Source organism: Eutrigla gurnardus, assembly GCF_963514095.1.
Source record: "Eutrigla gurnardus genome assembly, chromosome: 9".
In the NCBI taxonomy this organism is placed as follows: Eukaryota; Metazoa; Chordata; class Actinopteri; order Perciformes; family Triglidae; genus Eutrigla; species Eutrigla gurnardus.
The window spans coordinates 12,724,547-12,793,837 of record NC_139923.1 but is presented as its reverse complement, the minus strand read 5'-3'; the positions used below and the strand labels follow the sequence as shown (position 1 = coordinate 12,793,837).

Sequence of the window (69,291 nt, the reverse complement as noted above, 5' to 3'; positions counted from 1 at the left end):
TGCAGGGGCTGATTTCCCTGCTTTTCTTTACGTGTAAACTGAAATTTTATTTATCCTCAATTGCCGCTGCTGCAAATTTATTCCTACATTTTAGTTTTGTTCCCATGGTGTACCTAACTTGGTTTTGGGATGATGATAGCACATGCTGAGATTGTATGTAGGGTGTTGTTATGGAGGGTGTTGTTGCCATCATAGTTGTATATTACTTTTCTACATGAGCAACAGTTATGTTAAATATGTTCCCCTCCATTTCAGTCACCATACAAAACAAATAAATAGGAAACCTCAATTAATATTTGAAATATAGCTTTAATGTACGTAATAATAGAACCTGTATCTTTCTGGAGAAAACGTCACCATTGGGTGCTTCAACTTCTGTAAATACAGCTCAATAAACTTGGCATATAGATCCATAGCAAGCATTTATACTTGTGTTTGTATCTATATCGATGCTGTATTTTCAACTTTCACCAGAGCTGTAATTGAATCCAGCTCAAAGACCAACCGTCTGCTGTGGAACCTTAGAGACTCCTATAAATAAACGGGCAACACTCCTTCAACACTGCCTATATGGCACATGGAATGATTAGCTCATGGCAAGAGCCCTCTGATCTTACAGTGTGTAGCCACAACTATTTTCTGTCAGCTATGTGCATTGCTTAACTCAAGTAGTGTGTCAAGAATGTGATCTCTTGAGAATTCACAAAATTTTGTTAGCCTATACTGTACATTGGCCTTGCATATTTTCTCATTGAATTTTGCTGTATAATGTCCTGGTAGCAGGGTAACATGATAATTTGTTAAGAAAACAATTGTCTTTAAAGGGAATACATAGGTAGGATAATATGGACGCAATTGTATTATAATGTATTATTATATGCTTAGCACATATTATTGTATATTTCCATAGAAGGAGAGGGCGGCTGGGTGCTGGTGACGGCTACCTAAGGCCTTAAGAAAGAAAGAGAAAAGGATCATCTTAACAAACAGAATAAAAAAGTTTTTACTCTTCATTGCTTTATTTTGTTTTTTAAATTAATTTGTGTGATGCAATGTAATGATACTTGACTTACTACATGATTGTCATAAAATTGGAATCTATGGAATATCTATAGAAAACTCAATTAGGCTCAATTTTAGTTTTATGTTTAATTAAGCAATATTTTCCGACTCAGAGGCAGACATTTGACACAGCTGATATAGTACCATCCATTAGTGTATAGCTTTAATTACGTCATGTCTACAATTGCCTGCGCTTGAACCATCAGCAGACACAGAGCATCAATTTGGATTTTTATATTTTCTCCCAGAAAACATGGCCAGGCTCACCCTGTTATTTGTAACGTTACTTCTACTAAAAATTAACCCAAGATTGTTTTAATTAGCCTTGATGTATTTATGTCTTCCCCAGTTTTATGTTAAACAGTGCTCCTCTGGTCTGCAATGTGGTGAACGATGGTATTGCACTGCAATGGCAGTATACTGAGCTAATCATTACCAGTCTACCACCCAGAGACCAGGTGAAGGTCGTATCCTTTGATTAATTAGTACCTTCATTTCAATGACGGAAATGGCAAACTGATAGTGGAGTCATCTATGGGGAATAGCTCGGGCCAAGTGGGAACTCTGTTCGGCTGGACCGCAGAGGGCCCTATTAGTGGCTCTGTGGCTGAGTAAGTAAGTAAATAACTGACTGATCAAGTTGCACCACTGGTCAGTCGAGTTTACTACATCATGAGAACATAATGTGAAATGCAAAGCTGAAGAAATCAACACGTGTAGAACACACAGAATACGGTGAACCTAAACGCTAAAGAGTTTATCAGTCTGAAAGTAACAGCAGCTGTAGCTAGCGTTAGCACAGCAGCTGTAGCGTTAGCACAGCAGCTGTAGCTAGCGTTAGCACAGCAGCCGAAGCTAGCGTTAGCACGCCTGCAGACAGCGTCTAAACAATGTTAACCTTAGACAGCAAAAGTGTAAGTGAAGCATCTTGAACTCTATCAACATGTTTACAAGATTAAGTGGCTAGTTGGACACGTTGTTGGAGATAAGTGGGCTCTTTACTGTGATAACTGTCTTGGTTGGCTTAGCCTTTTTACTAGTTTCACAGTGTGATGTCCAGTGGGGCTGCTAACGCCACAATAACAAAACAGCAAGGAAATCATGTGATTCTACGGAAGCGTAATGCATTCACTTGAGAAAAAAATATTTGCCCTGTTTTTCTGAATTAACCAGATACCTCAAAACCTCTCATTTACTTTCGAGCATGATTTTACGGTAGCAAATGTCCCGGCCTTTTGGTTTAATCCAGTTTTATTTTGGTATGGGTTTGAGACATTGGGAGATACTCTTGTCTTTAAGTAATAAAGATGGTATTGTAATTAGTTTGTTAACTTTGCGCAGGCACCTCAGGACTTTGCAGTTGTTCAGATGTAAAGCCCATTCTGATCTGCTGGACATTGCGGTGTTTCTCCAGGATCAGTTGAAAAGGCATGGCATGCTACGGAAGCGTCCTGCACAAAGTCGACATTTACAATAACATCTTACTTAAAGACAGGAGTATCTCTCAATGTCTCGAGCCCATACCAAAATAAAACTGGATTAAACTAAACACTAAAGTCGTACTCGGCCAGGATGCCTATCTATCGCAGGGCTGACATGTAGAGACAACCATTCACACTCACATTCACACCTACGGGCAATTTAGATTCATTAAATAACCTATCCCCATCCTGCATGTCTTTGGACTGTGGGAGGAAGCCGGAGAACTCGGAGAGAACCCCCGCCAAAAAACGGAGAACATGTAAACTCCACACAGAAAGAACCCGGGATGCCATTATAGAATTGTTTTTAATTGCGTGCTTTGCTGTTTTCTTTACTCAAAGGTATTGCTGGCAAACACTGACGTAGTGTCAACTTAATAACACTTTCTCAAGGAACATGCTGACTCAAGGAACTGAGGATGTGCAGGCCCAAAGAACAGACTATTTTATATTATTTGATGCAAACATGAAGATGCTACATACAGTATATCAACAGAAGACATCAGAGAAAATAGAGAATTACTCCCCACCTTGATTTTCTCTCCACATGAATGAATGTAATGCAAAATTGAAAGTCAGATGACTCTCCACTGCATCGTTTTATTCTCATTGATATAAAAGATGCAATGTAACATAAATCCCACATCAATTATTTACCAGTGGGTGTGTCAGAGAGGAAATCGTATTCATATGATATTTGCTTTAATATCACTTGATTATCTAGCTGATGGCGCATCTGCCACTGGTTGACTTTCAATGACAAGCAGGTAATGCTTATACCTTATGATGAGCACTCGAGGATCATGAGGTTAAGGGAGGAAGCAGAGAGAACAAAGTTATGATGACTAAATGGTTAGTTTGTAGTTCTGATTGTCAAAAGAAAAAAAATGACCTTGTAAAATTGTAAAACAAAAACGAAGTAATTTCCAGTAGTTTTGAGACAACCATTTGCTTGTATTATTCATGGGTAATGTTGCTATATTAATAGGGTTGCAGAACACGTCGTCACACTCTATAACATTCAGTAGGTTTACTTGAAGCGCCCAAACACATGTTCTTTATTGCCTCACCGTATCCGACATGCTGATGCTCTACAGATGACGGTCTGTACAAGTCAGGCCAGCTGCCCTTGCTGTACGCTAAAGAGAAGGCCAAAAGTCAGGGGGCAAGCTGAGGAGGGGCAGGTTGGCTCCTATTACTGCAACGGCCGTCCGAACTCAGCCAGAGTTGTTATTCCCTTTGCCAATCTCTTTGCTTCCTGTTTACCTGCAACACCTGCTGCTAGGCCCTTTCCGTATTCCTCTCCCACACCTACCTTTAGGCCTATAGCTGCCTGAGAAAAAAGAGGGAAGTCAGGTGTTGTGCTGCAAGTGAGCTAAGAATGACACACTGAAGCTGGTGGCGTTACTGTTGATCCACCCAGGGGACAGCCAACGGGTCCTGGGGGATTAAGCTAAATAAAGAAGCAGTCATCCCTAAAACACTTAGTGTTGGTAACGTCCCTTCTATTTGTGTTTTTTTTTTAATAAATTGTTTAATAAGCATCACTATATTAACAAGTTATTAATACAGTGTCGATATCTGACTGGATGGTCTTAAGTTATGTCGCATCCATTGCAGCCACAATATTTCCACTTGAAGAATTGTAATTGAAATATAATAAATTAAAGTAGATTCCCGACACAGTACAACTGTATTTAGGAGAAATATTTGAAGAAAATCACACTTACAGTTCCTGAATTATAGTTATGACTCTCTCATTGGCGTTCCATTGCAGTTCCTGCTTAATTTTTCTGAAGGTCCCTCACCATTCCTTTTCTTTGCATGTATGTATGTATTGTGCTATAAACACAATATATGTGACCAATGTGAATAATATATGCACCTTGCAGGAATACATTGAAACTTCCATTCAAAAAAGCAAGCAATGTCACTTTTGATGGCTCAATTAAATTCTATGAAGGCTGAGGGGCTGCCGCTTACCCCCCGGTTTGGCATTACTAGTTATGTAGTGTAATACTAGTGGATCATATAGCTCATATTTAATGGCTGTCCTTTGCCAAGGCAGCAAACCCCACTGAATGATTTGTTGTTGCTTGGAAGAATATCTACCCTGTGAAAGTCATATGAGCATTTGTGTGTGTGTTTCTTTTTTTAAATTTAATTTTAGAGCTTGTTGCGCACAGATTTTGAATTATGATGGAAGACTGCAACACGAAGTAGTTAAGCTATGTTCTTAAATGTACCATAGTACCAAGAAAATGGAGAGTTACTTTGCCCTGAAGTTTTCTTTATTACAGAAAATTAGCACAATGTCAGATGTCTATCTGACATTGTGAGGACCTGCTATCCTCTCCCACAGAGTAAATGTTCAGGATTATGTCTCCGTGGCACACCTTAAGAGACAAACATATTTAAACATATATGACAGTCAAACCTCACACGTTGTAAATATAAACACAGCACTAAGGGAAAGATGAGACATACCACTAAAACTCATCCAGCATTGTCTTTTTTTTCTTTCTTTTTTTAAGTCTGTTTTTCGCTATAACAAGAACATTCTCTGTTTCAAACAGACGGAGAGAGGCTTAATCTGCTCAGGACAACATAACCATCTTTACGTAGCAAAAAGTTGTTATATTCTGAATGTCGTTAAGAGAACCTATGAAGATGTTTGTAATGGTGGTGTAGAAATACAAGAAATTATCATGTGACAAAACTGGTGGACCAAATGAGAAAAACGTCAGGGGTAATGAAAAGAATCAAGGCAAAAATCCCATTCTAAGTACGGTAGTAATGGGATTACATATGAGTCAAGCCAGAAAAGAAATCCTCTACCATTATTTGTACATCTATACCTCAAATATGGAAGTGAAATCGGAAAGTAATCGCAAAACATCCATCTTATTGCAAACAAAAGCAGTTGACTTATACAAACAGTAAATATAAAAAAGTGTCCCTAAACGCCACCGAGTCATTGCTCAATCAGCCGCATTTAAAAGCTGTCCGTGGTGACGCTGATGACCTGCGGCTGCACTCTGTTCCTGTTGCAGCTGAAGAGCCAGGCTGCCCTCCTGTGGCGGTAGCGTTTTGACAGCAGCACATAGAGCACAGGGTTGATACAGGGGTGCAAGTACTGCAGCACAGTGCAGATGAAGTAAAACATCTCCCAAGCCTGTCCATGGCGGTACAGCCCCAGGTAGACGCACAGCTCCAGCACATAACCAGGCAGCCAGCACACTGAGAAGGTAGCAGCGGCCAAAAACACCATGACAGAGGCACGGCGGGTGTTCCTGGCGCTGGACACCGACATAACGGGGCTCTTGTGGAGAAAAAGAGCCAGCCGGACATAGTTGAAGGCGATGACTAGCATTGGAACAAAGTAGTAAAGTACAAACTGGCTCAGGACCACTTGGTAGTGGTGCTCATGAATGGTTGGAAGGCAGAAGGTGAAGTTGGCCAGGCTCGGGCCCAGGCTTTCTTTGGTGGCAAACATACGCAGCGGCAGGCTGATGAAGAAGCTGAGGGCCCAGACCAAGACAAACATCAAGATGACCAGGTCCATGGTGGGCGGCTGGTACGGGTTGGTGATGATCATGGCGCGGGTCATGGACACGGCACACAGTGAGTAGGTGCTGGCTGCCAGACTGAAGGCCAGCAGGAACTGGTAGACCTTGCAGGAGGTGTCACCCAGAGGCCAGGAGTGACTGACGGCGGAGTGCAAGGTGAAGGGGATGAGCAGGAGGGTGAGGAAGTCGGCTAGAGTCATGCTGAGTAGGAGGATGTCGAGGCGGTTCTTACGCAACGTGTTGTACTTGGCAAACAAAGAGAAGACCAGCAGGTTGGCACAGAGCCCAATGCCGAGGATCACTCCACAGGTACAGGCAAAAATCAGCACATAGCTGTTGGGAATAGCCATAGCATCACTGATTTGAAATCACCTTTCAAATAAAAAAACAAAAACAAACATTAATTCAGAACTTATATTTACGCAAAGTTAATAAGAAACTTTTCATAATCTCTCTTTCAGACAAAAAAAATCTAACTTTTGGTGGTTCCAGCGTTTCAGGTATTTATGCTTTTCTTTGTAACAGGCCATGGCAAACGTAATATTAGGCGGGTTTGACTACTAAGGCAGAATGTCACATTGGGCTCTGGAAAAAAAACCACAAAAAGAAATATGATCATGAAAATCACTTGGAGCTCTGTTTGTGTTATCAGTGAAAGAGGAGGGTTACGTTTCACATCAAGATGTAAAAGCTTTGTTCTCGCGTGGCTGAAATACAATTTGTAGATAATCAAATAACATCTGAAATATGTAGACCCATAGGGATAAAGAATATACTGTATGTATCATAATATCACCACAACACACAGGATGTAATCTCACTAAAATAAAAGGAACAAGGTTTTCAGCAGAATAATAGGCATCACCATTATGACAGCTAATCTTCACTGCTGTATATTTCAACTGATATAACTTACAGGTGTTTCTCATTGCATTGTAAAAAGTGGCAGATGTTACCGTTCTCAATCATTTCCACGCACTCACCATCGTTGTTCCTCAAAGCAGAGTCTTCAGGCCTCGTGTTGGTAAATGAGCTATCCTCATAATGTAAACTTCTATTTCACCGGTGTTCATCCCGTTAAACTGGAAGACGAAGGGAGAGGTGACAGCCTCTTAGGAGTCATTACAAAGTGTGATAGCTGAATGTGGAGGGAAGGATCGCAAACATCACTTGGGTCAAATTGATTCTGGTTGACTTGGTTTAAAGAGAAACAGCCTCAGACCAGCTGCCCAGGTAACAGCGACGTACTGCACATGCCTGTTTTGCTTTTGCTATTATAGTATGTATGTGTATTTTTAGTAGTTTTCATTAGTAACGTCTACACTTAGCATTTTGAACCTTTAATTGAACTATATCAGACTTCTGCTTCTATAGAAATACCTCACTAACTGAGACTGTGCTGCTGTTTGTAAAACTTGTATCGACCTGCCTTGACCTGTTAAAGACACGTCGTTTTTTAGGGGATTTAATTTACATGGTCTGATTCTATTTAGAAAATGAGCACTGTCCACAGAAAAAGAGACCAGTCCATTGATTAGGTTCTCTGTTCCTCCCCTTCTCCGGAGATATTAATGTCTCTCTCCATTGTTTGATTGATTTCTTCGGTGTGAGCTGCAGGCTCCTGACAGCGGCTTTATCAGCCTTTCCACAGCATTTACGACTTTGTGTCAGCTAATGGCCTTCAGTGTACACTACTGCTCTTAGCACAGGATATAGCTGATGCATTTGCTAACCCCTCCATTACCAGTGTCCGTGCCATTCAGTCAGCGGCTGTTAAAAATGCCACATGTTCTCAAGTGGGACATTAACAGCTTCACTGTGTTTTGTCCATGCCCCAAAATCAACAAAAACATTGATGACCTCTTATAATACATTTTTAAAACGTGTTTTGACCCAAATCTTGCATTTGTTTCTTTTACCTCCACTTCTTAGCAAGGTTAAAGGTCACGATGAAATGAACAAACCAGCACTTCAAACATGAAAGGGATTTATTGATTTGCTCAAAGACACTTCCTGATAGATACTTTCTACTGATTGGACTCAGCCTCGTGGTTTTACGTCACCATTTTTTACCTTCTTCTATATTAAGCCACTGTCTGTAGAGGAATACATGTCTACTCCTTGTCAAATGTTTTTGGAGATGACCACGCTGCTGATAAGTCTGCTTTGCAATAATGGTGTTTGTATTACCTTGCAGTAGTAGTAGTAGTAGTAGTAATACCATTCATAAAATGTAGTATGTAAGTAATTAGTCAACTAATCATTTCGTCACTCAACAGGAAATTAACCATCAACTACTTTGATAATCTATTTCCAATTCAGTTGTCGATTCACTTTTTAAGCAAAAATACCAAACCATTAGTTGGTTCCAGATTCTCAAATCTGAGGATTTACTGCTTTGTCTTTTACGATTAAATACTATATATTCGGCTTTTGGACTGGACAAAACAAGCTAGTTGAAGATATCACCATGGGTTCTGTGAAGTTAAGATGGAAACAGATTTTTCACTGTTGTATAGACACAACAACCTAGTCTTTTTTTAGCATCAGGTTTGAGTTGTAAGTAAAATAGATGTGGCAGATTAATCAGATTCTGGTCTGGTCTATTTAATGTCAATACAATTGTGAAAATGCCCATCCCATACGGCAAAACAAAATCCGAATACATTCAATTCAAAATTTTAATAGCTAACGTTTAGAACTTGTGCTTGGAAACCTTACCTCGTCTTAAAAATCACAGAAAGGATCAACGATAATCAAAATAGTTGTGGATTTTCTGTTCACATCTATTACTCGAGTAATCATTTTATCTATATCCGTCATTAGGCTTGCTGTGGTAGTTACCAGTGTTACCGGTATTACATTGTGTTCAGGCATACACAGATTACATTATTTGTTAAGTTCATCCATTAAAAAGGTCTTAATTTGTAAAATACTACATGTTGTCAGACAACGGATGCTACAATTATAAACTGAAAAGTGTCTCCATACAGCAGCACAGTCACAACACAGCAGGAGTCAGACTTCACTCATCTTAATGACAAGAGTGAAGAGAGTTGACCTGCAAGATGATGAAAAGCAAACCCATAGATTTGGCAATAATTTGGATTTAAACCCAGTGCTAAAAGGGAACCTGATAATGTTAATGAACTTTGTCTGATGCAGGCGGCAGCACCTATAATCTACACATAGGCCTTCAAGCGCGGCAGGGATTCATCCAGAAGCAGCTGACAGTTATTAAGCATCACCGACAAATATCTTTTGCTTGTAAAAATGTCCTGTGTTTATTTACACGTTGACATCCCCCCTGAAAGGTTGCACGTTTGAGCCACATATGGCTGGTGAACAAAGACACTGAAAAACGAAAAGAATTTCTAATGGCTACACTTTTAATGTTTGATTAACTGAAAACATGTACAGTATGCCCTCAGTGCAAGTGAAGAACATTAAATGAGTCTGACAGCCCCTGACTCGGGCTTGTTCTATAAAAATAAACTATAATGTGAGATGGTGAGAGTGGATTTGACGAAGCATCCAATAAGTTATAAGTCCATGAGGGATCTATGGTGGGAATGGAAAGCAGGACCGTCAAAAAGAATCACCAAAATAAAACGCAACCACAAAAGAACATACAGGATATAACTAAAGTGCATTATGGAATTTAGTCAGCAGCACTGTGATACATTCACAAAATAAATACACACTTTCAAAGTGAAATAAATTATGGCAGAACAGTCCGAACAGATGTATGCGGTGAACAGTTTGTATGTACAGTAACTGTAAGTTCACGATAGTCAACGCCAGACAAAAGTAAACCATTCAGCCTCCCCATTTTGTGAAGTGACACTATATTCAGGCAATAAATAGATCCTCGTCCACACAGGCGGTTAGAGATGACAACATATGGCTTTGTTTTGAAGTCGACCAAAGTTACAGATGCCTACAGATGTTCCAAATAAATATGGACCTAAGAAGATGTTATTATGATAGTTCATGAATCTTTGTGATCAAAAATATAAACACAGACAAATATGATCATACAAGCACAACTCCGGGGCTGTTACATGAAGTGACGGATGAGTCTCCGATCCCAGTCTAGTTGAATCTATGTCCTTGTCTTAGTGCAGTACCATATAAAGGCTATTGGGAGTCTCTTAGCCAGGCCACTGCGTCCTTCATGGCTCCTTTGTCGTGACAGATCGTGCACGCCTCCGCTTCTTGTCGCTCTCTCTACGTCGGCCTAACCTCACCTTTTTTTTCCTCTTGGTGGCCACTTTTAGTGGCTGGTCCTTATAAGCCAGAGCCTTGTTGGTCTCCTGGGGCAGGTTAGGGCCCTCTCTGTCCAGCCTGAACCTGTCAGGGAGGTTCTTGGTGGCCCCTGGGGGCTTCTCATGCAGGGCATTCCCACTGAAGGTTTGGCTCTGGGTTCTGCTCTGCACAGGGGGAACTTGCTCATCAGCCGTGTGCACCTCTTCCAGCAGCTCCTGCAGCCACATGCGGCGCTTGAACTCCTGCAAGGAGCGGCCCTTGTCATGCATTAGTTGGGCGTGGCTCACTGACCTCCTCCTAAAAGCATGAAAGTGAAGAGACACTTAGATCAACAAGGAAGGTTGCATTAAAACAAATGATTCAATATTGTGTCGTGCATAAGAGGGAAACAACACCAAGTTCTCTAAGTTTGCCAGAAATGTATTTTTGCTTTTTGTTGTTTTTGATTTCTCTTAAACTATCAGTGAGACAATTCAACCAGAATTCCTCATTTCTGAGTTAGCACCAACAAATCTTGCAATCTTCTTTTTTTGTTTGACCGTTTTGTAATTTTATGGTGCACGATCGTCTGTGTGGAGCAGTTTTAGAAGTGTTGGCAGCTGAAATGTAAGGTCAGGCACCAGGAAACCTCAGTACAGTAGGTGGCAGCATAAACAAGTTTGTAAGAGCCAGCACTAATGTGAGCTCCAGACCCCAAAAAGTCAGAGTTGGAAAATAGAAAACCTCCATTCATTACCTTCATTTAATCCGATTAATGAACTGTAGTTGCATATTCTAAATCCAAACAGTAATCTTTCCAACATGTTGACTCATCACTGTTAATTATTAGCTGTTTTTTTAACTCCATGTTGCACAACGTTGAATTAATTTTCTATGGTCATCAAAGTGAATATAAAACATAACTCACGTTCTGCTACTAAGTGCATCAACTGGTCTCCCATCAAGAGTCACTGGGGAGCACAGCAAGAACACAGCCAGACTCCACTGATGAAGCATGACTATAGAGCACATCCTCGAGCCCAAGATCTGAAGAACACAAGACATATTATTATGTAACTTCCATGAATGAAGTAAAACGTTGTTTTATGAACTTAACTATGCTAAACTGTTCAGTAGATTGTCAGTAGCAGTGTAGGGAGCTGAAAAATGACACTGATCCTGAGTATGCATGATCTCACAGGCAGCATTACTTGTGCCAACAAACAGTTTATTAAAGTAAAGAAGAGACTTACATCGTGTGGATCTTTACAGTGAAAATCCCGAAAAAAAAAGGTCAGTCTGCAAGGTCTGAAGAGATGAGCCTGTTGCCAGAAATAATTGACAAAGTAACAAGAAAAATTAATCTGCCAAATGCAATCTGGCCACTTCAAAACTTGTGTCCAGGTCCATTGGTGTGAAGGCAGTCTGGGGAAATCCCCTGTCACTCTGCTCCATTCATTTGCCTCCCAACAGTGTGTGTTGAGCTATTTATTTCTCCTCGGCGTCCCAATTGAAAGAGAGATAAAGATGGAAAGAGCAGCAGCAGCAGCAGCCCATCAGCTGCAAAGCCGCCACTCCACCCAGTGTCGCAGTAATCTCATGAAGAGTAACGCTGAAGCATCTTCTCTGGTGGCCGGAGCCGGAGAGCGGAGCCGAAGAGGGTTTTTACAGTCCAACACTGTGTGAGTCTGTCTGAGAGAGGCACAGTGAGAAAGTCAAACTCCTCTTTGGGTGAAGATGCAGGCACTACCGTAGCCCCTACCCATTAAGTCCAGTCCAAACACCCTCCCAACCCTCCCCTCTCTCCCTCCCCCCAGCCCTTCACACACACCTGCTGTGACAAGAAGGTGGCGCCCATGCAGCATCGAAAAACCACCACACGACAGAGGATACTTTACAGTACATTATTAATCAATTTCAAATGATTTTAGCTGTACTTTCTAACTAGAATCTACTAATTGTTTAGTCATAAATAGGTCAGAAATGACAGGTGTGCACCAATGGAGGTAATCATGGGTTACCAAGCAGAGTGTATACGGGGAGGGGCAAGGTTACTCCAAAGTAAACAGCCAGGCCTAACCACTTTCCCAGGGGAGAATGACCATAACCTCAGAGAAACCCAACCCACAGCCTCTCACTGCAGACCATTCAATTCACCTCCACTCTGCCTCAGAAAACCAGCTCACCACCGAATGGTTACAGTGGGCTCTGAGGTATCTCTCATATCCAGCTAATAAGGGACGTGGACAGCTTTGCATTGAGGCAAATCCCGAGTTCACTGTGTATGTTTAGGCATTGAAACCAATCTGAAGCAACCAGCCACATTTGTGATTTTACCGAATACGTAATAAATACACGCATTAAAGGTCAGTAGTCTGATGTAAGCGGTAACTGTGGCTAAACGTGCATGTATTTTTAGTAGCATTGATTGACAGCACTACATGGCCAAGAGCAGTAGTATATGCAGGGCAGGGCGATTTTTATATATATATATCTTGTAATGCCTTACAGTTGGTTGTGGAATTAATTTCAAGTATCTTTTCTGTAGTTGGACCTTTCTAAACCTGAACGTTATGGTGAACACAGATGAAAAGTCAGATGAAAGAGGACCACAAAAATCACCAGGATTTAACCTCTGGGCAACATGCATGCCTGTACAAAATATAATCTGTCCAATAAATGTTGAAATCATCCTGAGAGCCACCCCGCTATCGTGGCTAAGACTGTATTGTTCTATGCAGCCTGCAATGTTTAATCTTACACATTTTTCCTTCAATGGCCATAAACTCTGCCAATCGCTCCACTTGTCACACTTTGTGATCTCGAATCTCACGGTTGGCAAATTTATTTCCCCACCATTCATGTTAATTACAGTATGTTGTTGCACTCAGGGTTCATGCGCGTCCCTCAGTTGTGGTCAAAGTTAGTTCAGGTCTGGCAGCAGATTGTTCTCAACCCAGTTAAATGTTCCTGTGATTCATTTCTGGGTCACGACCCGTCAGTTGAAGAACAATAGTGCAGCCTGTACAGAACATACTTGGGGAATTCTGCCGCCCCTGACTTTTCCTGTAGCACCAGTTGCAGGTCAATAGTTCCACTTATTGGCAAAAGATTCCGTACAGATATCCCTGGTTCTGAGACGATGCATCAGGATACTTCTGGATCCTCTGGATTTCCTCCAGCATCTCTGTGAGGTTGACATTTGAGTGAAATGTTTCAACAACAGTTGCATTTGATTCACACATTCATGTCCCTCTCTGGTTGATTCACAGTAACACCATCATCAAGTCAAAATGTCTATTTAGTTAATGACCAAATACAACACTAATGGCATTCCCATCAGCCTCAACTGCATTTTGTGTTTAGTGCTAACTAGAAATGTTAGGATGGTAACACAGTAAACCACAGTGAACATCGTTAACATTCAACCTGCTAAACACCAACATTTAGCTCGAAGGAGCAGCACAGTGTCTCAGTAGAGCCACACACTTTTGTTTTATTCCATCTCATCCCTTTTAGGTTTTGATGTGAATCTTTATATTTTCAGTCTTTGTAATTGTTGTGATTATTGTAATCTTATGCTCTTAATGTAGTACTGTTACTTAGATACAATGAATACATTGGGTGCCTTTTTTAAGGGATTCATACTTAGAATTGTTTGCGAGGTGACTAAGATGAATACAGTCCATTCAAAAATCCTGAGTCATTTATGTGGTTACTGCACCTACTTACAGTGTTTTACTGGATGGAATAACTTGCATTTCTCCTCATGAATAAAACCCATAAATTATTTCTGTGAGCAGTGATGATTAGTAGAATCACTTTAGGCTAGACTGTAGACCGGTTGGTGGTAAATTACTTAATAGAGGGCTCAGTATTTTACAAGCAGTCATGATTCAATTCAGCAAGGGGTCCAGAAGGGGTTTGAGACCGGGACAAATATATGGCAGACCCCCCTGCTGTCTCGAAAACTCGGCTTTCTTCTGTTTCCAGCGAGTCTGCCTCAAACTTCCAACACTTTAACATTCGGTAGGGAAAAAAATACCTCATTTGATTCCATTCTGCAAAGACTTTACCTGCAAAAAAATATGAAAAAAATCCTATTTCCTGGCAGACGGCAGCGTAGGGAACAGGAGCCAGGAAAGCTGCTTTTGATTCATGCTAAATTGCACTCTCAACACAGAACAGTATTCCTGTCCGTTTTTCATCCTTTCACACTGCACCTACTTCACACATACAGATTATATACACACACACATGCACCCACCCCTCCTGCATCCAGCGTATACACACTCTGCATCCAGAGAAACACCCTTACTTCATGTATAAATTCAGAGTTTGGCATCTATTTTTGGATATGTTGTATCCATTCGTTATTGGCCCGCCCAATTATGCCAGAAATCATGGCAGATGCAGCAACGGTTCCTGCTTTTGTTGTGGCATTACATTCAGAGTCACCATCTACTTGGCACGTATTGGTCTGTGTTAATTCCCACAAGTCACACGTTGGTGCTGTCAGCATTCTCTATTACTTTATTACTATTGTACAGCACCACTCCCCTTTGACTCTGAACACTACCCCCCATTTAAGTGAAATTTCAACACTCCAGCAAAGTGAAAAGTGAAGACATGTACCCTTAAAAACATCCAATGTCTATTTCAAAAAATAATAATTCACTGCCATTTCTGTGAAACATGACATTTAACAAACATATATAACACCTTAAATGTCATCTGTTAGCATATATTTCGCTGCAAAGAAGGGAATCAGAGGTTTTACAGTGTGTTTGATAATGGTCCCTTTATGATGCACTCAGGGCTTTGATCGCCTGGCCATTTGTTCACATGAGAACTTCAGGTTTGTTATCCTGGAAAACCTCACTTGAAAAATGACTCTTGCAGAGTTACTTTCCCCTCATAATGGTTTTTTAACGGTGAGTTACTGTACGGGCCGTTTCATTTCAGGCATGCTTCATAATGTATTGTGGGCAGAGTTTTTCTCCTAATCATTCACACTTACCAATCATAACTGTCGTCCCAGGAATGCTCTTTATTCCTCTTTACCTTCTTCTGGTTCAGCTTTTTTCAACAGCTCTACTGAGGCGGTGCTTTTTTTTAATAACAGCTCAGGAGATGAAATTTAAAGTTGATGCACTCTGTTTTCTTTTGGGTTGGGGGGTTTATTGGTTCTTAAAGTGTGTCACGATAAGTCTGGACGCCTCTACAGTGACATATGGCATAGAGCTCTTCATCAAATTGACTTTCAGACACGGCAAAGTTTACATGCTGTGAACTTTGGGTGACTTTGTTTGAATAGTGTTTTATTTGGTAAAATGGAAAAGTCTAGAAGTAGAAATCAATCAAGATTTCCATTATATAACTTTATGTGATAACTAAGCCAGGCTTTTGTATACCGACTCTGTAAAGTGCTGTTTGTTTATCTGAAACAGACCTCACCTGTGAAATTATTAATTGATTAATCAAAATAGTTGCCAATTAATTTGATGTCAGTAAAGTAATGAATTCAAATAATAATGTTGAGTACTATATTTTACATCTTCACATCCATTGCATTGCACACATTGAAATGTACAGGTTTTGAGTCGATGTTTCCAACTGCAAAAGCAGACTTTTAGGTTTCGAGCCACAATGCACAATGGACAGTTTAGTCAAGATGTCACAGAAGGGTCACTGCTCCACACTTTAAGAGGCATACATCCTGAACATTACCTAATTCCTGCTCAGGGTTACCCAAACATGCCCTCCTCCGTCACGCATTTATTTGATCTGAAAGTAGCTGCAAGATTTGTCTGTTTCTGCCGCTTGATATATGATAATCCTCCTCAGGTAACGCTTTGGGGCTGATTTCTTATTTACAACGAGATTTTTTTTTTAACATTAACTATAAATGTCAAGCTCCTGGAGACAGCGAGTCGGGGAGGTCCTACTAGGACAAAAGCTTGTTGTCCAGACTCAGTCTAGAGCACACGTACATTAAATCATTATTTTGCAGACAGGAAATATCTGCCAGTGGACATTTTGCCTGTAAAATGTATTTCTAAGATGAAATGATTCCTGCCTGGCACAGCTCTACTCTCATCTGAACTGTGTGTTCTTACACTCATCCATTCAAAGTTAGAGCTTGTTTCTAATGAAAAACATAAATGTTGTTCATCTTATGATTAAACTGTGTGTTTGATCATGCCCAAGATGTGATTCAGTGAGTGATTCAAAAAGCAGAAAAACAAGTCCAGAGCCCAAGTCTTTGACCTGGCCGTATGAGGTGCCCACCACATTAGCATTTCTCTCTTGGCAGATGTTTATGGTGGGGTGTCTGACTGTGGCCAGGCTCTCTGCAGTGGCCCTGTGCTCCAGGCTCTGGGGAAGAGTGTGTGGGGGGAGGGGGGTTATTTCTTACCACCACCCCCCCCTCCCCCCACAAAAAAAAAACGTAAACCACAAGCTGCACCATGTCTGATGCCCCCTCTCACTTTCCTGACCTCAGAGACAGACCCCAGGCCAGCTGGACACCGCCTGAAACCCCACACAGTCACCACACAACCACCACCAATGGCCGCCACCCTCCTGCCCCTGACCTATCACCCAAAACATTACCATAAACTTCTGCCCGGCTGCCAAGCAACACACGCAGCAGAGCTCGCAGTCAGACTCTGCTCTGCTCGTCCATGTAAAGATAGCTCTGTCTGAGGGGAGAAAGTGGAGCTGGTGGAGAGGAATAAGCAATCTCTCGGTTATGATGGCTTTTTACACGCAACATAAAACCTACTGTGGTGTTTTATGTTTTGTGGCTTGTGGTGATGCCGTGGCACTGCCTGTGGAACAGACTCCTGCCCGCTGCTACAACTACTGTGCAGTATTTGAGGCTGATGAAAAATGTGTCCGCCCGTGTGTAAACCACTTTGAAACACGCCACAAGTCTGCGTGCTCCATGTCTTCTACACGCTTGACAAACCGTGCCGTTTCGCGTTGCCTCAGCCCCGCCGAAAATTGAAGAATCAATAGAGGTCTGATTGAGAAGACCACACACACATGGTGTTACGGTAATGACGGGCTGAGTCTGTTTGTTTGCATAAGCGAAGAGCAGGCTCAAATCATTAATGAGTGCTTTGCGTCCAGCGTGCAACCACAGCTAAGCCAGTGGGTCAACAAGGTTGGCCAGACTAACCACTGTTTTTGTGTGTGTGTGTGTGTGTGTGTTTGTGTGTGTGTGTGTGTGTGTGTGTGTGTGTGTGTGTGTGTGTGTGTGTGTGTGTGTGTGTGTGTGTGTGTGTGTGTGTGAGAGAGAGAGAGAGAGAGAGCGAGTAGCTAGACATGTTTCTGCATGTCCTTGAAAATAAAAAAAAATAAAAAACTTTACATGCAGAAACTGAAGTAATATCAGAATTCGTCATACTCCCCTTGTTTTCCTTGCGTGTTAATTTGCTCTTACATCATCTATAAGCACTCGTTTCTATATTTAACATCATTCTATATTTACTTGCGACGTGCTCTGACACACAGATACAGTTTTGTTTTCAAAGTGAAAAAAAAAATGCCTCACTTGAAATTTCCAAATAGTTATAATGCACGGTGTGAGCCAAGTGCACTTCACCAACTCAAAGCTGATCCATTTACTGTAAATGAGCTTGTCTCTGTTGGTTTCCTGACCAATTACTGTACAGTGAACTTAGGTCCTGTATTTATTTATCCATAGGTTATTTTAAATGGACTGCACTCAATGCAGAGGCCTTGTTGGACAGTCTTGTCCTCCCAGCCTATCCTGGGACATGCTAGCAGTGCTTGGCAGACAGACACGGATGCTGAAGGCAGCCCCTGGACAGCTTTATCCTGCGTCGAGCGGGGCCACCCGCTTCGTGCTCACCAGGGCACAGTGACTGGCACGGCGTTCTCCGGCCTCACTTTTTACCTCTCAGTTTTCTGCTTCTGCAAGAGAACTGGAGAACACTGTGCACTTTTTAAAACTGTGTGACCATGAAAGGATATCGAGGCCAACCAGAGGATAGGAAGTCTCAAATTTTGCTTAATACAAGAATATTTTTAAAAAGACACTGCAATGAGGGGATTATTTAGTGGGTTATATGCATTTAATCGAATCGGTGGTTTACAAGTAAGGATTGATAAACTGAAAGGCAAAGCAATATTTACTAATGAGTATTATTGAAACAATTGATTGATTAATTTGCTAATTAACAGAAAATGAATGATTTTAGCCAAATTTATATTTTACGTCATTTTTCAAGCAAATATGTCTTTGTTCCAGTTTTTTTTCAAATGTGATGATTGGCTGATTTTCTTTGTTTTCCAGTATGTGATAGACAACTGAATTTATTTGGGTTTTGGACTGCTTTTGAAACATGAATTTTGACATCTTGGGTTTAAGGAAACAATGATGGGCATTCTAAAATATTCTGACAATTGAGATTACAGTAGATTAATTTGTGAGGAAAATGATTCTTATTCACATGCAGCCTGATTGAACAAAAGACAACAAAAGAACAAATAATATGATGAAACTGTGTCACTGCAGCAGCAAATTGGGCTATGCAAAGAGAAATAAAGTGACATTTTATGGCTGAAGCAAAGCAAATTACAGAAGGAGCCATTGTCTGACTGACTGGTGCTAAATCAAGAAAGGATATGACATGTTTGATATATTGTGATTATTTGTCACGGTTGAGTGTGTGGTCCTGTTTAGCAGATTTAGTATTTCATTGAAAATGAGTTCCAGTTGGTTTATAAATCTAAAACAGTCAAATGGGAAAAATGACATCATGCTCTTTTACAGAACCACATCTTTTGTTACTGAATATTCTCAGACAGACAGATGACCAAGCATGTGTCATTTTAACAGTCTTGGTGTTTTTTTCTTCTTTGAGGCACAATTAATAAGAGCAGCACTAAAATTGTGACCAAATGTGAGAGGACACTGTTTAAGGAGTATCTAAGGCTCTTCAGATCTGCACTAGAAATCAGAAACAGACTTTGTAAACAAGCATGCCCTATTGATGCAGAAATAGCTAGATCGGAAAATAAATGCAGCAATATATTAACAAAAACATAAATAACAACTACTCAAAATCAGGCAAAAAACTATAAACAGTAAAGTGAGCTATAGTTTCTTTTATATATAATTTTAACCTATAACGTTGTCTATGTTTAGGTTGATAGAGAGCATAGTCAATGCAAACAACATACAGGTCAAACATCACATTCTGTCTGTGGAGCTGAGAAAAGTACGCTTGTGAGTCGTTTGGGATGATAGTATTTCAACACTCAGGATTGGTCCTTTAAAATCGTCAGTAATGTTCCCTTTAAATCTTTATGAGGCTCCGTTTTAAGGGGTGTTCTGATCTCATGTTAACCTTTAGTTGATGAAATTGGTTCTGTAATTCTATATTTTTCAGAATGGGTTCACTCAGAGAAAAAATATCCCCACCCTCTGAGCAAAAACTCTAAAATAACTTTTTCTTTCATAAAATTGAAAACATGTGCTCGGCCTTGATGATGTAAATGTTCAAAAGTGTTAATTCACTAATGAACAGTGAGTCCATTAGACATTCGATTACATACTCTGGGCAGCAGATAAATCAACACTGAGCGTAATTCAAACATGGGCTCCAGCCAGGCGGCTTGTTTTCTGTCCGACTGTGGTTTTCCAACAGTCTAAATCCATGAAGCGGATTTGCTCACAACAGCCAACATATTTCTCCAATCTGCATCCCCTTGTAAAGCAAAGGAAGGAAGGCAGAGCTCACAACTGTTGGTTTTGTGCTGCCCACGGTTTCACAGTCCTGTAACATAAGGCCATGCTTTCATTGCCTCTACACTGCATGAGGGGAATTAGCTTTTAAAAGTTTGTTTTGTGAGAGTTGTAAATAAAGCGGCTGTGATTCAGACCTAGATCCCCTTTCTCTGAGATGGGGTATGGCTTATGTGGGTGGCTTTGGAAATACTGAGGCATGCTGAATATGTTTATACTACACTGTCCCCAAGGAGAGTTGAGCTTTGTGGTGCAGATGAATTACAGGGGTAAAAGAGCTGTTGTAGACCTTTAAAGTTCAGTGTTAATGGTGGGAGTGAAGTGGCTGCGTAAGTGTGATGTGTTCATTTCCCAGGTCGCTGGTATTTCTGTCCACGATGATGAAGGGTCAGGGGGATTCCCACACCAGCCCAAGAATCATGGTGTTTTTGCTAAAGATACGGATGCTCAAACAAATCGGAGCAAAGCATATTCCCCAAAATGTTATTTCTTTAAGAGGTTGGTGGAGACCAAAATGAAGCTAAAAGAGCGGGAATATTTGACCTAAAGGACAAGTGTATGATTAAGTGGTATCCATTGGCAGTAATGGAATAAAATGTGCATTATTATGTTTTTATTAGTCTAATTACCTGAAATTAGACTAATAAAGTATAGAAAGACTCCTTCATATCATGATTCTCCAAATCCACGCTGTCTCTAAATCTTCTATGGCCGACGAACTTTTGTTTTTCTGTCAATGACCCTTTCGTTGTTTACATAACTCACAGGGAAGGCAAACTGTGATGACTAAAGGGAAGCAAGAGGCTGTTGTAGAGCTGCAGGCTACCAGAAACATAACACGGTGTTGTTTTGAAGTGTTTTTCTTTTTCTTTTGGAAGCACAAGTAGGCAGGGGTGAAGATTGGAGGATTGCCGATCCTGCTTTTAGCTTCAAAGGTTGAAATTGAAAGTTAATTTCAATCGATTTTCAATTTAGAATCAAAGTTATGACTCACTGACTTCACATCTAGGTAGCGGGTCCTCTGTCATGTTGTACCGCAATGTTTCCTTTAGTGCTGCACAAACTATATATCGGTTCAGCATCGACATTGGGATGTGCTCATGCTCAATATAGTCACATTGCAGGACATGCAATGCTGCAAACTTGTACAATTCTCATTAGTTGCCTAGTCTATGATGGAAGTTTCATAATTAAATGTATAGAGACTTCTTTTTACACTGAGTGCCTGATATTATGTCACTGTTGTGTTCACACCTAACATACATTAATGCAGGTTGAAACTACTGTGATAAGGCAAAGGCCTTAATAGAAAGGAGGAAAAAAAAGAGTGCACGGAGGGTTAAAACAGTAAAAGATGTTGATAGATTTATTTAAACACCTCCGCAGCTGTAGATACCTGATCCCAATCAGGACTTTTTTCATGTAAGAAAAAGCTCTCTTCTACAGTAATGAACCACAGCGAGAGCAGTCCTGTGTTGTTTGAATGGGAGCGTGTGTGTGTGTGTGTGTGTGTGTGTGTGTGTGTGTGTGTGTGTGTGTGGGCGGGCATGCCTGAGGTTGCTGAGCCTCGGCCTTCTCCTCAACATTAATAAGGACTTCCTTCCTACCAGACAGAGTCAAACACCTGATCACTTACCAAGGAGGACATGCCCACGCATCCCTCAGAGCTGGCAGCTTTCAGCCACTAATAAGGATCGGCCTGTGTTCTTTAGCTGCCCATCAGTCAAACTGTTCACATGCCGGACATCCATACACAAGTCATGTTTTCTCTCCGTTCTCCACCCCTAATGTGTGAGAGTGTGTTTATGTGTAAGTTTAGAGTTTGATATCATGGGTGGCAACTATATCCAGAAATAATCCCCCCTCATACACACACCACTTCAAAAATTACAACTTTTTCTCCAACGGCAATAATGTTTGGCTTCTTTTAAAAAATGTGGAGCCAAGATAAACCGGGTGAAATGTGCATTTTCATGATGTGCATACCCTCTTATTTTTCCTCCTTAAATATCAGGTTTTGAAATGTTTTTTTTCCATAATTGAATTAGAGTAGCCAGTCAGAACTGACTCAGGAACACACCGACAGAGTTCTCAGCCCAGATGCTGTCAAAGAATCACTTGGCCGAGGCAACATAGAAGTTGCTGAACATGAAATAGTTTTATTTACAAAGCTCAAGCTGTAACTAATTACAATTACTCCACGGTCTTAACTGCAACATAGTGATTCAATTATCACTTTGCACTGGATATAAGATCAGGGATGCATGGCATATCAATTGTGTGGGCCACACATGTTGGTTGTCAACATTCCTCCTAGGAACTAATATTTCATTAGTAAGAGCTGCTGTAGTCAGTTTGAGCTCAGCGACAGGGAACAAAATATATTTAAAAAAAATTTCAAATCACCTATGACACCTTTAAATAAAGGCAAAAATAGCCAGAAAAAAATAAGACTTAAAATATATATTTGATGTCCAGTGTCATCCAACCTTATCAGTAGATGCCGTACTCATAACTCTGATTATTTTGTTCTTATGTTGCAATGTAGATGTGATAAGAATGTTATATTGGACATCATCAAACATAAAATGATTTGGCTTCCTAATGTACCATTTTAAATATGACATCACAGTTGTTACATTTAGCCCCTTATTCTAAGGTAACAAAGTACATTTTACTCAAGTACTTTTTCCCAATTCCTTGTTTTTGTTGTTTTTGATCATTTTATTCAACAATCCATGACTAACATATCAATTTTTTAATTTTTTTTGCATATGTTATAACATATAATCCGCCATTTTGTCCTTCAGTATACAAAAAACCCTTCTCTGTTTTTTTTGTTTTTTTCATTAAAGAACCATTGCCATATATCACCAAGCTTCTAGGCTATGTGTCATGGAGTCCCTCCCATTTTCATCATGGGGCGGCCAGCATTGGTGCAGGTGCAGCTCTGTGTGGTAGAGCTCAGTGATCCCCAGTTGTAAAGGTCATCGAGCCAATATGTTAAAAACTTTAGTTCTAATACATTTGTGGGGAATTATCTTTATTTTTCTTCTTTTCGTATTAATATGATGTGAGATTAGCCTTGCAAAAACAGCCAGTAGAAATGTCCTTCATATGGATACTTTATATTATACATACATACTTGTTCACTTTTACTTGAGTAAAGAAGTTGAATCAGAACTTCTACTTTTAATAGAATCTTTTTGAACAAAGGTATCTGTACTTTTGACACCTCTGCTTGTACACTGCAGTTCCCGTTTGTGCTTGGCGTTGTGCGCGCTCCTCTATCTTCAAGCTCAATGCACAAAACTCTATGGCACTATCAAAGACAAACAAAACAAATCTTTATCGAGCTGCATTTCCATAATACAGTTTCTTTTTGAATATCCGTCTGTGTGGGTTTTCCACAGTACAACTCTGAACAAATTCGAGCTGGGCTATTCTACACTGCTAAGGTCCTCAGCTCTGTTTGATTAGGGCAACACACAGGAGGTCTACTGCCACGGTGTTTTCTTTACCTGGGCCCATAACTCTTAAAAACACACAAACACTTGGGTTGTAAATGACCTGTTCATCACACAGTGACAGGAGAGGTGATTCTGGACTCTTGGTGGGCCAGGTGTGCAGATCAGGACAGCTGTGCCTTGCCAAGACCTGTTGGCATGACGACGCGGGACCATGGAAAGTTCTGGAATCTGTCGCTGCTGGCAGGGTCGAGCTCCTGAACGGGACTGGTGTTGGCTTTGCCTCCAGCTGTTTCTTTACAGACATGCTGAACGCCAGCAACAGCCAGGGGCCAAGATCAGCCCAGCAAGTCTGGCCACACACAGGCCACTTACACACACACACACACACACACACACACACACACACACACACACACACACACACACACACACGTACAAGTTATACAAGCACACACAAACAAACAAAGACACAAGCATTTTCTGCAAAAAAGCCCTTCTCTGCCAGAGCAACAAACATATTTTCATACATCGGTTTTCTTCATATTCCCATATAATTATTGTTCAATGTAAACATGTACATTTTATTTACAGTATGTACTTGTTTTGGCACTATGTTGTCCATTTTGGAATGAGATTTTTGGGTCACTTTCTCTGTGTTTGTATTTCTATGATCCACATTTGTCTTATTAATTTCACACATGTTGCTGTGGACTGCACTGTGGTGTAGCAGGTAGCACTGTCACTCCACAGCGAGAGGGTCCTGGGTTTGATTCCCCAGGTTGGGTTCGGATTCCTTCTGTGTGGAGTTTGCATGTTCTCCCCGTGTAAGCGTGGGTTCTCTCTGGGTTCTCCAGCTTCCTCCCACAGTCCAAAGACATGCATACTTTAATCATTCTTGCATGTCTTTGATTTAAATATTTTTTTGTTGTTCTGGTTTTACGTGCTTTACGCTGCTAAATACAATGACTTACTTTTTTCCTGATTAGTTCATTTTTTCTTGCTGTATGGTGTTTGCTAGTTTGGCCAGTGATTCAAACATGTGTAACCAGGTGCTGTTTGTGCTGCTGTAATAATCTAAATCTTTGATTACATGAATGAACAACATGCTTCTTTGTGTACAACTGTCTAACAAATGACTATATTCAACACATAGCTTGAAATCATTGATTTAAACAGCATGCCAATTAGCTTTAAGGACAGAAAACTTTCGTCAACAAATACTTCTCAGATGTTATTTTTTTCTGTGAAAAAATATATACAAAACATACCCTTCCAGTTCTTAGCTAATGATAATGTGACAATGTAATACACAGTAGTTGAATGTTCCTCTATAGGTCAGTGCTATCAGCGGTGCTTGGAAGTCATGATTGAGGAACCTTTGAAGGTTGTGTCAGTGAATAATCGCTCTGTTGAAACGGCCCCACCACAGAAAAATAAACTTGCCATCTTTTGTTTTCCTTGTGTGGTAACAGGTAATTCATTGAGTAAAGAGAAATGCAAGAGAATTCTTTCGAGGCTTTTGTTTGGTAATTCATTACGTTCTCAAGATCGGGAAAAGTGGCTGCGGAAATTAAAATTTATTGAAATCTATTTCAGTGGTAAAGTTGGCGGTGTTTCATGGGGAGTCTGGCCCTTTTTTAAACTTGCAGAGTGAGTTTTGGTCAATGAGGGGGTGAACTGCTTTTGTGGCTTTGCTACGAGGGAGGAATGTGTAGGTCTGTGGTTGGTGGAAACCTGCAGTTATAGGAACTGGTTTTAATAGGAATGTATAGACTGATCAGCTTTCTTCCACATTTAAAATGACTCCTGCAGATAAGTGGCCAGCAGAGCATCACATCGTCTGGATAATGCAGTATGATAGCACAAAATGTGTTGATCAAAAGCATCAGTAATGCAAGTAATGATAAGCACAGCAGGCAATGTTACAGGGAGAAACCCATTATAGAGCAAGAAGTCCATAATGCATTGCAGCGACAAGATGTTTTTTGACCCAGAATGCTAGTCTTGCTGTAGCTGTCCTATCACAGTCCTTGTTTTACTGTACTCTACTGTGTTTAACCTGCTAGTATTGCAGTGCTGCTCTCCAGCCAGGCTTTACAGTCTTGTTTTTCACTACATTAATGAGTGAAAATTAATCTGTGAATGTGAAAAATGATTTGATTGCATCAGTGATTGTTGGTCCATGACACAAAGGTTGGCAAAATTCATAACCAATATTGTTTTCAGTCAACAGACTAGAGATAGGCTATTTCTGTTGGACTTAGAGCAACCTGTATAGCTGCCACAATCTCATTCATGTTTGTTACCATTTTTATGGAAACCTTTCTGTCAATTCTGGCTCTCGCACAGGAAGGTGACGTCGCCATTCTCAGTCCAGCCTGCAAGCTTTTATTGGCTCAGAGCCATTGATGAGCAAAACACCAGACGTTTTTGAATTGCTGAAAAAAAATGTAGACAGCCATTCCGAGGCATGGGACCAGGCTAATTTTGTGAGGTTTGTTTTTTGTCAAAAACTCACAGCATGTCAACAAAAGGAAGTACATTGTTAAATTGTAGTGACCTCCTCAGGTATTCCTTTTATACAATGTATTCAGATACTGTTTTGCTGCTTTTCTCCCATTCATTGGATCACCAGAAGGTTCCAAGGCTCTGTCCAATCGTTCAGCAGCTCAATAGCCTGCTGAGATGAAGTACGACCTGACCGCCTGAAAGACGTCCTCTTTTCTGTCCCTCTCCCTGGGTATCGAGTAGGTGGATACGGTTAGCAGCAGTTATAACAAACATTTTTCAAATGAGCTTCATCTGATGACAACTTCGGACATATTGAATGCCCCACAGTGTTTTTCCAGTGCAAGTCTCTGATGATGCTGTCCAACAAAGAATTTTGCTCTCCAACTGTATAAGAAAAAAAACACAGAAAAAAAATGTTTTTGGAAATGGAGCAGGCATCATCAATGTTTTAGGCATCTCACACACAGCTGGACATGCACGGCTTCGTCGAGCTACTACAAAAAAAATTTCATTCACCCTAAATCATTATGTTGTCACTTCAATTTCAGTCTCACATATGGCATTATATGTCTTAATGCATGTGGTTACTACACTTATTACTTTACCAGAGTGTGTCCATCAACTTGCAAAGCTTCACCAATAAACTAATTTCCATTTACGGTCTGCTGCTGATGTTGTAAGTAAATCTTTGCTTTCCATATCCATGGCGGCTGCCAGCACCCACCCATCCCACCCATCTGGTCTCATTTTGACACCCGAGGTTGCCATCTTGTAAGTGAGAGAAAGTAAGAGCTATAGAAAGGTGACAACAGTTTTCCCTCCTAGCTTACCTCCCTGCACCACACTGAGTCTGACAAGCTGCTGAAAAATAGGACCGGGTCACATTTCAGCCTCAAAAGAATGTGCAGGGGCTGTGAGTAACCCTGTGGTCTGCTTCGGCATGTTTGGTCTGGCTCTTAATAATATCATGTAGTGTGCCATTGAGGACTGAGGGCATGAACACCAAAGAGAAGTGCCGAGGGCGTTCCTACTTTGGACCAAAATTGAGGCCAAAGCCTAATAGTAGCACTGTAATCAGTCTTCCCCCTAATATTAGCACCATGGCTTTTTTTCTTCTAGGGTGGCGTTTGGTGCGTTTGGCTCAGTGCATCCTCTTTGACCTTAAATTCAATCCTGTGGCTTTGTAACGCACCTCACGGCCTAATCAGCAGTCAGCACACTGATCACGCATCAACCTTATTTAAGATGCTTTTACCTGAAGATGACGATGCCAATGATTTCAGAAACATTCTCAATTTCAATACTAATCCTTTTAAAAAACAGAGCAGATTACTGAATCGATCCATTATGCTTCTTCAGGTGTATTAACTTCTTAAGCTTAAGTTTGCCACATGGTTTTATCATTGAACTCCGGAAATCCCATGGACCTGGTTTCTTTATCAAAACCAGAAGTGCTGGCGATGGCAGGCTGAAGCAGGCGCAGAGAAAGAGTCCCGTTACACAGAGGACTAGATTACATGTCCCAAAAGGATTGGACATGAACTTAACGATAACTTGGTCAATGCACTTCAAGTCATGGTTGATATTCAATATCACCCACACTTGCAATTGTTGCATGTTTCATAATGTGGAGCTGCCTTCTACTATCACACCTGTGCTGAATTTGCAGGAAAACTCACCCCAAGAGAGAAGAGCTTGTCAATTAAAGTAGAAGCCGATCTGTGGTCAATCAAGCCACCCAGTATGCGCTCTCACTGTGAATTAAAATTAAAATTGATATCCCCAGCAAGGCCAATATTTTTTGTTCTGCCGCTAAATGTCGGCGATTTATCATTCAAACATCCTACGGTTTTGTGTAGGTACTTTTGGACCTCAGGTTCAGTGGGTTTGATGCTCAGCCAGGGACAATATCGAATCCATGCCAAGAGTCCAAGCTGTGAAGGCTTGTCTGAGAGTTACCGTAAATCCTTCTGCTCGCACCACTAAGAAGCTCAGAAAGCCACAGCCCTGCTATTTGCCACCCCTGTGGTCCTTACAGGTAGCCACTGAGACTCCCCAAATTATGATCTTCGTGTATAGGGGAGCAATGGATAAAGGCCTACCTGTTGCCCCTTATTTTCCTCAGTGGATAAGGACTGAGGCTGTCAGTTTTCCTCTGTGTTGATTAATCTGGCACTTTATTGGATATGATCTTGATGATTAATGACATATTATCCTGGAAAGGTTGATAAAAACATTGCAATTGCAGATTATATTAACTATTGAATGTGATATACACAAAATTCCATCCATTTAATACCATTCACAATATACCACCATTTCGCCGTGCAAAGAAATGCCGTATTTCCCCCCAAAAGAAGCCTCAGGAAGCATTTATTATATTTAACTTAAGTGGAAGCATTATTATATTTTCTGTTTTCCCTTGATGAATGATCTTAAACAATTCACTGACATATGATATCCATCACAACCTCAAGCGGATAATGGTTCATCAATATCACAGATCCTCCGTCCTGATAAGATTTCACTTGCAAATTATCCTGAATTAGCATAAACATGAGTAAACATGATAAGGGTCTTAATTTAGTCTTCTTTTTCCAGATGGAAAATGGTCCGTCAAGAGGGGTCCAGAGGGTGAAGTCCAACACTGCCCCCACCAGGAGTTCCCAGCAGGGTTCTGGGATCACACATCAAGGTCTGTCGCTGGCCCTCGACCCCTGCTGAGGCCTCTGTGATGGGGAGGAGCCAAGATTGAGTGGGCTGGAGGAGACAACACACCATAGCAGTGTGCGACTGCACAATGAGTCCTTTCGCCCGTTGCCATGCTGTAGCTGGCCGCAGGATTGCAGTGTTTACTTAAGAGCCGGTGCATAAGAGAAAGGCAGACCACCGGCAGTCACCACCCGCCGGGCCCTGGGCAGGACCTGGGGCTCATCTTTGTTGAAAATGGCTCTGGGACTTGCCACCTCCCACCGGGCTAGCCTATATTTAGCAACAAACTGAAAAAGCTTTTCATTCTTAAAAAGTTGTTTAGGTTTCCATTGAGAAGGGGGTTCAGAGGAGGACGGGTGGTGATGCGGCACTACTGTGGTCTGAGAGATGCTTCTCTTTGCCCTGGTCTCACCTGTACGAGATATTTTTGTTAACAGCGTTCCCATGATGGAATTAGTTTAGGACAGCCAAGTAAAATGTCATAAAATAAGAAGACAGGTCCTGTGAAAAAAGAGACATCGTACGTGAAATGTGAAAATACAAACACCTGTAAGCACACTGCCAATGCACCTAGTTTCTTAGCCTGGATATAACATGGAAAATGACGAATTAGTCTGTGAAAATTAATTAATTATGAAACTCAGAATTAAATGTGAAACAGCTCACAGTCCAGACCAATGACATAATATCTGATTTTTTTAAAAGTTAAATAACATTGCACATTATGTACTGTATATATAAGGTGCAGATGTTGGGGGACATATTTTCATATTCATAGTGAAAATAAAATGTACAAGCTCCCTTTAGTCTTTAGTCTATAGCCAATTCAGGATTTAATAACTAAATAATGGCATTTTGTCAATAGTGCTACTTTTTACCTGAATCTCTGTTAACAATCCAGGTGTCTACTTTTCTAGACTCAAAGTTTCTCAAACTACTACTTTTAAGGTTTTCCATGTTTAATACTTTGCTAATTTTGTTTAATTGCACAAGAAATCAGGTTGCATGTTTCCTCCCTAATGAAAGTGACCATTTGCTGACTCTGTCTTTCTCTGTTTGCGTGCTGTTCAACTCTTCCCACTTCTCAACATCTCATTGAACTCAGGAGGAGGGCAAATCCAAGAAAGGACATGTTTTCATTTGCCCTCTTATATGCCTGAATAGTGAAACAATCCCTCTTTTCATGCCCATGGTTTCATTCAGTGGGTGGCGAGAGCACCACTATGATTGAGGATGAGGGAGCTGGGTGATTTTTTTTTCCAAGGTGAGCACCTCATGGGAGATGACTGCTCGCTGCCATTAGTTTAAGTGCAGGAGTGTCAGTTAACCCGACACTGGCACCAGGAAAACTTAATGCCAGATGGAGCGAGCTGTCCTTGAAGTCGTAACAAGCAGGCGCGGAGAAACAAGCGTTTATTCAGTGTGAGAGAACATAGAAAAAATTGATAACTTAGCAAGGTTACCACAAAGTGTATGTTAAATCCCACATAGGAAAGGGAGGGATAAAGGAGATTGAAGGGGGTGTGGAGGGGCAAAAGTCCAAAGTGGATAAAAACACAGTTTGGATGTTGCTGACTGTAATTTTTGATTGCGTTCAAAATATGCAGGAATATAAAACAAAGCAGCGGTTGTCACGCTGAAGGGTCCAGCTGCTTAAGAGGTGTCAAATTATTGTACCTCAGCTGGATACATCGGTGTTGGAAGCCAGGGGGTGAGAAAAGAGCCAAACCCAGCAGTCTTTGGCACATTTGTCCTTCACCGCTGGCACGGATGAGCCACGCTGTGAGGCTTCAGAGCATCGATAGGCCCCCGCCGTTTTACTACCCAAAACTATGAGCTGTTACAAGAGCCGAACCATCAAGACTACCTCCTGGAAGGACAGTAAACATGACGACAAGTGCTTTTTCCACATGGTGCACCTCCTTGTCCACTGACCAAATAGTTCTGACGTAGGTCCAGCTTAAGAGCAGTCAATCCAGGCGGCGAGGCGCTGTGAGGCCTTAAGTTTCAGTTTTCAAGATTGAATAAATAAGATCATATCGGCTTGAAGTACCAAGTTTTCGGGAATGTGTCCTGGCTGCAATAGAAACAGAGCTGAGAGCTATTACTTAAAATAACTCAACACCAGGAGGACCTCAAATCCACCAGCAAGGAAATTACAAACACAATCATGTCAGTCTATGGAAGCACCGCACACAACGGTCCCCAAAGAACTCTCCTGTTGTCAGCTTTTATAAAAATCCATTCCCTTCTCTTTTTTGGGTTCTTAATTGAAAATTGGGCTCGAGTCCTGCCAACGATTGCAATAAAATGCTGAATTCACTGAGCTGCTGGCTTGTTCCCTGATCTGGCGCTTTGCTCCCATGAGTGCTGCTGAGTTCTCTGTTGATTGTCTACTTCTCATTCATTAGGTACGGTTAATGCTGACGCTCCTGAATGGTGACTCCTCGCTTGAGTGAGGGGCCTGTGAGCTCAGAGCCCAGGCATCCAGGAAAGAGAGGAAACAGTCGAGGGGCATGGCGGTGTCACAACCAACACATCACAGGAGGCTTTTGAGAAGCCTTTGGCTCTTCCCATACCGACCCAGTACCAGTGTTCAGCCATGCGTACGGCAAAACTAAGCAGAGACAGGTCTGTTGAGAGCATCAGCCAAGTTAAGCACGGAAATATGTCTTTCCTGTTAACTCAAGAGTCTGGCAGTCACCTGTGTGAGGTTGCCCTCTCTTTTAGACGCAGGCCACTGGCCGTTCGGTTCAGCCGTGTCAGGCACCTAAAAAATAGGCCAACCCGGTGATGAACCATGAGTAAAGTCAAATATGTGGTTGGTAAATTGAACTCTGTGTTTTGACACTATATTGCACTGTATGTCATTGTCTTTTAACAAAGAAAATGTTCCTTTTGCTTGTTGCGTTGGCTGAAACAAATTGCCTTAGTTGTAGAGCTGCAATGAGTTCATAAAGGCCCTGTCATGGGTGGGGGGCTGGTCTACGTTCAGGAACAGTGGATATATTTCTGTTTGGCCAAGGTTGGTGATTGTGTTTGGCGCACAGTAGCTCACTAGCACATGCTCCTTTAAAATACATTAACATATTTTTTTTGGCCACTTGAGGCAGCAGTAACAAGCTGAAAAACACATAATTCACATCACTTTATAAAGTTAATTTGGAGAACCGTTGCTTATTTACATATCCAACACATGTGAAGCAACATTACCATTCATTTGGAATTGAGTTTCTTGCCACCTGAGGAATTTAGGTCCAGTGTTCACTGTCTATTGAACTCCTGAGAGAAATAGCTGACTCTTTAGCCACTAAATGCTTCACCGTGCTCACCAGCTAGTCACTAACTTTGTGCTGTCTGTGGTTTGGGGCTGAATGTTTTTAGTATCCATGGAGAGTCTGGATTATACTTTTTTCACATTACAGATAATAATTGGATCTATTACTAAATTAAAAATGATTGATTATAGTAGCTTTAGCTCGCACACACAGTGCCCCTGATCTCCCATGATCTCCTGAAGTGCGAAGTGGATAAAAGATCCACATCAGTGAAGTTCCCTTTGCGTTGCAGTGCATTTGCCGTGTCAGAAGAGGCACTTTCAGTGGCTCCAACAGATCACATTTTTCTTGATCCTTTAATGTCAGCGCATTACATTTTGGGGAGATGGATGGCCTACATTAAGTTTTCCTCCCAATGATCCAACATGGCATCCCATGGGTGCCTCACTGTGGAGACTTAATAGAAATTCTTCACTCACTACACGAAAGTTCACACACAGTAATGTTTGCCTAAACCTCAGTGAGGACATGAGCAAGTGTGTCTCTGTACTCAATGGCCAAATAAAACGGGAAAAGCCCGAATCATAATAGTAATGCAAATATATGGAGGAGTACTTATTAACAAACAGGCAGTTGGCCAAATTGGCATCAACAAAGACAGGGGTCTCATTTTTCCTTTGGACGGAAATGTCTACAACTAAGCGTGTGTCCTTTAAGTAGAGTTTGAATTGTCAACAGATGAAAATATACTGTGTGAGCACTACTAGATGGCTCGTCCTATGCCAGGACACACAAATCTCAGCTCCTGTGAAATACACTGCTGACATTGCCTGCACCTTACCCTCCTTTATACACAGGAAACTGCCCAGGACTTGATCTTAATTACTTTGGCACTGTGTAAAAACATCCTCTGAGGATTAGTGATTGTTGTCATTAGAACAGGAAAATTCTCCTTTTTTTGTTTTGGCGGGTACAAGAAAACGCTCTGCAAATGTAGAAATCGTAAATGTGAATTTTGTCAAACAAAATGTAAGAAATTACATAAGAAAAAAAAAGCTGACTGTTTAGTTATTATATACATCTGAAACCAAGCAACAGATGTGTGCCCAAGGTGACAAGGGTTGTGATCATACATTGTGCTGAAATCTCATAACTAGGTAGGCTATAACTAAGTATGTGTTTTGTTGTGTCAGTGGAATTGGATCAGACATCCTCTGGGTGGTAAAGGTTGACTTTTCCTAAGCTACTTCTGCGGTTGGCTCAATTGGGATTTAGAAATGTTTAAAATCCAAGATAAACTCGACCGAAGAGTCTGTGTTCAACATTTTTCTAAATGATCAGAAATCCACTTGGAGCATGGATGTTTTAGTTTGAGATGTGCCGTCTTTTCCAAACACTATATAACATTTATTAATTCAATCCAACTTTCTTTAAGTGACTGCACTCAGGCCTTTATTTTCACATAAATTGCCTTTTTGTTTTTGGCAGTTGTTTCATTTGGTCTCCAGATTTATTTCGCAATCATCTGTCAAGGAATGTTGTCAATTATACTGACTGTTTGACACCAGATGGAGCAGTTCGATTTTAAATGCTAACTAATTCTGAAAATGTGAATGTTGACGATTAAAGAGCAGGCTTTGATCATTTTTCAGAGGCCATGACTGTTATGCTTAAAGAGGCACCCTCTATGATTCTTGGCCCGTGCCTTATTTTCTGTATAAATTACATACAAAGAAAGCTTAAGAGGTGTTTCTCAAGGGCTCAACATTTTTTATGCTTACACTCCATTGGCAAATGCACTATGGAAAAGGTGAACTATACTTGAAGTGCCGTATTTTAGTGTGGTTTGGAGCTGAGGTGGGGATCAATTGCTCGGTTTCTGCAGCAGCATCCCAGAAAGCCCCAGAGAGGCAGGTCTGAAGGACAGGTGGGGAGCCACACAGTGCCACCTCAAACCACTGTCCCCATGGCAGGAAGGGGGAGGTCTCACCACAGGGTTAGAGTCATGCCCAGAGACCCGAGACAGGCGGGAGGTGGTCAAACACTACCATGTCTGTGAGCAAGTGTGTAGGGCTGCAACTTGCTTTTATTTTATTTTCATTATTGATTCAAACGTCAATTATTTGTTTTAATTAAGCATTTAGTCTATACGATTTCAAAAGATACTGAGAGATCTGTCTGGTTCCTTCTGGCCTCATCTCATTTGTTCAGCTATAATGTGATTTTCTGATTTTGAGGCCACTACAAAAATGTCCAATATGACATCTTCTTTTATCCGAAAATTCAATTTGCTATAGTATAAAACGGACCAAAGCAGCAGATCTTCACATTGGAGACGCTGTAGGCAGTTTGTGTTGTGGAGAGCTGAAAGATAGCGATGAGTCCTATTAAGTCACATTGTGCTTTCCTGATGTTCCCGTTGTATAATGTATTTTCACTCTTGACATTTAAGAGTGCATCTGTTTTCTTATGCTTTCTTTTGGTTTTATGCATTTTATTTTGTAACTAAAAAAAGCCTTAACACGTTTCTTTTGAATGAAGTGGCTCATGCTGCCCTCTACTGTTACAGAGGCAGACTGCATCTTCTATATCTAACATTCACTCAAAACCATGAAACTGAAAACCGTTGGTGACATTGCAGTTATTGTTATTAACTCAATGGTTAATTCGCGCGACAAACACGCTGCAGACTGCAGCTGCGTGACGCGAGTAACACTGATATTAAGTCGCCATTATCATCGTCCTCTCGGCACGCGATGCGACTCAAAGTAATGAATTAAACTTGCATTTCTCTAACTATTTAGCGCAATAAGGTCAATAACGCCAGTTAATTCACACAATAGTGGACATATCGTCGGCGGGATCATTGTGAATCCGTTATTCGAAATACACGGCCTGCTGTTTCTTTGTAACAGCGGCCCGCGAGCCTTCCACTTTTAGCCAGCCAATCAGAGCGCAGCTTATTGAGGCCTTCCATCCAATAGCGGGACTGCTTGTTGTCTTGCCCCGTTGCGACCGCGGACAGACAGAAGCAAGTGGACCGGTTTGAAGCTAAGCTAATTCAATCACGTTGCAGCTACTTCGTTTTCATTGTTTGCATTGGTTCCGTGTGTGGTACAAGTGCGTATCCGTTTGCGAAAAATCAAAGCTGCCTGTGAGTATTTTATCCACCGGGCTAAGAAGCGAAACGAGACGTTTATTTCTGTAAACTACTCCTGTGCTGCTAGCTGCGGTTAGGCGCCAGTAGTGTTTGACAACAGCGCTATTCGGTCACGTTCCCGGTGTTGTTGTTGGTAGCTCCTGAGTGAACGCGCTAATTTCCGTTAGCGGCAAAAAAAAATTTTATAAAAATAAAATACATCTCACGTTATCTAAAATTCAGATAAGCATGGCAGAATTCCTCGAAGACCCGTCGGTTCTTACGAAAGATAAGCTGAAGAATGAGCTTACAGCCAACAACGTGCCGCTTCCCAGTGGAGAGCATAAGAAAGAAGTGTACGTGCAGCTGTACCTGAAGAACTTAACCGTACTGAACGACAAGAAGAGCCCGCCTGTGGACACCTTCTCCAGCGACGAAGAGTTGCCCGCTCCCGTGGTGTCCAACAAAAGTCGATCTGGAAGGGTACGGCTTGGTTTAATTGTTTTTTTTTTTATTGGAGTATAACCGGCGCGATGCTGTCGTCTGTATGTGTTGATTGGACACTTGAATGAGATGTAATTTGAATCTTTCTGCAGAAAGCTACCAAAAAGACCGACAAGCCTCGCACGGAGGAGGTGGAGGTGACAGATCTCACTGATGAAGATTTAAAACAACAGCTGGAGAAACACGGTGTGGAGTCCGGACCAATTGTTGGTGAGTTCCTGGAGGCCTGTCGCACAATTTTCTTAAATCAACTTCTTCAACATGAGGATTAGATTCATTATAGATATGATATTGTTATTATTGCTATTCAAAGATGCACTGATAAGTTATTCAAAGATCACAATTAAGTTTTCAACTATAGTCTGAAGCTAATGTTTGAGGCAGACACCAGTATTGTAATTCAAGAAGAATATATTGGCCGTTTTTTTACAGTTTTTTTTTTTTTTTTAAGAATCCTTAAAAAAGAAAAAAAGAAATAAAGTTACACAATTTTGACCAGCTCTTAGACAAAAAATCGAACAGGAATTAGCAAATATTGGCCCATGTAATTATGTTCAAATAATGACTAAATTGAACAGAAATCTATGAATTCTTCGTGAGGTAAATGTCAAGTATTGTATATCTTTTTTCTGCCCCTCAGCTACCACCCGTAAGTTGTATGAGAAGAAGCTGCAGAAGCTTTTGGAGCAGCCTCCAGCTGAACCTGAAGCTCCGACGGACGTCACAGCCCTCCCGAAGGCAGACAGCAACCAGAATGGCAACACTTATTCTGACCAGTACAGCGACAAGGAAGACGGTGAGCTCCGACCACACGTTACCCGCAGGCTTTTGAAAGTTTGCATTACTAATCAAGCTAAATAACATGACCTCAATGTGTCGGTATGTTTTCTTTTATAAAGCAAAGTTATCCAGACACGTTGATAAACCTGCTTCTTGCAGCAGGTCCCCGATTAAATGTTGGGATTGGGATTACTGTACTGATAGCTATTTGTTGCACTGTTGCCTTAACATTACATGTGTTTTTCAGAGGAGATTGCTGCCACTGAGCCAGTTCCTGTGGTTGAAAAGGCTGTGAGAAGCAGAGGGAAAACTCCGGTCACCGCCAGAACCAGCAGCCGACGACAAACCAAGGCAAGGCACATTTTGCCATTTACAATCTTTGTGATTGTAGTACATTTTGTGTTTGTATTAACGTTGTTTTTATATTACACTGACAGGTGGTGGAGGAAATTATTACTGAAGAAACCCCTAAGAAGGCCAGTGAGAGTGTTGTTGAAGATATCCTTGCCAATGAAATAAACACACCAACAGGCATTAGGTAATAAGTACATGAATGAAAAGTTGAATGTAAAGAATATCCTTGACCTCGGAAACACTAGTTTGATTTTTCTTTTTTCTTTTTTTTTTTGTGATTTTTTTTCTTAAATCATAGTTCACTTATTAGCTTTTTCCCAAAGTCAACTGTTTGCATTCTTACTCAGCAATAGTAGCTGTCACATCTAATGCCAAACACCATCGTTAAACTGAGACATGGACTGTGGATGAAGGTCCTTCAGGGTTAGTCTTTGACTCGGGTGTGACAGCTGTATCCATGATAACTGAAAATATTAACACTGATGCTGTTTTCCATGACATGCAGTTGACAGCTTGAGAACATCTAGTAAGTGGATCGTGGGTAAAGAGATGTTTTTGTGTCTGGCCTAAATGTTTGATTTTGTTTCCCTCATCAGTGCAACCTGCAGGCGTCCGATCCGAGGGGCAGCTGGTCGACCATTAAAACCAAGTGAATACTGGCTGGATGAGTCCCGTTTGCAGCATAGCGTCCACACTGAGACCCGCTCTTACACCGAGACTTGCTCCAGAGCGGGCAGCACCGTCTCTTCGAGCAAAGCGCCAGCGCGACGAGGCTTCCTGTCCATTTTGCTCAAGCTCCTGCTCCTCGTTGTGGTGGTTGGTTCTCTCTTCTATGCCTACCAGAACCTGGATGCCCAGACCATCAACACCCTCAAAGGCCTCCTGGACAACATCATCGCCCCCCTTGAGGGCGTCGTGAGCAATGCAGCCACCTACCTGGGCATCAGCAGCGGTGCTACGGGGGGCACAAGCAAGTAAAGGCCCTCAGCAGTCTCGCACCATGCCCACGCCACCTCCCTGCCGCCTGCCACAGCACACATACAACTCAAGCAGCAAACTTGACCCACCTCGTCTCTTTAGCCACATGGTTGGACAAAGGTTGCAGATCTAATTGAAACAATAAACTTTCTCCTCTCTGGACTCTTTCCTCCCAGCACAAGAGGAAACGGTAGCTTCTGGATAGCACTGTTTTGTGGCAGTCAGAAGAGACTCATTTTAATGTTGATTGTAATCTGAATTGTTTGTGTCTTTGTGTGTATTTAACCCTCATATGTAGAAACAGGTGCAGAATGGCGAGGCCAATTTATCCATGCATGGTTGTAGTTTTTGAAGGTCATACTGTAGTTTCTATCTGTGCCAGGTGTTTTTCTGACGGTGAAGTGCCTGGACACTCTTAGCACGTAGTGCCCTCCCATTTTCAAGCACAAAGCAGTGCTACTACTTATACCAGGATTTTACATGTGTTTCTGTATTAATTTTCGGAATTTGCTCTGTAGCTAGAGTTAGAGTGATTCATTATTTCTATGGTGCTCAGGTCGATTCAGCTCAAACTTTTTAATGTGGTCTGTGCTGGGAGGAGACACACGGTGTAATCAGGTCGCATCACTGCATGAGGAAAGTCCACCCATGTTCAGGTTGAGGTATAAAAAGTTTTTTCAGTGGCTGATTGCTGCTTTTATCTTTTTATCATTGTATATGGGGATCTATGACTAGATTTTCCTGTATTGTTATGATTTTTACTGTTAATGGATTTAGGAAGAAACATTATGGGATCTCTTTCCAATATTCTTAACAATTTACAAACTTGATAAAGTAAACATTTTTTGTGTTGATTATCTACCACTTATTTGACAGTTCTTACAAACTAAGATTGCAGTGTTCGATCATAGATTTTCCAGCCCTGCCAGTGTGCCCATTTGAGTTTACATGCTTTGGGTTTTAGTGCTCTGTTGTGCTTTTTTTTTTTTTTCAGTTTTTATTAGATTTCTGATCCTTCAGTCCTATATGCAGGATTGGCTGTCGCGGTGCACCCACATAGCCCACCTCACTGACTGCCTGTGTCCAGACATGGCAGATCTGCAAAGAAGACACATGGAGAAAATTACCAATCTATTCTCTTCAGAAGCCTTTCATTACTTCTGTTGGAACAAATTACCACAAGAACGAGACTGTACTCTGAAAGGGGTTGTTTGCCTGCTGTGGACAGAACGCGTTCACCGGAGGTGATGTCAGGGGTGGCAAAAATTTCTGGGGTATCTTTGTTTCTATTTTGATATTTTTCTAAAATGATGTGTTCAACTTTTTATAGAACATTTTACGGTAACATTTGCAAGCAATATGTTATACATGAAAGTGATACTGTATCTTAATTTGAACCTTGATGACTTAACATAAGTGATTCATCACCAGGCAGCTCTCCCACAATGGACAGAAACGACAGGGGTTATGTGGGTAAGGATTTTGAATCTGTTTATTTATGATGATGTAGGCAGTGTATCATAAAATAAACGTGGTTATTACCAGATATCCTTTTCTTTGTCTTCTGTAGCGCTGTCTGGGCAAGACCTGTATTTTCCCAGGTTTTTAGACAGATTTCCGCAGCATTTATACATTAACATTTTTTACAACCAGTCCATGCCTTTTAGACATTTTTTAAAAATTCCGTTTTTCATTCATTTGAATGTGGATGTGATCACAAGAGAGTATGATGGCTTCTATTGATGTGTCACAATATCAAGAGGTAATGCAGAAAAAGTGGATGTGATGTTCAGAATGCGTCACTATGTCAAGTTTTAAATCAGATAATTGAAGAAATTCAGTGGGAAACAATGGCAGGTGTACAGGTATATATAATACCATGATTAAGGCCACAGCATTTACAAAATGTTCCCCCCAAAAAGTGGCTACACTTTGTTGTGAACTGAAGGTGAATTTTGCTAACATGCATTAAGGTAGGAAAACATTTGTCAGGCTTTTAGTCTATAGGTTATTAAGAAAGATTCTTATATTCTGAGGTGGACAACATGATTGTCAACAAATGCTAATAGCCAATTTAACACAAGGCTGATAGCCATCTTGTCTACAGGTTTTCCTGCAGTGGCTGTGCTCTAACAGTGATTCTCCCCCTGCTGGCTCAGTGCTGTCAGTGCTTTACTAAGGATTCCAGCTTATCATCAGCTCAGGGGCCCCCAGTGGCTCCCTGGCTCCAAAAATGCTGGAGTCATCTTAATGTGAAGCGGTCAGCTCGGCCAAAGTATGAGTATGAAAAATAAAGCTGATGTTTTGTGGGTGATTACAAACGGTGTCATAATAAGAATGCTAATCATAATTGTGAAGTGGTATGTGGGACATTTTTTTTTAAACAAGATTTTTGTTTCTTTAATATTCAACAGGATATATATGTTGTTGTAGGTGAATGTGTACCAGCTGAGTGAGGTGACCCTTGGAGTGCCAAACCAAGACTCTATAGGGGATGGAGAGGCTTAATCATTTAAATCCAGTAGGACAACAGGAAGGGGAGCGGGAACACATTACAAGTGTTGGAGAAAGGACTGAGACTCACAGTAACTGGACGCTCAAGACAACAGGTGAACAGCCACGATTTCCTTTGTTATGTGGACATTTTAGATATCTGCAGGAGGCACACAGATTTAGACTGGATTTGGTTGGATTTTGGTTTACGTTGTATATGAGTTTCTGGGAAGGTGCTGCAGTCCAACCTTTTCTTTATAAAGTGACAACATGTGTCTTCTTCATGTTCACTTTGTCCCGTGTGCAGAGTTCAGAGGTCTGGTGCTTTTCAGTCTTTGTAGAATTTCAAATGAACTGTATCTTAGTAATGTGTTTCTCCACCACATATAAGTAGGTCTACATACAGTTTTTGCACCACTAGCTATGATAGCTTCCAGTTTGACTTCATCTCTATACTGAAGCAACCACGACCTGAACCATTAAAGGGCCAAGTCACTTTTTTTTTAATCAAGAACAAGAAATATGGAGTAATTTGGGAAACATTTCTTCGAGGGTAGGTTGAGTAGGTTGTTTCTTTGTAAAATTGACTGTTCAAGTGTTGAATGTGTTGCCTGCCATCTGTACTGTGTACTGTCTGTGTTCAAGTTCACGGTGGACTTACCCTTCTCAGTCACATACAGACTAGACTTGTCTACAATTTTTGGCATAAAAAGGCAAATTTTCTGATGATACTTCCTCAATCATTCAGGTACAAACTGTGTTATTATTTATGCATAATTAAAAGTTGTGAACCCTAGTGTCCCCACTGTGACCTTGCAGGCAACGACACCTCGTTATCCACTCGTGTTTACGTGCTTGTGAGTGTACAACACTTTCTCTTGGTAATCCAGTTTCCCTCAAGGCTAATGAATGAACAGTTTACCAATGCAGTTCAATGGTGCTTTCACCCTCCTTCAGAGATGGCAAATTGTGAGAGTGATGGGTATTTTTTTTTTCTTCTTTTTTTTTTTTTTGCACGTCTTGGTTGACAATAACATGGTTTATTTAATTGAATTTAACAGTTGGAGAGTAAAATTGATTCCCAGATATGCAATGTGCTAAAAATTCAGTGGCAGCTCGATCATACATAATTTAGATGTCTGCCTTTTATTATTTAACAGTGGCAATATCATAGCTGTAATGCAGCACAATGCATCATACTGCACTTATGTGAGTGAGAATTTAACATAATCTATAAGATGCTTCTTACACTGTATGTGACAGAAGTAATTTGGCATTGTTCTTTAGAGACATCCTATTAGATGCAGGGTTAATGTTCAGCGGTAGTTCAGGTGCAGCAGATGGCGGCAGCATTTAAGGATTACAGTAACTCCTTTAACTGTCTGCGGTCAGTCAGTCAAGTTTGGCATCGGATTATGTCGCTCCTTTCTCCATTTGGGGAGGAGGGAGGGGAGAGGAGCCGGTCCTGAGTCACATGTGCTACCACTGCAGCTGAGTGGTTACCTGCGCCGTCTGTCTGGATTGCACAGTGACTGAGGGAGGTGTGGTGGATGCGAGGGGTACGCAGCTCTGTGGGAACACACCTTATGTATCCATCACTTTGCCATGCTGATCACATGTTGGTATTTATACATCGCAGCTCGGAGCTTCGCCAAACAATGCAAGTATTGCTGCTGTTTTTGTGTCTGGCCGCTTGTCCTTTCAAGGTGAACTCTACAGAAAGATAATGTGTGAGGAAAAAGCTGACTCAATGTGTTTCCTCTTCTTTGGAATAACTTATCTAGATGGCATTCTTCCATTGCTGCTACTGAGATAAACGTCAGGCTTCATTTGTAATCCCACTACACTCAGACTAAATATAAAACGTGACGTCCTGAATGCAATATTGATGGAGCATGCAGCCTGCATTCTGGATGCAGGACTGTTTCCCTCAGTTGTCTCTGTGCATCACTTATCTGGAGTCCACATGTTTTCTCACAAATTCAAAAATTCTCTTCTTTAATGTTACTCTCCTCAGCACTGAACATGGCCTCAATTCTACAGAAGCTGATCACCCCGCTGTTCAGTGGTCCTCCTGAGCCCCCCAGGAATAAAGTGACAGTGGTGGGCGTGGGCCAGGTTGGCATGGCCTGTGCTATCAGCATTCTGCTCAGGGTAAGGGTCCCACTAGTTTTGCCTCTGCTCAGATTACCTTCATGCCAGCTGGTGTCACAGGACAGGGTAATACCCAGGATTCTCAGAGAGTGGCTGGATTATTGCTGATCTCTTGGCGCCTGGTCTGTTCTCCCTTCACTGCCCTTGTTAAGGTGGAATGATAATGACAATGGTTTTCTACTAAAGCAGCTGAAATTATTATGATGAGGTTTTAAGTGGATTTATGGCTACTTATACATGTATCTTTTTTTATCTTAATTTAGTTTGAGAAAGCTTTCATTTCTAGGCCATCCGGTCTATATATCATCAAGGCAATCCTGCAGTAAAATGATATTATTTCAGTCATAATTTATGATAACAAAGTTGCAGATAACTGTGGTATAAAATGACCAATAGATGTGCCAGGCGGAGGTCATACTCCAACAGTGGGTCACGTATGCATTTAGTCCACAATAAAAAGGAACCTGTCTATTGAGGTTATTTTGCAGGTAGATTGGTGAATGGGTTTGAGGGGAAGTGGGTGATGTACTGAACGTCCCTGATGTGTGCAGGAGCTGGCTGATGAACTGGCTCTGGTGGACGTGATGGAGGACAAGCTGAAAGGAGAGATGATGGACCTGCAGCACGGCAGTCTCTTCCTCAAAACCCCCAAAATAGTTGCCAGCAAAGGCAAGTTTATACCTCAGACATTGTAGGGCATTGTAACTGAACTTTTTTTTGTCCTTATGGGCATTAAAAAATAGCTAATACCTGGGTTAAGATGGGAATCTGAGAGTGAAAACTCTATTCCTTCTCTCTTAGACTATTCTGTGACAGCAAACTCCCGCATTGTGGTGGTGACAGCTGGAGTCCGTCAGCAAGAAGGAGAGAGCCGGCTGAACCTTGTCCAGAGAAACGTCAACATCTTTAAACACATCGTCCCACAGATCGTCAGATACAGCCCCGACTGCACCATCGTTGTGGTTTCCAACCCAGGTACTGTCCAACACACATTTCTTCAATCTGTTTTTTTCTCTCTCTCTGACACAAACAGACAGTATGCACCCTCTAATAATGCTGACAACACTCTTCAACAGTTGACGTTCTGACTTACGTAACCTGGAAACTAAGTGGCCTTCCCAAGCACCGCGTCATCGGCAGCGGCACCAACTTGGACTCGGCACGCTTCCGCTTCCTGATGGCCGACAAGCTGGGAATCCACCCCAGCAGCTTCAACGGCTGGATCCTGGGAGAACATGGAGACACTAGTGGTGAGGATTTCTCTTTTGTCAGCCCTGAATGTTATCATGTGCAGACTAGACTGTGTGAAGCACGTGGACTAAGGTTTCAACGCTTGTTTTTAGTGCCTGTATGGAGTGGGACCAATGTGGCTGGAGTCAACCTGCAGACTCTAAACCCGGACATCGGCACTGATTGTGATGATGAGAACTGGATGGAGACACACAAGATGGTGGTGGACAGGTGGGCCGGAGTTCCTGGAAATCCTTCAAATCAAAATCAGTTTGCAGCATTAGACCTTAAATAATTGTTTTCAGCATGTTTGTTTAAGTAAAATGTTATATTGTGCAATGTTTTATAGTATCATTCTAGGACCAAGGACCATAGTGATATGTGATAATTGTAGTATTATAAGAATCAGCACATATCAAAACAAAGACAATATGATATGACGTATTAATCTTATCCAGATTGCTCTCAACTGTCACCTGTATAAACCAGTGTGTCCTCGGTTTGAATATAGGCCAGTGAAAAAGTGAAGTCATCTTATATTCGAGGAAAAGACATAAAGTCACCATGCATTATTTAGCAGCGTCTCTCTCTGTCACCATCTTTTTCATCAGAGGAGAAAGAAAGTGTTGTATCATCTGCACCATTACAGTGAACTGGCAGTCTTAAAACTGTCCCTCGGCCCTAAAGCTGTGTCCTGTAACTCTCAGTGCATACGAGGTGATCAAACTGAAGGGTTACACTAACTGGGCCATCGGCTTGAGCGTAGCTGACCTGACGGAAAGCCTGATCAGGAACATGAACAGGATTCATCCTGTTTCCACCATGGTGAAGGTAAAGGCTGCTCACACACGCACAGATTGAAGCCTGAAGTAAACTGCAACTTTAAGTTGCTATATAGCATCAACTTGATCAGCTGCAGATACTTTTTAAGCATAAATATTCCTTTTTTGATTGATTTTTGTTTTATTGCAAAAAAATATCAGCAAAGATTAGATCGATAATTTGCATTAATTCTTTTTTTTTTTCATGAAGTTTAATTTGTGAGGCAACTTCTGAAACTTGAAGCTGATTGAAATAAATTTTTTGGAAGTGACACGTACTTTAAACATGGATTCAAGCTCAATTTTCTGAAACCACATTGGGTTCTCAGTGAGTGGGATTTCTTTTCCAGTGCAAAAGAAAGGCAGCAGCAATGACACAGACATCAATATAATGCATTTGGTTCACTGTGTGTCACGTTTAAACCTGGTGTAACCAAGTAAAAATGACTTTAAGTGTGAAGCCTTTGAATTCATCTTCCCATTGTTTTTATATCTTACAATTTTTTGATTCAGCCTTTTCGAATGTCAGCACTAGAATTCACATTTTTGCAGTTAATATTCATTCTTCTTGACACTTGTCTGTGAGATTCATGCACTTCTAGAGACAGTGACTTTGCTGTTGTGTACAGGGCATGTACGGGATCAGTGACGAGGTGTACCTGAGCCTGCCCTGCGTGCTGAACAGCGGAGGAGTGGCCAGTGTGGTCAACATGACCCTGACGGATGACGAGGTGGCCCAACTGCAGGCCAGCGCCAGCACGCTGTGGGACATCCAGAAAGACCTGCAGGACGTCTAACTGATCAACAGAGGGCGCTAGCTATACCCTCCTGACATATTACTGCACTGCAGTCACTAAACCTCACACAGCGCCACTCACTGACACCTTCAACACACTGCACTCTTTAGATTCACATTCATATGGGAATTTAATCCCGTCAGATTAAGCTGTAGGTGTTTGTGGCATCGACTGAGTGGAAAAACGGTGAAATAAAACATGAAACTCCTATGAAAAGCTCCTGCTCATTTTTAAATGTATTATTACAACTAGGAAATTCTGTCAGTTCATGTTTTTTAAGGGGATGAACTCCTGATAAAAGCTTGCGTTCAGGTCTTTTTTAATTATATGAGCCTTTTAATGAGTTTATTCTAAGAATCTGCATTTGAGGGACATTTGGAGAATTAATATCACTCGTCTTGCTCACAAGGTGACCGAACTATAATGTCCTTCTTATACAGAGTAAGGATAACAAATTGCTAAATATTTGTCCATACATCATTTGATATTTCCTTCCACATGTATCACATCTGACATGTCTGGGAACATTTATCGTAAACAAATCAAATCAAGCCCTTTAAAAAATGGGCTGGTATCAAAAAAATCTTTATTGTGCAAGATATTTTGAATCATAAAATGCAAATGTTCAGCTGGTTTAATTCACGTGTGACCTCTAACACGAAATCGCTTTTATTAAGTAGCCGTACGTTTGTGCAAATCAACTTTTATTTAGATGTATTTCAGTCTGTAAAACAGGATTAAAAGTCTTTTCTGCCAGTGACCTTTGCTTGACTTAGTCACGGCTGGTTCAGACTGCCAATTCCAATATGCCACCTCTCTCAGTGTGATGATGAATGACTGAGTGATGTTCAGCACAGTGTTAATCACCGTGGTGTGAATGACTTAATTGTTGCCGCGAGCTGACACAGACTTCAGTCCATCAGTCCATGTTCAACACACAATGGAATTTTATTTATTTAGCATGTTTGATTACAAGTAAACATAATAATATAAGAATGGAACAATAACACGAGAAAAGAAAAAAATTATTGTCTTCACAAATAGTTTGGATTCAGTTCTTGTTCCTCTGGGTAATTATCTGGATTTCCTCCACCTGAGGAAGAAAATAGATTTTTAAAGATTTGGATGTAAGTCTTAAAGTTGCTGTTAGCGATAACCTTCAGGGTTTTTACCTTTTTCTGAAGCTCGCTGCAGAAGCTCCAGAAGAAGGGAAGACAAAGAGAATCCACGTCCATCACTGCTCTGGTTGTTAGTCACTGCAGAGACATTTAAAAAAAAAAAATAACATTCTGACATTAAAAAATAAATTATATTCTGTGAGATAAACTCCAAGTATCAAACAGATTTTTTAGGTGCCACTTTCTAACACATCACTTATTATACTAAATTTACAAATAGTTTATAGATCAGAAACATTAGAACAAGAACACATTTAGCTAAGGTGTGAAACCTCTCATTAAGTCAAGTCTGCAGCTATAAATGTCAAAAGGTTGTTTAACAAACTGTAAGAACCAATCATTTATACACGTAAATATTTTACTGAAACATGTTGTCACTGCATTGAAAACTCTTTCTTAGAATGAGAATCAGAAAAGGTTTAGTGCCAAATAAGTTTTCACATATAAGGAATTTGACTTAGTCTTCAGTGCAAACAATAAATAGTAAACAATAAACAATAGGCAAGTCTTCAATTCTTAATAAATAGTTAATGATAAAGGGGTTATGGTCTGCAGCAAAATAGTAGCTTTTAAGAGCCAAAAAATAATACCACACCATTGCATACATAAAAAATTTTCCATTGTTGCATATCTGCAGGCTATCACACCTAAATGTAAAGTGTCCCCTTCCTCTCTGCTGATGCGCTGCAACACTGAGTGGTGTCCTTCTGTAAAACATCAACATTAAACACTTTTCTGTGAATTTGACAAGACAGCTTAAAACCAGGCATTTCTATTATATTTCCTCTGTTCATTCTTACGTGTTCCTTTTAGGTACAAGATGGCCTGAGGTGTCCAGTTCCTCCGCTGAAACATGATGCAATAATAATTTATCTCATAATCGGATTTCTGGGTTTGTTGAATTTGATCTTAAACATGAAAGAGACCAAATAATTACTAAATAATCACCCACCTGTGGTGCACTCCAACACTGAGTAGCCAACGTCACCACAACCAACATGACTATTAGAGACATTGTTGAACTCTGCAATTACATTTAGTTTGATTAAAATAAAATAAAAAAACATTCATTTAAATTCAATTAAATTATGACAGAAGAAGAACAGGAATAACCCTCCATCCCCACCACAGTAACCTATGGAGACATATTCATCTTCAAATGAATTTCAATATATTGTCATTCATTAGCTGTTAGTACACAGAAGTTATGAATAAACTCTTATTTCTGCTTGCATCAGTACAGTGCTGTCCAGCAATGTATTAAATGCTGAGAAAGAGTAAATAGAGGCACTTAAAGTTAATGTATATTTGAATCATAACAAACTAAATGTTCTTTTATTTCTGACTTCTCAGATATTTTAAGAAAAAGTATGTAAGTATGTACTACTACTGATTAATAATAATAATAATAATAATAACAATAATAATAATGGCTATTATTCTAATAATAATAATGGCTATTATAATAATTATAATAATAATGTCTTACCGTTAATTGTGTTGTTCTCTCCTGCGGGCTAAATGTATGATTTGTGCTTCCTCTGTCACTGTTATTATAAAAGCGAAAATGCAAATCACCTCATTATACGGCGTCACTGATGAGGCTACTTTGCGGGCTACCTTAATTACGTCTCACGTAACACTTCCGTTGACTTGAGTGACAGGTGTGTCTGAAACTGTCACTGCTCATTAATTACTGGCAGAAGAAAGGGATTTACACTTTTTGGAGACTCTAATGAGCGCCGGGGTTTCTTGATGGGGTCACCGCTTGATGATGTCACTGGTGAGATTTTATGAATGAGAGCTGACGTGATGACAGCGCGTTAATAGAAGGACGTGGGCGTGCGGACACCTGCACGAGGCCTGAGGAGGAGGAGAGTCACCGAACAACAGCTCAAACCCTGCACTTTGTCACCGCGTTGTTTGTAGTAGGTTGTGTTTGTCACGTGATCATTGCTGTTTGTTGGAGAGAGCTCGGCTAGGCTAGCTCTTTATGACAAGCTAACCAGTATGTTTTCCTGGGACACTTAATGACAGGAAGCCATCATTAACAGTATTGTTTACACCTGTGAATTCCACACTTTAGTTTATATTTAAATGCATTACTTAACCATGTTTTAGCCATCTGTGTGAATGTAGCACGCTATATTTGTTCATGCTTGTAATCATCATATCATTAATTATGATTACTGCTGTGACCCTGGTATGTTAATTAAATTACAGCAAATATGAACCTATATTTGAATAAAATCTGTGATCGCTGTGCTGAAAAAAATGATAACACAAACGTATAAAAGACACACTTTATTCCAAGTATGCACTTACAAAAGTTACAGTAAAACATCGTCAGAACAGTTCAGGTTTCTTTGCCCCGAGTAACATTAAGCTCGACATTATTTATTTTTTTATGTACAAAATTCCAGTAACACTTCATTGAGGGACTCATAAAAAAAGCTCTCAGTGACTGTTCAGGCACACAGTCTGGAGGAGAGGAGGCTGCAAAGAGCTTCTGACCGAGTTAATCCAGTGGTCCAAGTCATCAGTCCATAAATATCACACAGGAATGATACAAAACGGGAGACCTGCTTCCAGCTTTTAAAAAAAAAAAATCTCTACGCAGTCAGACACAAAACATCAAGATGTCAGCAAAAAGTCCACAAATACACTTTGTTTGGCTTCACAGTTCTGGAGTGGCAATGGTCAAAGTATACAGTCACAATTAGAAACAAGAATGAATACTGACACTCCGACAGGATACAGTCCTCCGTTATACCATAGTGTTGCTCTCACCAATCTTATCCACCAGCTGAAAGGGAATAAGACAACAGTTATTAATAAATATAAATGGAAACAAAGTTTAAAGCTCAGAGGAAAAAATATCTGTGAGAGGGTTCACTCCACTGAAAAGTTCTCCCTGAAGACGTGAGGAGGTTTTTACACCAGAGAGAATTGTGTCCTGATGAGTGATGACTTACAAAGGTCTCACACAGACAACAAACTCCCAGTGTACAACAGTACAACAGTCACTCTGTTCTCACACTGTCAGCACTCATTTCTACAAAAGCCGTCCTATTAATATTTGTACCCAGTAGTCCAAAATGGGAGACCATGCATGCTGACTAAATAATCTCAATTTCTAGCTTCTTCCGGAGCTTTCATCTCAGTCTCACAGTCTTCGTCAGAAAATAGACACGACTGCCATCTGGAATCTACTGAAAGCTCCAGAAAGATTATTAGATTATTTTAGTTAAACTACTGTTACAAAAGCCTAAATTAATTTAAACAGTTTAGCTAAAAACTGTTCTAGCATACAGTTAAAACATGTTTACTCTTATTGATTGTTTTTTGAATGATTTCCTACTTCCCTGTTAGACAAGTATGAAAATCATACAGCTGTGAACAGGGACAGTCTCCCCTGCTGGTATGTTTAAATACTTTGAGAATTGAGATGATGGAGATTTGAGAGACAGCTGATAAGGAAAATCTTTTTAACGGCATAAATGTGGCCGCCGCAACAAATAGTCGCAACAGAAAATAGATTATCTCTGAATCACTTTGTACGTTCTTATGGAAAAACCACAACAAATTCAACGAAAGTGAGGATTTGATCTTTTTTGGCATGTGATATTCCCATCATACCCTGAATATCTTTTGATTTTGGATGAATGTTGAATATAAAAAGCTATATGAATACATCACCTCAGGCTGTGAGAAATTATAACTGCATTTTTCACATTTAAAAAACTAAACCACTAACTGTATCACTGTTTGTCTTGTAAATAGAGTGTTGTGAAAGAGACAAAGGTGACTAAATATTCTGTATATGATGAATCTTTATGATACTTACTGCACTGATCCCTGGTAAACTGAGCAAAGACCCGAGCACAGGTATTCGCCTGATGAAGCCCACCGCCACTGGGAAGAATCCCCTGTTAGAGAGAACGAGAGAATGCCAAAAAATATTAAATCCCATTGATTCAGGATAAGGATGAGAAAGTGATGCTTTATTTGTGTTTGAGCTGACCTGAATAAGAGGAAGAAACCATAGATCTCCAGAACAACTCCTATGATCGGCCAGCCGATCAGAACCACCAACACTCCTCCCAGGAAGAAGCTGGTGGCTTTTACTTTGTGCCTCTGGAAGAAGAATCTGAACGTTCGCTCCAGGCCGATGACAAAGGACAGGCCTGAGACGAACAGGATCTGCACAAACAAGCGAAGACACACAAAACGATCACAGGTGAGGGGGATGTTTGGCTGTCATGCAGTGTGGTTACAGCATCACTGATCAACTCACATTTCCAATGGCGAGGAGAGCTTTGTCAAAAAACAGCACCATCCCAAAGAAGAGGAAAAATACTCCGAACCCCGTCAGCCCCATCCCAATTTCTGTAAGAAAACAAAACCGGTATTATAATGGCTATGTGTTAACATGGCGTGTCATTAACGTGTCATAAATGAGAAAAGATGACATTTGAATTGGCATGAAGAAACTGAGCAGCTGCATACACTAACAGGTTGCATCAAATAAGAAACTTAAGTTACTTAATGAAATATAATGATGGAATTGCAAATTATTTTTTCCAGAAAATTAAATGTATCACAACTGATGGCAATATAAAATCAGATATGCTGTGAAAGCAGATTTTATCCATATTGTAAACTCCTAATTCAGTGTATAGTGCAGAAACAACTGGCTAACTGATCATTTATAACAGTTGGATCATTTCCCATTAAATCACTTAATCGTTACCAATTAAAGAAAAGGTAAATTAAAACGGTCTTCCAATTCCATATTTCAATACTTAATCTAGTGATTTAGGTCATTAAGAGTAACTAATATGTTCATAGATCAAGTATCAATAGATCAAATAAACAAAATATGCATGTGATATTTGAAGAAAATTATTGAGTTATTTCTTAATGTAATATACTCCACAGTGACGTACACCTACATGACGTAACGACGCTTTCAGCCAATGGCGTTTGGCTAACTAACCGGGTATTTCATAGAAACGCTACAAAGACTACACGGACAAACATAAACCCATCTTACTTTGTGAATCCGTTAGCGAAATCATGTTGGCGACAGCGGGAGATGATTATTCGTTAATTGTCGGACAACACAAAGCTCGTAACGACTCGGACCCGATGCTTTCCGCCGCCAGCGCTAGCTGATCCGCCACCAGTAGCCGCGGTGAAAGCGAAGCTAGCGGTTTGTTCAGCCACGTCGTCCGGAGCCACGCACTCACGTATTCTACCAAAGATCGTCTATTATGCTCATCGTATCACATATCACGTTCTCAGGACACTTTTACGGAGTTTTCATGTTATGCTACTTGTACCTCTATATTCTTCTCTTGCACTTCTAGTCTTGCATATTAGATTTGTTATCATTAATACTGAGAACCTGTGCACGTTCCTGCACAAAACCCACTTGTCATTAAACCTGATTATGATTCTGCACTTTTCATGCTCTATTTGTATCTGACAGCTACAGTTGCTTTGAATTCCTGCAAAACATACCACCTTACAAAATATGAAGAACTGTACACACAGTCAGTGGTTGTCAACAGTCAAAGGTAAACCGATGTTTAGATGCGTTAGTGTGGGGGATAGGAACACTCCATAGAAAGCAGTGTGATCATTTTTGGTCGGTTTCGTTTCTGGTACTCCAAGATTCGAGCCGAGTGCGCCTTCCTCACATTTTTAAAGACACTGCTAGTCTGCGCAGGCACGTTCAGATGTTTCCGCGCATCACAACTGCGCGGCGATCGCGCTGTTGTCGCATTCATTACGCTTAATGTTCGTTATTTTTTCCACCATTTTTACGATTTCCTACTATTTTATACTCTTGTTGCCCCGCAATACATATATTTAATTCGTAATGTTGGTTTGAATACAAAGAACATTAAGAACGTGCGTGTGCGTGCCTTTTTCAGCCCCGTAATGTAAGAAGGAACTACAACTCCCATGAGCACATGCGACAAGGAAGCGTTCAATCTCGGATTCAGACGTGTTTGACTGAAACAGGAGTTTGTGTTGAAGCAGATCTCACCCAAGACAAAAACAAAACGCCGCTTGTTCGCTAATATGCACCGATCAGAAAACCGCCTCATTAAGTGACACGATCTGCACCGAGTTTTTTGCCACCAGTGAACCAACATGGGTACTGTTTTTGCCATTGTTCTGGTTTTTGTCGGATGCTGTAGCAATGTGGTGTCTCTGGAGCTGCTTGTAAGGTCAGTGACAAACTGACTGTTCATGAACTCACGTCGACTTTAAACTTTACTGCGTTAACGTGTTCACCGCCGTAACTTGTCTGTGTGTCGACTTCCCACCTGACGGGGTTTTGTTACTGTATTCAATATAAATATACAGTATAACTCATATTTATCAATAATAAAGTCAAATCCAAACGTTCATCACTTAAAATGAAGACACTGGTTATTGCTTGTTTGTTTATCATTTTTCTGGATCCTCATTAGTCTCTGCTGAGCATAGATGAGGTCTGTGTCAGTGTTGGGCTCCAAATAAAAAGTTTATTAAAGATTAAAGATCTTCCTCGGCCAAGTGTAAACAGGAAAAACCATGGACCAATGTGTTCCAATACCAAAAACCACTGTAGAGCCATTGATCAACTCCAGTATTTATTTTTTTCTCTTGCACCTGCATCTTGACCTTGATGTTTAAATACATGGTCCCTCCTTCCTTAATAGATTCTACCAATTCCTAATCGCAAATTAAAATATGTCCATATGTTACTTTAATATAATCATGAAAGTAAATGTCCCAAAGAACATGGTTCAAATAATCCAATACTCCATATATAAACATATTAGTAGTCCGTGTTCTGCAGCTAAACATCTTTAAATCTGGATATTTTCTCATTTTCTGTCGTTGTGTCTCTCAGAGAGTTTCCAGGATGCGGCAACATCGTCACCTTCGCTCAGTTTCTATTCATCGCATTAGAAGGTTTCATCTTTGAAACAAAGTTTGGAAGGAAGAAACCAGCGATCCCTGTGAGGTAAAAAGAATCGATGGGGTTTGCAGCTGCAGATGTGGAACAACCCCTTAAAATAAACCTGTTGTATCCCTTCTTTCCCAGTAACTATGTGATCATGGTGACCATGTTCTTCACAGTCAGCGTGATCAACAACTATGCTCTCAACTTCAACATCGCCATGCCGTTACACATGATCTTCAGATCGGTAAGAACTGCTTTTGTCCGCTTCACGCCTACATTTTTTAATTTTCCACATGATCCCGTCACCTTGGTCTGATCTCTGTTTGTTTCTTTGCAGGGATCACTAATCGCTAACATGATCCTGGGAATAATCATCCTGAAGAAAAGGTATACCTTCCTCTGACAACAATAATACTTCAGAGCTTGCATAGATGAAGTAGAGTCTGCAGGTTTAAAAGCATCGATATGCTGTTTGATTGTAGAAGCTGTGTCTCACCTTCTTCTCCCCCTGCAGGTATTCAGCGAGTAAATATCTGTCAATAGCTTTAGTTTCAGCCGGTATCTTCATCTGCACCATCATGTCTGCCAGACAAGTGGTAAGTCCTCTAATAGTAATAAACATATGTTTACATAAGTGTCTTTTACCTCTTTTTTTTTATGCAGTCATTTCTTCAAGTCAAGACTAAATATCTATAAATAAACAATCTTGACCTGTAATATTTTTTATGCATTTTGTCATTTTGTTTCTGCAGAATCTAGCCAATGAGGGATCAGAAGAGCAGGGCTTGTATTCCTTCATGCGCTGGCTTATAGGTGGGTTTCAGGTGCCAAAAACTTGAAAGGGACAATTGTGTTGGGTTAGGGCTGCAACAAATGGGTATTTTCATTAACAATTTAGCAGTTCTGTAAATCAGACTGTAAAATCGTGAACATATCTGTAATAACGTTCAGTCCAGAGTGATGTCTTCAAATTGCTTGCTTTATTTTCCAACCAACAATCCAAAAGCCAAAACATATTCAACTCAAGCACATTAAAGAGAGAAAAGCAGCTAAACTAAAGAGAATGTTTGTCATTTTTGCATGATAAATGGAAACAAGCAAGATGAACATTTTTATTTCGTCGTTGTTGATGATTTCTGTCCATTCAGGTATTGGCATGCTGACCTTTGCTCTGCTGATGTCTGCGAGGATGGGCATTTTCCAGGAGACGCTGTACAAGCAGTACGGAAAGCATTCCAAGGAAGCCCTCTTCTATAACGTGAGTTTATTCTCTGCTCCGACATGCAGGACAATCCCAAAACGCCTTCAGGGGAAATTCCAGCTTCATTTGAGAGGAAATATTCTCTCTTGGCAAATTAATTGTCCAGCTATTCATCTTTTTATTGTCTCTTTGCAGCACTGCCTACCGCTGCCAGGCTTCCTGCTTCTCTGCACAGACATCTACAACCACGCTGTCTACTTCAGTCAGAGCAGTGAGTGTCATCGATTCATTCAAATCTCCTGTTTTGCACCTGACTCACAAATTTAATTTACTAATGCAGCCTCTCTCTCTCTCTCTCTCTCTCTCTCTCTCTCTCTCTCTCTCTCTCTGTCTCTCACTCTCTCTCTCAGCTCCTACAGTTGTTCCTGTGGTTGGAGTGACAATGCCTTTACTGTGGCTCTACCTGTTGATCAACGTCATCACACAGTATCCTGTAAATGAAAAAGTTTATATCACTGGCTTGTATATCTACTGTAGCAGTTATTATATATATATATATATATGGTAAATACAGTATAGTTCTGCTTCTTTGGGCATCTAAAAGGATCAAATTTGAAATGCACAGTAGACAAACAACCTGTGACGAGGGAGGGTTTTCAAATTTAATGCGACATCAATCATTTCTTAAATGGGTTTGTGATTTTTCTAAACTACTGTTCATTTTAGGAAAAAAGAAAAAGTTCTTCACACATTATTCTTTACGCAACATTCAAAAGCAAATCACATGATCTATACTGGCCGTTAATAACACATTTATTACAAGAGCAAATATGAGTACAATGAAATAAAAGAAAATGTTTGTGCCACAAACCTTATTAGAATCATCCAGTATATATTAACAGAAATACTATGATTAACTTTCAAGGTGTGTTGTTTTGAAATGCTCTGTTTGGTACTTTTATCGTCACAAAGTGTTATAACAAATATCTTAAAAGTTAAAAAAAAGATTGGTAAAGCAATAAAACAGGTTAAATATGATCTTTATGTTACTTTAACAAAGGAATACACTATGATAAGGAACTGAACACCTAGTTATTATTTTCTATGCGAAGAAATGAACACACCTGCAAATATATATCACTAACCAACAGACACAGCAACATAACTCATGATATCACTGGCTGTTGAGGAACTTTATTTAAAAAATGCAGAGTCTCTTAAATGTCCTCACACTCCTGTTACAGACTTTAACCAGTTTTTTCAGGTATGTGTGCATTCGCGGCGTTTTCATCCTGACCACAGAGTGCGCCTCGCTGACCGTCACCCTGGTGGTGACCCTGAGAAAGTTCCTCAGCCTCATCTTCTCCATCATGTACTTCCAAAACCCCTTCACGACGTGGCACTGGGTGGGCACGGGAGTGGTCTTCCTGGGCACCCTGATTTACACGGAGGTGTGGACCAGCGTGAGGGCGGCTCTGCGTGGACCGGACGCCAAAGACAAGAAGTTGGAGTGAAGAAGAAGAAAGGACTGATGGTCGAATAAAAAGAACAGCCACTGTGTTGGACTTAGAGCTTGTGTTTGGTTGACCATCCTGCGGTGATTTTATACAGTTCTATCGTTTTTTAGGCCGTAGTAAATCCCTCTCACACACACACACACACACACACACACACACACGCACACACACACACACACACAATGTGAACGGTTTACTTATTGTAAAGCTGGTGGCATTCTATATTTTCATTGTGTTCGTCTGTATGTAAAACAACAGTTGGATATTTGACTTGCATTCATCAGGTGGCAACAACACGACTCCAAAGGAATTGTGATTAAATACAATATTTAGCATAGTTTTTAAAGGTTTTCAGTATGATATCAAGAGCATTGAAACAGCAGAAAAAACATATTTGTAATATAAAGATATGGTTAAGAAATGTACACTCCCTCTGTGTGTGTTGTAATCCGAGCTTCTCTGTGGTGAGCCCTCCAATTCCCCTCGGATAAACACGGTTGACTCCGTCAGTACTGCTAACGCTGTTAGCATCGCTAGCTGCAAGCCGCCATGTTGAGAACTGTGTAGAGGCAATAGATACTCTGAATTTTTAATTTAGCATATTTTAAGTAAATTGAATACTTTTGAATTTTGGACTATGGATCATTTCATGTGGCTCATTAATGTATTTTTAAATCATTCTACAGCACAGAGAAATTATTTATATCAGACTTGTTTAAATGGTTAATGGTTAATTGGTCTTTAAATCAAATATAAATAGAGAATATAGAATATCACCAGTGCTATTGTTGAACATTCTTACCTCATTAGCATTCACAGATGAAGAAACACATGGTGAGACATTTTGTTGTCTGTAATATTATTTTTCTATTTATTTTCTAAATGTGACGGCTAATTTACTCCATATAAGTATTGATACTAACCTTTATCAATGAACCCAATAATTTGATGCTGAATGGAGAAAATAATCTGAATGTCTAGAGGTTGGAATCAGGATTATCAACAAACTTGAATTTCATATAGTTGCTGTTTTAGCTGTTTGCTATTTTTTTCATGTGTCAAACTGTTTCAGCTGTATCAGATCATTATTGGTCAGCATTGTAACAATAAATCTTTATTCTCCCTGCTCACTGAAAAAAAATAATTCCATCCTGGCTATAAATATGGATAACAGAGTATCTATCACCTCTCTGGTCAAAGAATTTAGAATAACAAGACGTTCATGTTTAGAAATAAGCTATGGAAAGTAACATTTCAAGTATTGTGGAGAATTTCTATTTATCCTTGTAGTTAATTTATTTGACAGCTCCTGTTACTTTGCAGAATATTAATACTAAATTTAACATTTAGGGCACAAATATATATATGGCACAGTAAATAAAGTAATTAAAATGAGACCAGCTACAATATTAAAGTAGTGCTTACAGACAAATGCATCAATAATCATGATACAGTAATATAATTACATTATTATAAAATGGGCCATTCTGCCTAATGAGTACTTTTTACTTGTTGTAGTTGCAGTATATTTGTATTGTAATACTTTTATACTTTTAAGTTGTAAAGGTTGCGTCCAGGACTTTTACTTGAGTATTTCTACACAATTGTATTGCTACTTCTAGTTCAGTAAGAAAAAAAAAACCATGGGATTTTAAATTAGTTTTAAAAACATTGTATGCTGGGACACAATGTTCCTTTACGCTTCATTAGCCTAAAGGGGAGTCGACCAATCCGGAGAGGCGTTGTTCAGCTGCATCCAATAACAGCAGCCGTTGCTGAGCCTCAGTGGGAAGGGTATATTGTTGCAGCTTCTGTGGTTGATTTCAAGGAGCGCAGATTCACGCTGCGGATTAAAGATATCCACCTCTCCTCGTCGTGTAGCTGCTGGTGCTGCGCGCCTGAGTGTGGATGGGGGGAAACGGCCCGAGTCACCTGTCTCGCGAGGATGGTGAAGGCGGAGGGGTAACTTTTGTGAAGGGCATTCGGGTGAGTGAAAGCTCGGGGAAAATGCACGCATTCCAAGTGGGAGAAAGTATTCAGGCTAATGCATGTTGTTTCAGCAGTGGGGGGCTGTTCCTGCAGAGTGCATGCTGGTTAATTGCTCGTCTGCAATCCCGGTTGATCTTTAATTCTCAAATGTTTTGATATGTGATCCATAAGTATTGATCTCGCCTCCACACTGCAGAAAGTCAGGGGCTTTCTGTTGTGCTGCTGGCGTTAAATATAGAAATAACATAGTCGGTTGTTACATGGACAACAGGGTGAAAAACAAATACACAGCTGCTTAAATTATTAATTGCATCGTGAATATAACTGAAGTTGTTATTCGTTTCCAAATCCTTAACGTGGCAGAAACAATATAATTAAAGGAGCTTTAAGTCTGAATTCTTAACAATCCTTTAGTTATTTTTAGGCAATTCATGGAACTGTGACCTTCGTGTATAGACCTCTCTCGGTGACCTCAGGCAACATCAAGGGAACTTTAACTTTTAAGGGCATGTAGCCCAAACATGGGTTGTCCTTTTCCCCACAGCTGGCCTACTAAATAATAATAATTATGACAGGTAGTTCATACATTTATGATTAAACAGTTTATTATAATTTCCTAATGAAATCTTGAAATAACAAATAATCAATGTATTTAATAAATCAGGCTGTCAAAAAATAAGCTCTATGCAGTAGCTGTTCTGGAGCTTTCAGTCCTGTTACATGAATTTCCTCCACAGATGGAGTTGGCGTTGTAGATATAAGTTTAGGTTTTTCTGAGGTTCCTCAGCCATGTTGGTTTTAACGTTGAGGGTTCTTCTTCTTCATGGCTTCTAAGTTCAAGAATGGTCTTTTAATCCAAAACGTTTTCTTGTAATTGTAAAATATTTGATCAACTCAAAGTGTTAAGAAGATTAACTTGTCCACACAATAATAAATAAATAATAATAATCTGTAAAAGCTAAGAGCCATTTTGGCCAAACCAAACACAAATTAAAAAGTGCAAAGAGAAAAATACTGAAATGGATATAAGTGGACTGGATGATGATGGCACTAGTTGGGTTGAGACCTTGAAATAATTGAAGCCATGGTGAGAAAAGACTTTCCGATTTTGAAATAAAAAAAATATGTAAAGAATCATCATGTAAACCGACAACTCAAACCAGCGGCATGAGTATTTCACAGAATGTCTACCTTTTGTAATATTTTCCAATCTATGGTTGCATTGTTTAATTCTGAATTGTCCTTTTTAAATTATTAGAATAAGATGATACGCTGGTTAAGTCCATATTAATAAGTGTTTCTCTTGTTTCTCTTCAGCTGTCAGATAAAGTGATCCATCGGATGAAACAGTCTTCAAACGTTGCTCCTCAACTCTCAAAGAATGGACGTCCTCCGCCACCTTCACACTCACCTGAAACACAACCACCCACACCGGCTCCAGTTCCCGCCCCCTCTGTCGAACACTTACTACCTTTTCTACCACCACCTCCTCCATTCACCACACCATCAACACCTCCGTCAGTGGAACCTGTTCCTCCTGTAAAACTTGTACCTCCTCCTCCTGTAAAGTTTCACTCCCTGCCTCCTACATCTGTGGACCCTGCATCCCTGCCTACAGCTGTAGAGCCAAAAACTACACCTCTAACTGAGCCTGTTGTCTCAGAGCCTGCTCCACCACCTTCTCCTCCTCTAGAAGCCCTGTCCACACCTCCATTAGTGGAACCCCCTCCTCCTGTAAAGTTTCACTCCCTTCTTCCTACCGTGGAGCCTGAAGCCCAGCCAATAACTCCACCTCTAACCGACCCTCTTGTTTCAACCCCTCCTCCACCTCCATCTACACCTTCTCCACAAGTAGAAGCCGATGTGAAGCTTGAATCACCTCCTCCACCAGCTGTAGCTGAGCCAGTTGTCCTACCTCCTGTTGAATCCTTCATCCCACCTCATGTAGAGCAAGAAACCCCAGTGACACTGCCAAAAGCAGAACCCATCTTTGAACCTATTGTCTTACCCCCACCTGCAGAACCGGCTTTAGCTCCACCGCTGCCTTTTGAAACACCTTTAACTACCAATGAACCTGCTACTGTAGCTCCCACTTTTGAACCTCTTCAATCTGCTGTCCTGTCTGTGCCACCAGCGGAAATGGTTCAACCTCCACCCACTATTCAATTAACACCAGCTGAACCAATAACACCACCGTGTCCTGTTGATTCAGCTGTAGCGTTACCTCTGCAAGTGGAGACGACTCATGTTGAGCCAGCAGTCCTGGCTGCTGCAGTTGAAAAAGAAGTGCCTCCAGTCCTGGTTTCAAATGTCGATCTACTGCCTCCATGTGAACTGGTTCTATCTCCACCTCCTCCAGAGCCAGTTGCAACACCCTCACTTCCTCTAGAGCCTGTTGCAACACCCTCACCTCTTCCAGAGCCGGTTGCAACAACCTCACCTCTTCTAGAGCCGGTTGCAACACCCTCACCTCTTCTAGAGCCGGTTTCAACACCCTCACCTCTTCTAGAGCCGGTTTCAACACCCTCAACTCCTCTAGAGCCGGTTGCAACACCCTCACCTGTTCTAGAGTCGGTTGCAACACCCTCACCTGTTCTAGAGTCGGTTGCAACACCCTCACCTGTTCTAGAGCCGGTTGCAACACCCTCACCTGTTCTAGAGCCGGTTGCAACACCCTCACCTGTTCTACAGCCGGTTGCAACACCCTCACCTGTTCTAGAGCCGGTTGCAACACCCTCAACTCCTCTAGAGCCGGTTGCAACACCCTCACCTGTTCTAGAGCCGGTTGCAACACCCTCACCTCTTCTAGAGCCAGTTGCAACACCCTCAACTCCTCTAGAGCCGGTTGCAACACCCTCACATGTTCTAGAGCTGGTTGCAACACCCTCACCTGTTCTAGAGCCGGTTGCAACACCCTCACCTGTTCTAGAGCTGGTTGCAACACCCTCACCTGTTCTAGAGCTGGTTGCAACACCCTCACCTGTTCTAGAGCCGGTTGCAACACCCTCACCTGTTCTAGAGCTGGTTGCAACACCCTCACCTGTTCTAGAGCCGGTTGCAACACCCTCACCTCTTCTAGAGCCGGTTGCAACACCCACACCGGTTCTAGAGCTGGGTGAAACACCCTCACCTCTAGAGCCAGTTGCAACACCCTCACCTCCACCAGAGCCAGTTGCAGCACCCTCACCTCCCCCAGAGCCGGTTGCAGCACCCTCACCTCCTCTAGAGCCGGTTGCAACACCCTCACCTCCACCAGAGCCGGTTGCAACACCCTCACCTCCTCTAGAGCTGGCGGCAGCACCCTCACCTCTAGAGCCGGTTGCAGCACCCTCACCTCTAGAGCTGGTAGCAGCACCCTCATCTCCTCCAGAGCTTGTTGCAGCATCCTCACCTCCTCCAGAGCCGGTTGCAGAACCCTCACCTCCTCCAGAGCTGGCAGCAGCACCCTCACCTCCTCCAGAGCTGGCAGCAGCACCCTCACCTCTAGAGCCGGTTGCAGCACCCTCACCTCCTCCAGAGCTAGCAGCAGCACTCTCACCTCCTCCAGAGCTGGCAGCAGCACCCTCACCTCTAGAGCCGGTTGCAGCACCCTCACCTCCTCCAGAGCTAGCAGCAGCACCCTCACCTCCTCCAGAGCTGACGGCAGCACTCTCACCTCCTCAAGAACTTTCTTTTGAAGGGCTCTGTATGGAGCTGTCCATCGTACCCACTGATGCACCTGTAAATATACCCTTCATAGAGCCTCTGGCACCACCTTCACCTGCTCCATTTCCACCTGCCGAGGAGCCCACCACAACCCTGTCTCTGCCCCCTATTTTTGAGGATGAAGTACCTGCTGTTGCCTCAGCGCCACCACCAGCAGCAGGTGAGCTGATCACCGTCAAAGATGAAGATTTTAGAAACTGTTTGAGATAAAGCAATTAAACTTGTTGTGCCTTTTTTGTGGTTACTTACAGCTGCACCGGTTCTTCGTGAAGTAGTGGAGGAAGAGTTGAGGCAGAAGATCAACGAGGAGTTGCAGAGGAGTCTGGAGGATGAGATCAACCAGAAGAGGCAGGAGCTGCAGCAACAGTAAGGATACATTTGTTTGTAGAGTTTTTCGTGAAGCTTGCTTGAAATATAACTATCAAAAAAGCAGCTGATAACATTTCTGTCAGCTAATTATTCCCTCTGATGAACTGTATTGACGTCACATCACTGCAAGTAGAACAAATGTATGACATGTGATCTGTGTGAAGGCTGCTGGAGATGAGGGTTCAGGCTCAAGCAGAGGCCCGAGCAGCTGCTCAGGCTCAGGTGGAGGAGCAGGTGACGAAGACGCTGGAGGGAGAGAAGGCGGCGTTCATGGAGAACCTGGCAGACTCCATCATGAAGGAGCGAATGAAGACTGACGACCAGAGGCTCATGGTGCAGCTCTATGTAAGCACAAGAAAAACAGCATCTGTACGCCTGTAAGGAGGATCTCTCTTGTAATTGTCCAAATCTTTCCTCTTACTGTGCCTCTTTTTCTTTCCTGCCCTCTTGTGTTGTTTCAGAGGATGGAGCTGAAGGTAAGATGTGAGAGAATTTATACGTGCATGACTCACTGTTTCACTTTCAATCTGCTCTAATCACTTAAAGTGACAAAGTTGTGTGCTCCACTTTACTTTTAACAGATTATTTGTTGAGGCAAAAAAATAAGAAAAAAAGTCATTTATAACAGTATGGAAATGATCACGGCCTACAAAATGCAGAACAAAAACAGTGTAGTATTGGCATGAATATTTTTTTAGAGGTTTTAGAGGCGTGATGATGTCTGATGATGATGTCTAAATATATACAACTCTGACAGGCTCATCAACTGGAGAAGAGGGAGGAAGAGTTGAAAAAACGAGGTGCTCTCTACAAGCAACATGTCTCCAAACTTGAATCTAAGGTGAGCAACTTTTTCTCTACGTCTCATTTAAGTTTGAAGTTACATTAAAGCTCCTGGAAACTACATTTTTTTTCTTGATGAGATTACAAGAGAGATGAGAATTCTAACCTGAAGCTGTAAAGTTTTCTGCTCTATGTTTAGCTGTTGGACCTGCATTTTGTTGTGCTGCAACATGACTATTCTGGTTCCCTCGCACTGCTCCCATAGTGTTGTTTTCAGCTTTCAACAAGCTCTAAATATTTTATGTATTTTTCCTTGATGGTAACTCATGGTGGTTTGACCTCTTTGACAGTGCACTGAGTTTTACAAGGTGACTGCTGAGAGCTTCCAGAAGGGCAAAGAAGAGACTCACAACCGTTTTGAGTAAGTTTGGAGTCACTGTGTTGTTATAAATGCAAAAATGATATGCAAATTTGCCTCTTTTAATAATCTAGTCTTAATAATATGCAAACATGTTTACAGTTGATGGGGTTCAATTAGTGAGCTCTTCTCTGGTCGTATATTAAAATCATGTATTAATTTGTGTTTCACATTCTTCACCTGTACGTTGAGGTGCATCACCTCTGAATCACTGGTGCCTTACAGTCCTGTGGACTGTCTGCGTTACGTTGCTACCATTAGTTTTATGTTGCTGTCGGTACCGACAGCCTTCTTCCCCTTTGAATGTTCTTATATTCGTGCTATTTGCTTCACATCGCTGAAAGAATAATGCTCCAATATGGTCATACAAGCAATGATTTCCCCAAGGGGATCAATACAGTTTTTAGTATTTTATGTGATAAAATACATCTAAGTATACAACTAGAGTATAAGAGTTAGATCTATATAACTAGAGTTAGATCTACGCCTTTACGCCTGGATTATGTGTTTAACATCTTCGTATTTTTCTAATATTATAATATGCTCTTCGTTTGTAAAACACGTTGCTCTGCTGAGAGTAGACTTGTCCATGTTTGTGATTATATGCTGCAAGCTCCGCCCCTTCTATGTGAATGCACTCAGAGCCAGACCGAGTTGATAACCGGTCTGTCGTAGGACTGTTTCGCTGGATTGCATTTGTTAGGGTTAGTTAAACCAGATAACTAAAAGTTGAACTCGCCTTGTAGTACAGGCCTTGGGACCAATCACAATCCAGGTTAACTTCATCCATGGATGCCTGCAAGAAATATAGTCTTATTGCAGTTGTTTCTGATTGCTTAGGCACTATAATAAGCTTTGTTATACAGTACATGTAGTAAACATACATGCACAAAGGAATCCAAATTTGTAAAGTATGGATATGTATTCCGAATACAACACTATCGATACAAATAAGGGGGAACGTTGTTTTTTTTTATGTATCCTCTTAATTCTTCACTTCCTTGTCCTCCTCCTCCTCCCACTTTGTGTCCTATTTAACCCTAACCCCTAACCCAAACTCTGATTTGGATGCAACTCATTATCCAAAAGTTTTGTCTATGCAGAAAGGATATTGGCAAAACAGTGCAGCAATGTAGAGACTAATGTTTACAGTTTTGCTAGAAGTTTACAAACTGAGTGTAAAGCAGAGAACATGCATTCACTTTGGCACACTTGGTAAATGCCTTGGCTAAGTGTGCCAAAGGTTTCAGAGACAGTGCTTCAAGAATCACTTTGTGTTTAAGCATTCAGAAAAACATGTGTAACTGCCAAACTAACATGATGTTTGTGTGTGTCTCTCTCAGGCGTTTCAATATCAAGCCGGTGTGTGGCGACTTGCAGAGTCAGATTTTAAAATGCTACAAGGAGAATGCAGGAAAGACTCTGTCATGCTCGAGTATCGCCTCAGCCTACATGCAGTGTGTGGAAAACTCCAAGAAGGTAGGAAGGTACGACTCGGATGGATAAACGTCAACCGCTTTCACTCTTCAAGACCTGATTTGTTGTTGGTAACACACGACCCTTTTCTCCCATCTGTCCACAGGATAAGCTGAGCACCGGAGGTTAACGTGAACCACACACCCAGTCCAGTAGTCTGGAACTGGTAATGCCATGATTTCAAACTCTTTGGTTCTTGGGATCATCATAAAACCGATTGTGCCACAACAATAACAGATGGATATGCTCATTTAAAGTGCTCGTGTTGGTAAATGAAGTGATGCACAACTAAATTTAACTTCAAATCAGGTTGTACGAGATATGTACTGAATGAGATCCTGGAAAATCAATCAAGTATGTGTGCTTTGAAGTTATAAAAGCCAATATCAGGTTGCAGATGCATGAAAGAATGGTTTGATGAGCAGACGGTGAAGTAACAACAACCGCAACGTGTTTGAGTTTATTGTTTCTGTAAATAAATGATTTCGGAAGTTATTTCTGGTGCATGCAAAAAAATATATTAATAAACTTTGTTGTGAAATCACATTACAAAATTACTTTTATATATTGCAGTTTGAGAAAATCTTGGTAAGTGGTTGCTGCCCTCTGGTGGATGAAGATTAAGTGAAAATGTACTCCCTTAACTGTATTGAATATTCTTAGTTAACTCACCAACCAACACCTGAGGTGTTTTAAGAAAAAGTGCCTTGTGTAGGGGTACTACAGTGGTCTATGGCCTTCATGTTCAAACATGCAACAATTTATTTTATTTGTCCCGGCTGTTTGACATCAGCAAAGGTTATTTTGCATTATTTAACCTTGGATATGGAGTCTTATGAGAAGATTTTAGATACGACTTTATGTCGCCCACCAACGCATAGATACGATAACTGCTCCCTCACCTGTTATCAGTTAAATGTCTCCAAAGGAAAGATTTATTTCAAATTTTTGATATTAATGAACTCTGGTTCGACCCTGAAAAATACCCCCAAATGAATAGAGTATCTCTGCAATGACCAGATCTATTTGAAAATAAATAAATGTATTTTTCAGTTGTCTTATAAGAATGAACAATTGTTCATTCTACATATGAAAACCAAGCAGATTTTGACTATGTAGTAAGTTCACACTGGAAAAAGGGGAAAAAAACTCAAAAAGGTCAATATGGATACAATAAAAACAAAAGCTTTATTTGTGTTGTTGATGGACACTAATGTCCCATAATGCAATGTACAAATGACTCAAAGGAGCTGCTGCCAGCTGGAACAAATTAAAACAAGTCATAGATGGTGGTAAAACAGCAGTAGGAACACCTCAGAAAACAAAGGATTAGTAATATATACTGTATACAATTCATAGTATGGAATTGGGACTGATTGTGATCTTGTCTCAATAAGTGGTAGAAGTCGAATATTCACGTGTATGCAGCAATTCCACACTATACAAAATATTCCATTACAAGTAAAAGTCTGGCATTCAAAATGTTCGATGCAGTATGGTCCCTTGTGAGTGGTATACAAATCTTATTAATGCAATAAAACCTTATCAGTTCTGAAATGTTGTATTCATTTGAGGTCTAATTTTAACTTTATTACATATATTTTGGGGATTTTTATCCATATATTCTTATACACTGATCCCACTTATAGGTTGCAGTATTTGCAATAGAAGTTCTGTAGGTAAGTAGAAGTAACAGCTAATCCCGAGTCCTTCTTCTACTTTTGGTAAAAAATTTGCAGTGCAGTTAAATAGAGGACTTGCCTGTCTGCTAACATGTGAGTGTTATTCTCGTCTAAGTTTATGTCGATATGAAGAGGAAGTGAGTATTTGCATGCATGTGTGGCTGCAAAACTGACAAACTTTTCTACCTTCCTAAAATAAAAGTATTGTAAAATGTAAAGTACTGAATCATTGTCAAGCAAGGTTAGTGTCCGTTAGTTCCTAAAATGAGATTCATGATTTATGAATGAGATTTGAAGGTAAAGTTGCATGTGTCTGTGTTGTAGCCTTATTATTTTCAGCCTTAACACTGGTTCTCAACATGTTTACCACATTGTTGAGGATTGAAACGTGTTAAATGTTTTTCCTTCTTACAGCCTCGTCCTCGCTGTACAAGAAAAGCCTGGAAAGTAAAACAGAGGTGAAGCTGTGGTCTGCAGAACTGACCGAACCTGATGTTGAGTCATTTAATTTGCCACAGAGGAAGTAGCGGCCAAACTCACCAATGTTTATTTGTGGCTTTTTGTGTTCATGAACTAGAGTGGCTTTAACATTGCCTAACTTTGAGTACACACATTAATTTTGGGCCCCATTCATGTGTCTCTGTTTTTGTATGTGTTTGATCCATTTTTACTTTAAAATGAACAGCTCAAGGACACTTTGACATATGAAGAGTAGGAGCCAGAGATTAAACTGCCAACTCTATGGTTAAACAACACTGAGCCACAGTTTTTTCCCCTATCAAATCAAAGTACAGCCATCTACTGCAATAAAATGGTCCGAGGTTGGTCATTGTGAGTTATAGCACTCGCTGCTGGTTTTTCTATACATTGTAAATATATAGAGCAGTTTATTCCTGTGGGTAACACCACTGACTTGACACACAGCACATGAAAGCAGTGATAGATGTAGCTAGACAGCAACATCAAGAAGAAGGAACGTGAGAAGCTCAAAAACTATGCAGTGATAATCAGAGCACTCTGTAACCCCCAAACTGGGACAGCGGCTCCTGCAGATTCCAGGAACAACATCTGAGCTCTCCGTCCGGGAACAGCTAAGATACTGCAAAGAATCCCTCAGGCTCCCGGGACCCGAGTGGGAGTCAGAGCAGATGATCATGAACACTTCTATCTGGATGATCCTTGGCCATACGTGGTAACCACCTTTGAGTTTAACAAAACAAAGAAAATAAATGTGCCTCGTGTTAATTTCTCTATTATGGAGCATTTATGACATAACATGAAGTTTGTGTGTGTATATATTACTTATACTCTATCAGTAACAAATTGCTCAGAAGTCATGGTGTTCAGCTGGAACGGATTTGAATGACGTTTGTTTCTGAGCACCATTTCTTCTTTCATCAACACATGCCTTAACGTTCTGAATTACAGTCGCTGTAGCACTAATAATGATCTGTCTGCTCTCAATGTGCATGTAGCTGTGCAGTTATATGCAGGGCAAATGTCTTTCAAAGTGGAAGGCAAATGAGTCAATTGATAAAATGAATTTTGAAGGATAAAATCAAAACAACAAGAAAATGAGGCATGTGGGTGCCGAGACTCATTCCACAGATAAAAGCCTGTCACTTTAACCTCATCAACCACTTGTTTTGAGATATACCACAAAATGACTTACAATACACTTACATAAAGCATATTGAATATTCGACAGCATCACATCACAACGTATCAGAATTACGAGCCTACATCGCTCCTTTGAAGAGAAGCTATTCATCTCTTCTGCTGTGGGTGTGGGAGGCATCCATATGGCTTTGCTGAACCAACAAAGGTGTCAAAAAGGTGCAAGGCTGCATGTACATCATATTCAGCATAACTGGGTCCTAAAACATAAAGATCCAAGCATTATATTCTCACCTTTTGTACCGTTTGCAGTTTTGTATCTGCTGCATTTAGCTACTTTTCGAGGGCGTTTGTCGTTACGCAATCCTGTCCTTTCTTTGGTGGTGCTAGTGATTGTTACCAAGGACGTGGCTGAGGCCTGCAGACTACTAGAGTTATTCATACATACAGATACATAATGCCGCTTTGATTGAGGATCTCTCTCGTCGCCTTATTGCCTGCTGACCCTGAGGAAGAGTAATCCCAACTTCCTGTCTCTCTCTAACTTATCTTTCCTGCATATCACCTGTGGACACCATCCTTTACCTTGCTAAATATGAAGCGACAGCCAGCAGTTATCCGTTATTCTAATCAGTGGAATGGAAGTAGGTGTATGTGTGTATGTGTGTGTAACAACGAGCCGTCGGGTTTGTATGTGCCACAGAGTTCTTTCTTAACTAAGTGCAGCGACTGCATGAGATCTGTACTGGTTGCCTGGCAACCTCACCATGACATTTTATGGCATATAATCAGTGAGCTGTAGAGATGCTGTTAGGTGGACTTTGGATGGATATTTCCCTTCCAGTCCTTGTGCTAAGCTTTGAACTGAGCTAAGCTAAGCTAAACTAAGCTAAGCCAAGCCAAGCCAACCAACAGCTTATCTAGCTCTCTGCCATAAAGCGAATATAAGCATATTTCCCAAAATGTAAATAATTCCTTTAATTTCACTCTTCAACTTCTGCTTCATGTTCTCCCAACAAGTTCAAAA

General features: G+C 40.8%; 8 protein-coding genes across 8 annotated transcripts; 4 read left to right on the top strand and 4 right to left on the bottom strand.

The window, feature by feature from the left end:
• Positions 1-5,537: 5,537 nt before the first annotated feature.
• Positions 5,538-7,187, bottom strand: LOC311018590 (galanin receptor 2a). Its single transcript, XM_084017618.1, has 2 exons — positions 7,096-7,187; positions 5,538-6,484 (listed from the first exon to the last, which is right to left on the bottom strand). The coding sequence occupies exon 2, from the start codon at positions 6,460-6,462 to the stop codon at positions 5,539-5,541; it is 924 nt and encodes a 307-aa protein (XP_083873744.1). The 5' UTR covers positions 6,463-6,484; positions 7,096-7,187; the 3' UTR covers position 5,538.
• Positions 7,188-9,384: 2,197 nt separating this feature from the next.
• LOC311018379 (parathyroid hormone-related protein-like) lies at positions 9,385-11,693 on the bottom strand. The gene is made up of 3 exons (XM_084017312.1): positions 11,614-11,693; positions 11,289-11,407; positions 9,385-10,678 (listed from the first exon to the last, which is right to left on the bottom strand). The coding sequence occupies exons 2-3, from the start codon at positions 11,390-11,392 to the stop codon at positions 10,288-10,290; spliced, it is 495 nt and encodes a 164-aa protein (XP_083873438.1). The 5' UTR covers positions 11,393-11,407; positions 11,614-11,693; the 3' UTR covers positions 9,385-10,287.
• Positions 11,694-35,104: 23,411 nt separating this feature from the next.
• Positions 35,105-39,411, top strand: tmpob (thymopoietin b). The gene is made up of 6 exons (XM_084017174.1): positions 35,105-35,734; positions 35,848-35,965; positions 36,396-36,551; positions 36,783-36,886; positions 36,973-37,073; positions 37,486-39,411. The coding sequence occupies exons 1-6, from the start codon at positions 35,501-35,503 to the stop codon at positions 37,865-37,867; spliced, it is 1,095 nt and encodes a 364-aa protein (XP_083873300.1). The 5' UTR covers positions 35,105-35,500; the 3' UTR covers positions 37,868-39,411.
• A 2,427-nt stretch (positions 39,412-41,838) lies between these two features.
• ldhbb (lactate dehydrogenase Bb) lies at positions 41,839-45,575 on the top strand. Its single transcript, XM_084018305.1, has 8 exons — positions 41,839-42,020; positions 42,378-42,514; positions 43,066-43,183; positions 43,316-43,489; positions 43,591-43,764; positions 43,858-43,975; positions 44,452-44,575; positions 45,195-45,575. The coding sequence occupies exons 1-8, from the start codon at positions 41,966-41,968 to the stop codon at positions 45,360-45,362; spliced, it is 1,068 nt and encodes a 355-aa protein (XP_083874431.1). The 5' UTR covers positions 41,839-41,965; the 3' UTR covers positions 45,363-45,575.
• A 711-nt stretch (positions 45,576-46,286) lies between these two features.
• LOC311018837 (uncharacterized protein) lies at positions 46,287-47,758 on the bottom strand. Its single transcript, XM_084017906.1, has 4 exons — positions 47,493-47,758; positions 47,341-47,386; positions 47,118-47,247; positions 46,287-46,644 (listed from the first exon to the last, which is right to left on the bottom strand). The coding sequence occupies exons 1-4, from the start codon at positions 47,553-47,555 to the stop codon at positions 46,509-46,511; spliced, it is 375 nt and encodes a 124-aa protein (XP_083874032.1). The 5' UTR covers positions 47,556-47,758; the 3' UTR covers positions 46,287-46,508.
• Positions 47,759-49,140: 1,382 nt separating this feature from the next.
• golt1bb (golgi transport 1Bb) lies at positions 49,141-51,788 on the bottom strand. Its single transcript, XM_084017611.1, has 5 exons — positions 51,597-51,788; positions 50,838-50,929; positions 50,565-50,743; positions 50,388-50,469; positions 49,141-49,346 (listed from the first exon to the last, which is right to left on the bottom strand). The coding sequence occupies exons 1-5, from the start codon at positions 51,619-51,621 to the stop codon at positions 49,308-49,310; spliced, it is 417 nt and encodes a 138-aa protein (XP_083873737.1). The 5' UTR covers positions 51,622-51,788; the 3' UTR covers positions 49,141-49,307.
• A 753-nt stretch (positions 51,789-52,541) lies between these two features.
• slc35b4 (solute carrier family 35 member B4) lies at positions 52,542-57,370 on the top strand. The gene is made up of 10 exons (XM_084016852.1): positions 52,542-52,782; positions 53,454-53,567; positions 53,649-53,751; positions 53,845-53,894; positions 54,022-54,103; positions 54,260-54,320; positions 54,656-54,765; positions 54,904-54,979; positions 55,119-55,194; positions 55,973-57,370. Exons 1-10 carry the CDS (start codon positions 52,706-52,708, stop codon positions 56,220-56,222), a joined length of 999 nt encoding a protein of 332 aa, XP_083872978.1. The 5' UTR covers positions 52,542-52,705; the 3' UTR covers positions 56,223-57,370.
• A 652-nt stretch (positions 57,371-58,022) lies between these two features.
• LOC311018836 (uncharacterized protein) lies at positions 58,023-65,500 on the top strand. Its single transcript, XM_084017905.1, has 9 exons — positions 58,023-58,211; positions 59,532-62,079; positions 62,171-62,285; positions 62,453-62,633; positions 62,750-62,764; positions 63,046-63,129; positions 63,422-63,492; positions 64,833-64,968; positions 65,072-65,500. The coding sequence occupies exons 1-9, from the start codon at positions 58,134-58,136 to the stop codon at positions 65,093-65,095; spliced, it is 3,252 nt and encodes a 1,083-aa protein (XP_083874031.1). The 5' UTR covers positions 58,023-58,133; the 3' UTR covers positions 65,096-65,500.
• Positions 65,501-69,291: the final 3,791 nt, after the last annotated feature.

What these genes read in the sequence shown, in the direction of transcription:
- LOC311018590 (XM_084017618.1), bottom strand. Translation starts at nt 6,462, where the DNA reads ATGGCTATTCCCAACAGCTATGTGCTGATTTTTGCCTGTACCTGTGGA.
- LOC311018379 (XM_084017312.1), bottom strand. Translation starts at nt 11,392, where the DNA reads ATGTGCTCTATAGTCATGCTTCATCAGTGGAGTCTGGCTGTGTTCTTG. An exon ending in GATGCACTTAGTAGCAGAAC is followed by an intron (nt 10,679 to 11,288) that starts GTGAGTTATGTT and finishes TCATGCTTTTAG; the next exon opens with GAGGAGGTCAGTGAGCCACG.
- tmpob (XM_084017174.1), top strand. Translation starts at nt 35,501, where the DNA reads ATGGCAGAATTCCTCGAAGACCCGTCGGTTCTTACGAAAGATAAGCTG. An exon ending in ACAAAAGTCGATCTGGAAGG is followed by an intron (nt 35,735 to 35,847) that starts GTACGGCTTGGT and finishes ATCTTTCTGCAG; the next exon opens with AAAGCTACCAAAAAGACCGA. An exon ending in GTACAGCGACAAGGAAGACG is followed by an intron (nt 36,552 to 36,782) that starts GTGAGCTCCGAC and finishes TGTGTTTTTCAG; the next exon opens with AGGAGATTGCTGCCACTGAG.
- ldhbb (XM_084018305.1), top strand. Translation starts at nt 41,966, where the DNA reads ATGCTGATCACATGTTGGTATTTATACATCGCAGCTCGGAGCTTCGCC. An exon ending in CTATCAGCATTCTGCTCAGG is followed by an intron (nt 42,515 to 43,065) that starts GTAAGGGTCCCA and finishes TGATGTGTGCAG; the next exon opens with GAGCTGGCTGATGAACTGGC. An exon ending in CGTTGTGGTTTCCAACCCAG is followed by an intron (nt 43,490 to 43,590) that starts GTACTGTCCAAC and finishes ACTCTTCAACAG; the next exon opens with TTGACGTTCTGACTTACGTA.
- LOC311018837 (XM_084017906.1), bottom strand. Translation starts at nt 47,555, where the DNA reads ATGTCTCTAATAGTCATGTTGGTTGTGGTGACGTTGGCTACTCAGTGT. An exon ending in AGTGTTGGAGTGCACCACAG is followed by an intron (nt 47,387 to 47,492) that starts GTGGGTGATTAT and finishes ATCATGTTTCAG; the next exon opens with CGGAGGAACTGGACACCTCA. An exon ending in CTTGTACCTAAAAGGAACAC is followed by an intron (nt 47,248 to 47,340) that starts GTAAGAATGAAC and finishes GATGTTTTACAG; the next exon opens with AAGGACACCACTCAGTGTTG.
- golt1bb (XM_084017611.1), bottom strand. Translation starts at nt 51,621, where the DNA reads ATGATTTCGCTAACGGATTCACAAA. An exon ending in CTCTCCTCGCCATTGGAAAT is followed by an intron (nt 50,744 to 50,837) that starts GTGAGTTGATCA and finishes TTGTTTGTGCAG; the next exon opens with ATCCTGTTCGTCTCAGGCCT. An exon ending in GTTTACCAGGGATCAGTGCA is followed by an intron (nt 49,347 to 50,387) that starts GTAAGTATCATA and finishes ATTCCCTTTCAG; the next exon opens with CTGGTGGATAAGATTGGTGA.
- slc35b4 (XM_084016852.1), top strand. Translation starts at nt 52,706, where the DNA reads ATGGGTACTGTTTTTGCCATTGTTCTGGTTTTTGTCGGATGCTGTAGC. An exon ending in TCTCTGGAGCTGCTTGTAAG is followed by an intron (nt 52,783 to 53,453) that starts GTCAGTGACAAA and finishes TGTGTCTCTCAG; the next exon opens with AGAGTTTCCAGGATGCGGCA. An exon ending in AGGAAGCCCTCTTCTATAAC is followed by an intron (nt 54,766 to 54,903) that starts GTGAGTTTATTC and finishes GTCTCTTTGCAG; the next exon opens with CACTGCCTACCGCTGCCAGG.
- LOC311018836 (XM_084017905.1), top strand. Translation starts at nt 58,134, where the DNA reads ATGGGGGGAAACGGCCCGAGTCACCTGTCTCGCGAGGATGGTGAAGGC. An exon ending in AGCGCCACCACCAGCAGCAG is followed by an intron (nt 62,080 to 62,170) that starts GTGAGCTGATCA and finishes GGTTACTTACAG; the next exon opens with CTGCACCGGTTCTTCGTGAA. An exon ending in AGGCAGGAGCTGCAGCAACA is followed by an intron (nt 62,286 to 62,452) that starts GTAAGGATACAT and finishes ATCTGTGTGAAG; the next exon opens with GCTGCTGGAGATGAGGGTTC.